We start from the raw sequence: 55,000 nt of genomic DNA, 5'->3' as shown, positions 1-55,000 counted from the left end.
TTAATGGAATGAATGACTTGATGACGGAATCTAATGATGCTGTGGCGGAAGGCGGAATTAAAAAGACAAAATTTTTAATTGTTATTATAACTTACAAAACTCTCTTTTCAAACCCTTTCTTTTTACCTTTTTTTTTGTTAACAGACCAAAATTTATTTATTTTATTTTTTTTAAACTAAAAAGATGTGTTTTTGATCAATTTTTGAATTTTAAAATTTTCAGATTAAGACAAATGGAAGAAGAGAGGCTACGAAACACATCTGACTCAAATTCCATTCCATTGATGCAAGATGCAAAAGGCAAGATGTTCAATGTTGATCTGGATGCATCCTATGATGAACATGTGTCACGACTTGTTGAAGAACGTGATACGCTTCTCCGTACTGGTGTCTATACAACACAAGACAAAATCATAGCCGAGCTTGATCGACAAATACAGGAAGCCATAGGTTTTAAAAAGAGTTAGTTAATAATAAATTATGGTAGTTAGTTTTAATTAAATTTTCAATTATCTGTGCTGTCCTTTTAATTGCCTTCTTATTTATAAGTTATTTTATTCTTCTATAACCTAAAATATAGTTACGTATGTAATGAGACATATTGATACTAAGCTTGGATTTGGACAGATATTTAAGGATGATTACCTTGTTTTATTTTTAACTTTTTTTTCTTTATCGCCGTATTGTATCATTCCTAAAAAATAGGATTGTAAAAGAAAATATAGCAAGATCAGCAATGAATTATATATGAGAATTCGTTTTAAGGACTTACAGCATCCTAATTGTACAAAATTGCTGTTGTGTTTAAACAAAATCATCCAGGTATGCGAATGACCTAGTGTTTAATTAAAAGTATCGTTTAACCTATAAAGCCATTAAAATTGTTATTTTATGACATAGTTAAATGCATACAAGTTCTATAACATGCAATTATCAAAAATATATTAATGTCATTCAACGTCTGTTGTAATTAGGAAACCATATCTGATTTCCACTAATGGTTGCTGAGCTCATAAATCTCAATTTCATAATCAATTTTTTTCCGTCCAGTTTGAGTTTCTGGTCAGCACCAAAATCCCACAGCAGTTCCATTTTATTTAAATATGCGTCATATAGGGTGTTGCTTATTTGAAAAATCTGCTGAAGTGAGTCTAAATTGGACATCTCACAAGGATGTCTATATTTTGAAAAGAGATATGAATTCCTAATTCTGTCAGTTTCATTGTAAAAGAGAAAGAATTGTGCTTTTGATAAAGGATAATCTCTTTATTTTTTGTCTTAGGGGGCTTTATTTATTCATACTTTTTTTGACGTTTCATTTTCATTTTTTTTCCTTCTGGTAAAGCACTGGGATGCTTGTATGTGCGCTGGCTTGAAGGGGGCCCTAAACTTCCTTTGCAAATTGGGGACGTCGATTTTTGTTGTTTCTTCTATCTTCCTTATATTAATATGTTGTAACATTTCTTGTGGCTTTACATCCTTGTCCCGGGAAAAGTGCAGAGGTCTGGCGCCTCTATGTGGGAATGAAGGGGAGGGGGAGGGGGGCGCTGGTGGCTTTTTAGTGATCTCTTGTAATTTTGAAATCTACTTCTGTCCTTTGTGGGAACGAATCCTCATTCATTTTTTAAAAATCTGCATATAGTCTAAATCCCTTTATAATGAGAATATCTCCTTTTTATCTAGCGCTGACTTGTTTGGAATGACTTTATAGTATCCCGAGCGCTGTTAAGTTCTATAATTTACAGGAATTAATGAAATGCAATTCTACACTGAAATTTTGACTTGGTAGCTTTTTTTCCTCAGATTTTTTTTTTTAATAAGGAAAGTTGCTGACTGATATTGATATATTAGTCATATCTATCAATGTTATTATATGTAGATTGAGATGTGAAGTTCAAGTGCTGACCAAAATTATAATATTTTTTATTTATTGTGAATCCAAGATATACATAGCATGCATTAAATACTTTTAAAAAAATGTTATTATTGTTTAATACAAATAAAAGGATTTGATCAAAACAATAGAATGATTTCATCAATATTGTTTTTTAAGAATCATCCACCTTCTTCTCCTTCCACCCCCCCCCCCCCCCCCCCTCTCTCTCTCTCTCTCTCTCTCTCTCTCTCTCTCTCTCTCTCTCTCTCTCTCTCTCTCTCTCTCTCTCTCTCTCTCTCTCTCTCTCTCTCTCTCTCTCTCTCTCTCTCTCTCTCTCTCTTTCTTGTCTTCTATCCCCCCATACCCGTTTTCCAATTGTTTCCTGTCATTGTCTTGGAATGAGATTACTTAGTTTTGTCCTTATCCTTGGCTGGGAGGGAAACAGTCGAATGTATAGTTATAGTTTTGGGAGGTGATATTTTTCTCCTTGTAAATCATCTCTCTGTTATGCATTGTATTATGTTTAGTTTACATATTATATTATATAATTGGTAAACAGTTGAGTGTATTCCTCTTAGTTGGGACCTGTGCTTGTGTCTGGATGAGACTTTTAGGTGATCTCAAACTAAGTACTTTGACGGTGTGCTCTTGGAATCTACATCTGTTCCCTATTTGAACCAATTCCCCTTTGTCTTACCTTTTCTTTTGTGCTTTAATTGTAATTCTAGAACTTTTTACTATCCCATTTTCTTCCTTTTTACTGGTGCTGATATAACCTTAATGTGTTGCAAGCGCCGTAAAACCCTTAAAAACAAAACAATCTCTCTCTCTCTCTCTCTCTCTCTCTCTCTCTCTCTCTCTCTCTCTCTCTCTCTCTCTCTCTCTCTCTCTCTCTCTCTCTCTCTCTCTCTCTCTCTCTCTCTCTCTCTCTATTGTTTTTCTCTCACACATACAGGCACACACACATGCGCGTAGTGAATACGTAACTTACAATATGTGACCCTACGCCTCGAAGTGGTATTAAGTCAGGATTTGGAAAACGAAGAAAACCGGTTTTAATGTGGGAATGGTCACAATTATCAAATTTCAGTTTTTGTTTATTTCAGAAACTACAATCATTTTTCTACATGAAAACATAATAATTCAACATAGGTATTGAGGATAAGTTATATAAATTTAATGTTTAAAATAGCAACTATCAATGACGCATTCAAGAGTTGATTTTCTCTCAGAGAGCAACCATTTCAAAGACTTAGTAATATTAAGTCTTTTCCTCCACCATTACCATGTAAGATATCACAGCAAAGGGCGTGTCTTTATCTATCTCAGAGAAAGCATGACTGTTTCCACAATTTCATGGTTCAACCAATAATGACCTTTAAAAACTGTAAACAAGTCAAGGTTTGTCCCTGACAACTTTACAAATGAATGATTCTGATTGGTCAACGCTCATCACATGCGCCTGTTGGCCATTAAAATGCTCGGGCAATGTGGCATGACGTCAGCATGCGTGTGTTACATATTTGTGTATTTGTGCATTTTGATACACACCACGTGCTATTATTTCTTTGTCTAGCTGCATGATCGAGGTGAGGGTCCTTTGTCCCTCTTTATTTATTCATGAAATTATAGGACATGCTAAGACTAATTGGGTGGGGTTCCTGACCTCCCATAGTGGGCAGGGAGGTAATTACGGTCTTCTACTTCTATCCCCCTATATCTGTTTTCCAACTAGCTTTCTGTCTTTGTCTTGGAATGAGATTACTTGGTTTTGTCCTGGCCCTGACCGGATACCTTGGTGAGAGGGGGAAACAGTCAAATGTATAGTTAATTTTGGGAGATGATATTTTTTCCTTGTAAATCATCTCTCTGTTATGTAATGTATTATGTTTTGTTTACATATCATAATATGATTTGTAAACATTTGAGTGTATTCCTCTTAGTGGGGACCTGTGCTTGTGACTGGAGAAGACTTTTAGGTGATCTCAAACTAGGTACTTCGATAGTTTGCTCTTGGAAAATACGTCTGTTCCTTATTTGATCCAATTCTCATTTAATTTGTCTTACCTTTTCTTGTGTGCTTTAATTGTAATTATAGAACTTATCACTATCCCATTTTCTTCCTTTTTACTAATAATAATAAATGACATTTATATAGCGCTTTACCTCGTTGTCACAGGCTCTAAGCGCTTTACAGTGATATAAAACAAAACATATTACAGTAAGACAAGTTTGATGGAAACGTGATACGAATTCAATTTAACAACAACAAAATATGATAATAGTATTGCAACATTATGACGTAAAAAGATAAAACATTAAGCGAGGTTTGAACGTTGTCAACGAATCCGAGCATCTCACGTGTGATGGGAGAGAGTTCCAAAAATGGGGGTCGAAAATTGAAAAGATTGTTCACCTATTTTACGCAATGGCTTAGGTTTGACAAGGATTGATTGGTCATTGCTTGACCTCAAGTTTCTATCAGGGACATATATGTTTAGAAGGTCTTTAATATAGGAGGGACTGTTGGTGCTCAAGGATTTGTATACAACAGTACAAATCTTATAGGCAACTCTTTTTTCCACAGGAAGCCAATGTAACTCGCGGAGAAGGAGAGTTGCTGACGGGTATTTTTTGTTATTGCGTACAATGAGTCTGGCTGCGTTATTTTGAGCAACCTGAAGTTTGCTCATTTTGTCTTTAGCTAAATTCACCCAAAGGGAGTTACAATAGTCCAATTTTGATAAAACAGGGGAATTAATTAAAAGTTCTGCTATCTGCTTCGGTATTAAATTACGAATTTTGCTTATTTTTTACTGGCGCCGATATGACCTTATTGTGTTGCAATCGCCGTAAAGCCCTTACAAAAAAAAAAAACCCAAAAAACATAAGACTTTAATAAGACAACAGTTGCCTAATCTTACACTTACAGAGATTGTTGTAGGATAAACATTTAATTTTAAGTACAAAAGCAGAATACTAAATAGAGCCTTCAACAATCAATAAACTGCCAATGGAAATACGTGTAACTAAAAAATGAAAAAGGTTAAATGTGTGGATAGACAAACAGAAAAGAGAGACAGACCTATTAATGGATAAATAGATAGGTAGATAGATAGATAGATAGATAGATAGATAGATAGATAGATAGATAGATAGATGAAAAGGAGAGAGGGACAACAAGAGAGAAAGAGAGATGTTCGTTTAGTCGTGCTTTCTTTGTATACTGAAAGAAGGGGGGGGGGGGGGGGGGGGGGGGGGGGGGGGAGTCTTTTTAGACAATCAACAATGTGGGTGAACTCTAAGATAAACTTGAGAGATTCAATAACATGTTTTCATGTAAGTCATTGCACAATAAGCCCCAATCCCTCCTCCTCAAGCTGTCATCTGACTCAAAATGGAAACAATGCAATGAATAATTTAACCAGCCCATTTCTTTAATTGCAATCTCATTGGTCAATATGTTTCCAGTTGATTGACTATGACTTACTTTGAAACAAATAAATGCTTTCTTAAACTATTCCTACAGTTCTTTGCTCCGCCTTCATCCCTTTCTTCATGTCTACCTCACTCTATCCGTCTCCCTTTTGTTTCTTTCACACATACAAACACACACACACACACACACACACACACACACACACACACACAAACAGTTATACAGTCAGGCTTCAATCTTTACTCTATTTCCCTCCCGCCCTCTTAATGCACAAGCAGTCTCTCTCTCCTCCCCCTCTCGCTCCTCTTTCTCTCTCTCTCTCTCTCTCTCTCTCTCTCTCTCTCTCTCTCTCTCTCTCTCTCTCTCTCTCTTTCTCACTCTCTCACGTGTGTGTGTGTGTGTGTGTGTGTGTGTGTGAGTATTTTACTCTCTCATTCTTTCTCTTCCTCTCTCATCCTGTTTCTTGATATTTCTTTCCCTGCCCACCCGGCTTCACATAGTTTCAAAACTGTACTTTTAAATTATAAACCATTCTCTAACTTTTGGCATTTTGAAATCGTATTTCCTCTAATAAATAATCAAAAATGTCACATTAATAATTCTTATTTCATTGATTCTTTATTTATTGTAGTCTGATGTCACGCGCCCGGCAACGGCGGCCATCTTGGTTCTAAACAAAGAAAATCATTACTTTTTGGCTAGCACTATTCAGTATCTGATACTGAATAGTGGTTTTGCACTATTCAGTATCTGATACTGAATAGTGGTTTTGCACTATTCAGTATCAGATACTGAATAGCGGTTTTGCACTATTCAGTATCTGACACTGAATAGTGGTTTTGCACTATAATACGGTGTTTTTTTTTTCCGTAACCTGACAAAGTTATGGGAAGAATGCAGCTGTGGGAGTGAATATGGGACTCAGAGAAGTGTACACCAGTGGGGAGTGAACCTGGGACTGGGTTTCGTAATAAAAAGCAATTACTTTTTTACGAAACCCGACGACACCTGGCAATATCCGACAAAGTTATGGGAGGTAGGCAGCAGCGGTGTGTGTGTGTTGTGCGTGTGTGTGTAGGGGGGGGGGGGGGAGGAGGGGATGAACCTGAGATTCAGGGGAAGTGTACACCAGTGGGGAGTGAACCTGAGACTAAGGGAAGTGTACACCAGTGGGGAGTGAACCTGAGACTATGGTTTTCGACGGATTTCAGCGAGTTTCACATAAAAGCAATTATTTTTTTACGAAACCCGGCAATATCCTACAGATTTTGAAAGTAGGCAACAATGGGGAGTGAACCTGAGATTCATGGAAGTATACACCACTGGGCAGTGAACCTGAGACTCTTGTTTTCTGCGGATTTCAGCGAGTTTCACATAAAAGCAATTACTTTTTTACGAAACCTGACGAAACCTGGCAATATCCGACAAAGTTATTGAAGTAGGCAACAGTGGGGGGTGAACCTGAGATTCATGGAAATAATATAACACCAGTGCGGAGTGAACCTGAGACTCTGGTTTTCGTCGGGATGCAGCGAGTTTCATATAAAAGCAATTGCTATTTTACGAAACCCGGCAATATCCGACAAAGTTGTTGGAAGTAGACAACAGTGGGGAGTGAACCTGAGATTCATGGAAGTGTACACCAGTGGGGAGTGAACCTGAGACTCTGGTTTTCGGTGGATTTCAGCGAGTTTCACATAAAAGCAATTACTTTTTTACGAAACCCGACGAAAACCTGGCAATATCCGAGAAAGTTATGGGAAGTAGGCAACAGTGGGGAGTGAACCTGAGACTCAGGGAAGTGTACACCAGTGGGGAGTGAACCTGAGACTCTGGTTTTCGGCGGGTTTCAGCGAGTTTCACATAAAAGCAATTACTTTTTTACAAAACCCGACTAAACCTGGCAATATCCGACAAAGTTATTGAAGTAGGCAACAGTGGGAGTGATCCTGAGAATCAGGGAAGTGTACACTTGTGGGAATTGAATCTGGGACTCTGGATTTTGTAAAAAAGCAATACCAAGGGGGAGGGGAATTACTTTTTTACGAAACCCGCCAAAAGCCGACAAAGTTATGGGAAGCAGGCAGCAGTGGGGAGTGAATCTAGGATTTGGACACCGATGAGGATTGAACCCGGGACTGCGAGAGGCTGATATCAGTGGACCGTGAGCTCAGAATGTACTTTTATTTCGAAACCTACCGAAATTGTCAAAAGTTATGGGAAGTGGGCACCATTGGGCAATGAACCGGGACTCAGGGAAGTGCACACCGGTTGGGAGTGAACCTGGGACTGTGAAAAGAGGAAATCAGTGGAAATGAACCTGGGACTATGGAAGATGGATACCAGTGAGAAATGAAGCCGAACTATGGGAGTTGGGTACCAGACGAGAATGAAGCAATTACTTTTTTACGAAACCCGCCAAAACCCGCCGAAAAACCATAGTCTCGGGTTCACTCCCCCACTGTTACTTTCTTTCCATAACTTTGTCGGATATTGGCGGTTTCGTAAAAAAGTAATTGCTTTTTTTAAAAACGAAACCCAGTCCCAGGTTCACTCCCCAATGGTGTACACTTCCCTGACTCCCAGTTCACTCCCCACTGCTGCCTACTTCCCATAACTTTGTCGGGTTTCGGCGTGTTTTGGCAGGTTTCGTAAAAAAAGAAACATCCATAAAAATACCACGTGTATTCAGTAAATAGATGTCAATTGTAGTCTAATATTCAGTATCTATTTAAATTATTATTATTATTATTATTTTTATTATTATTATTATTATTATTATTATTATTATTATTATATTATTATTATTATTATTATTATTATTATTATTATATTATTATTATTATTATTATTATATCATTATCATTATTATTAATATTATTATTATTATTATTATTATTATTATTATTATTATTATTATAATTATAATTATTATTATTATTATTATTATTATTATTATTATTATTATTATTATTATTATTATTATTATTATTATTATTATTATTATTATTATTATTATTGTCATGTAAATTTCAATATAATACGGCAAGTAATTCTCGGAAGTACATCGCTCAATTAAAAATGAATTTATAATGAATCGGGTTTGTCTTAGATGACAAAACAAACAAACAAACAACAACAACAAGGAGGACAACAACAACAGAAAAAAGCAAGATTTTAAAAAGTAATAAACAATAGAAGAGCACAATAATGAAAAACAACAACGCGATGATAACACATAAAAGATATTCGTAATAAATCGATAACTGATTAAATTACTCCAACTACTTGATTAAAAAAAAAAATCATAACCATAATTATAATAATGACGGTGATGACGATTACAACAACAACTATAATAATAATAGTAAGTGAGTAAGTAAGTAATAATAATAATAATAATAATAATAATAATAATAATAATAATAATAATAATAATAATAATAATAATAATAATAATAATAATAATAATAATAATAATAAAAGAACAATAATATATTATCAACATTAAAGTATATTTCAAGCAAATAAAATTATTAAAACAAAAGTTTAAAAAATATAAATAAACAGAAGGTATTTTTAAAAAAATATTGGGGAAAAAAAATAAAAAAGTTAACCTTACCGGGATTTGAACTCTCGAACCTTAAGCTCAGAGTCAAACAGCTTATATCCACCATGCCATGGTGTCACTGAAACTTTTAGAGACATTTAATCATGTCTATTCAGACATTAAAAAATGTATTTGACTGCCTCTCTTATTTTGAACTATGTTAATTGCACGATAGCAGAAATTTAAAAATTTCGATCAAAATATTTTTACAACTTTGAATCGGGCTGTCAGTTACTGCACGTGTTCAATCTGGAAGTAGGTCAGCAGTTCAACCGAGATTGTCGCACTTTTCACTCTCTCTATAAAAAAGAGTTCCTTATGGATACTGAATAGTGGCAAAGCACTATTCAGTATCTGATACTGAATAACCACTTCCTTACTTTTTATTCTTCCTGCTAGCTAGAACTTTTCGTCCCCTTTTCGTATGTCTTGTGATCAGAATGTGTAAAAGTCAAAACATGATCAAATTTATGTGTTTTTTTTCCCCTCTGGATAGCCTTTATGCTCGCCGGAGAAATATTTCATACGGGCGTCCGCCGTTGTTCCGATAGTTTAGAGCCAGTGTTGCTAAGTTACCATGCGTCATTAGGAAGGAAATGACGTTACGACTATTGAATCCTATTGTCGGCATTTAAAATTTTTTTTTTTTTATGTTTTTTTTTTTTTTTTGGTGTTTTATTTATTTTAAGGACATCTTACATAATAATGAATAACTACAAAAGTAATGATTGGATTATTTCAAACATTTGTATGTACATTATCAAATGTATATTCTAAGCTCATACCAAATTCAGTGATGCCAAAACTCCGGTTTCACCGGAAAAAAAATCCGGGGGTCTGGAGCAAAAAAATTCGGGTTACGGGCAACTTTCGTCAAATTCCGGTGAGGTTAAAATGTTCCAAGGATACCCCCCCCCCCCTCTTTCCAGTCACTAATAATACAACCACCACCACCACATCATCTTCATTACCAATACTACTACAACCACCACCACATCATGATAATCATCACCACTGCTACTACTACAACCACCATCACCACCTTCACCACCACATCGTCATCACTACAACCATCACTACTACTAATACTACAACCACCACCACCACATCATCATCACTACCACTACAACTACAACCACCACCACCACATCATCATTACCACTACAGCAACAACCATCACCACCACCTCATCACTACCACTACTACTACACCACCACCATCACCACATCATCATCACTACCTCTACTACTACAATCACCACCACATCATCATCATCACTACTGCCAGTACTTCAACTACAACCATCATCACCACCATATCATCATCACTACTACTACAACCATCACTACCACTACTACTACAACCACATCACCTTCCCTACCACCACTACTACAACCACCACATCACCATCCCTACCACCACTACTACAACAACCACCACATCACCGTCCCCACCACTACTGCAACAATCACCACGTCACCATCCCTACCACCACTATTACAACAACTACCACATCACCATCCATGCCACCACAAATTACATCATCATCTCTACTACCATCATCACATCACCATCCCTGCAACTACTATTACAACCATCCCTACCACCACCAATACTACTTCAACCAGTGTTGCAAGCGCTGTAAAAACCCTTCAAACAAATTTAGCTCAAATCTCTCTCTCTCTCTCTCTCTCTCTCTCTCTCTCTCTCTCTCTCTCTCTCTCTCTCTCTCTCTCTCTCTCTCTCTCTCTCTCTCTCTTTTTTTCTCTTTCTCTCTCTCTCCCTCTCTCTTTTCTCTCTCTCTCTCTCTCTCTCTCTCTCTCTCTCTCTCTCTCTCTCTCTCTCTCTCTCTCTCTCTCTCTCCCTCATACACACGCACACACGGACACACACATCAATAAATTGCGCTCACTGGATTAATTTTCAAGTTCACCTTCCTGTACTTGCCAATAATAGCTAATCACAAATACTTAACCTCAAACTTTAGCCTCGTTAGTTTTTCAAGTTCATGTTGCTCTACTTATCACTAGATGCTCTTTTATCTCTCTCTCTCTCTCTCTCTCTCTCTCTCTCTCTCTCTCTCTCTCTCTCTCTCTCTCTCTCTCTCTCTCTCTCTCTCTCTTTCTCTCTCAAACACACACACACACACACACACACACACACACACACACACACTACAACCACCACCACCACATTTTCATCACGACCACTACTACTACAACCACCACCACCACCACCAGATCATCACTACCACTACTACTTCAACAACCACCACCACATTATTATCATTACCACTAATACTACAACCACCACCACCACATCATCATCATCACTACCACTACTACTACAACCACCACCACCACATCATCATTACTACTACAACCACCACCACAACATCATCACTACTACTACTACAACCACCCACACCACATCATCACTACTACTACAACCACACCCACTACTACAACAACCACCACCATCACCACCACATCATCATCACTACCACTACTACTACTACTCCTACTACTACTACTACTACTACTCCTACTACTCCTACTACTACTACTACTACTACTACTACTACTACTACAGCCATTATCACATCGTCATCATCATCATCATCATCACTACTACTACTACTACTACTACTACTACTACTACTACTACTACTACTACAACTACTACTACTACTACTTCTACTACTACTACTACTACTACTACTACTACTACTACTACTACTACTACTACTACTACTACTACTATTACTGCTACTACTACTACTACTACTACTACAACCACCAACACAACATCATCCTTACTACCACCATTACTACAATCACTACCATTAAGATTGGAGCTTTATTTCATTTGAAATAAGGAAACTTTGGGGCTGTATTTGGCAATGTGTTTATATATCATAATATAGTTCTAATCAGTTATCTATTTAGATCTATACAATATTTAAACACGATACCAAATACCATCCAAATTTCCTTTTTGTGTGTGTGTGCGGAAATTCCTCTTTCGGCATTGAAATCCCCCCGAGTGGTGCCTGAAATTCCTGTGAGTCAAATAGAAAATTGACGTCTCTGCAAATTTTTCTATTCTCGTCAAATTTCCAATGCCCGTATCTAAGGAGTTATCTTTGCCCATTGATTTGACTGTCCGTGAAAATGGTGCCTCACACCAAAGTCGATTTTCTCAATACTTGGTTTTTACACTCTCCCTACCTCAAACGGTCATATCTCGGCAATGAATAATCAGAATTTTATTAATTTGGTATCAAATTTTAAAGCATAAAATATGCTATGATTGGGTACCAAAAACCCAAAATTGAAAAATCCTACTTAATACCGTTTCGAGGCGGAGGGTCACATATTTATGATAATTATAATATTCATAGACCTTAGACCGTTTGCGTTCCACTGGAGCAAATTGAGTGACCTTTTATTTTCCTAATAACAGAAAATGACGTGAGTGGAGAAGTAGAGAAGACAATAAAGAATAAAAATTTCGCTGCGATGAGGGCTCGAACCCACGACCTTACTGATACGACAACTTCACCTGGCCGTGGCAGGGACGATATGCAGTCGACGCCATCCTGGTTATCAACATAAGTGCCTGCTCCACACAGTTTTATTATTTTCCTTCTGTATATATATGTTTCAGTTAAGTGCTAAGCCTAGCCTTTTTAATAGACACCCTTTTTGTTCTGGGACTCGTTTTACAATATCCATAATTGTCTATAACCAGGTATTTATTTACACTAGTCGAATACGTGTATAAGCTAATATCTTTAATTCAAGTATAGATAGTATACAGATGACGTCACTCAGGCCTTTGTTATTGTTTTTGCCATCCGCGTTTGTGAGTTGTTCTCACTAAACTGTATTAACCAGACTATAAAAGTTCATGGTTACACAGAGTTTGTGTGTTGGTCCGTTATACTTCCGGATGGCAATGTTGTGAACTAGTGCCGCGCTGAGGACCGGACCGAGGACCGGTCCCACGGTCTTTTATCTGTGAACCGTGGTCCAGTCCCAAAGAGGAAGACCGCCGGCGGTCCTCACTTCTTATCACCTTTCAACGGTCTCGCGCCATACTACTTCCCCAGCGATTCGTTGCCTCGGTCCTTTGCCTATCTTCCACCAATCACCACCCATCCCACTTAATTAATCGCACCCACCCCCCTTTGCCATACACTAAACGACACAGACGACCATAGAGGCAGACGACCACCTCCCTCCACTCCGCAAACCGCCCTTTCGTGTGTGAGATGGGGGGAACAGGAGGCGCACGCCTTGGACGATTCCATTATACGGGGTAAATTTCAAAATTTACTACACCATAATGATCGCAATGACAATGATCTATGATGAAGGCATGACCCCTCTTCTCTAATGGGTTATTGTTTGAAATGTATGTGACTACTAAAGATGTGTGTGTGTGTGTGTGTGTGTGTGTGTGTGTGTGTGTGTGTGTGTGTGTCGAACCTAGCAAGTTGCAAGTCTGATTTTTTGTTTTCTTTTGTCCATCTCTTGTCGCCACTCCTTTCTATCGCATTGTTGTCATTTAAAATAATACAATAATATTAAAATTTCGTTTGGTGTTTTAACTAATCAAGTAATATGAGTTTCATTAGTTTCTTCCGTCCAAAAAAACCAGTTATAACGTCTGTATTTTTAAAAGGTCCAATAGAATATTTGGGGACCCCGATAGCTCAGTTGATAGAGCACTCTCTTTATACGCAAAGGGCCAGAGATCGATCCCGGGTGCAGTCGATTTTTTTTCTGAATCCCTGTCTACTCAGCAATGAATGGGTAGCTGAGTTTGTTAGATCTGGCGAAAAGTCACCATCGACCCCTCTTATCACCTCATCCACCCCCTCTTATTATAACTTCACGTCTCTCTCTTACTCTTCAATGCTCGCTGCCCTCTAATGTGTGTGTGTGTGTGGGGGGGGGGGGGGGGGGGTAGGAGTTGCGTGTGTGTATCAACGCCACGAACAACTCGATCAACGCCTTGGGCGATGCCATTATCTCCGTTAATGGGGATAAATTTCAAATTTTATTAAATTATCGAAGTAACAATGAAGTACGGTGAGCAAATAAAGAAGGCATCACCCCTCTTCTCTAATTAGGTTACAATTTGAAATGAGTGTGACTACTCCGTGTGTTTTACTCCTGTAGGCCACGGTTTTCATCGTGTAGCGGTCTTTAACGGTTCAAGAATGAACGGACCGGTCTAGAGACCGGTCCTTGCGGTCTTCATTTCCCAAGGACCGTAGGACCGTGGTCCTTAAGCTTGCCAAGGACCGCCCCGCACTATTGTGAACTCCTTGGCCAAGCGCATTCTATCTATATTCTCCAAGGACTCAACAATGAGAAAAGAATTTACATTCATTGTCACCCATTTCATCACTGACCATGTTCAACAAAAGCACTTGAGTTTGTCACAATATGAGACCATGTACAATCATCAGTACACTGCAGCACGGTTTCCTCGAACTAATTCAAATGTCCCGATTTTTTTCCTTCTTATTCTTTGTTATTATTCCATTCCTTCATCGAACTAATTTTTACTTCGAACACGGTTTCCTCGAACTTTTTTCACCCAGCCAAAGGTAAAAAATAAAAAATTAAAATTAAACAATTAAAATTCGTTGTTTTTTTGTTTGTTTTTGTTTTATTTTTTAATGCGTCCCTTAATTTAGAACACCGATAACTTAATGTGATCTTTACAGTTACTTAAATATGTGTATTCCCCCAACCGCCGAAAAATTTATTTTTTTATTCTCTATTGTCTTCTGGCACTTTTCTATTCACTTCATCTCTTGTTGTTACCAACATAAGTGCCTGCTCCACTCACTCTTCTGAATGTGTGAGTAAGCAGTATAACACACATGTAGACACACAGTCACTCACACACTCCATTGCCTTTTCATATAAAAGACACCCCTCTGCTTCTTCATATCACTTCGCCGTAAGTTCCAATTTCGATACCATGAGCCATGATGTGCTAATGGTTGGCTACGGCGGTAAATGAATGTTATGATACGATAATACCCCCCCCCCCCCCTTTCTTCCCACCAACACAGACACTCACAAACAGATACACACCCTTGCAACCTATCAATAAAGTAAATAAAGAGTTCCCTCTATTCATCGGCAGGCGGAAATGTCTCTTAGGGTTTACGCAAAAGGAAGACTGGAATAACCCAGGTATCAGCCGCAGCGCAGCGCAGCGCCGCAAAATGAACTAAGGAGAGGTGGCTTGTTGGCCACATAACACGGTGGATGTTTAAACTAGGTATCTTTCGGCTACGAAGCAAAGACCATACCGCTTATGGCTTTGTATGAGTAGGTATGGCACACGGCGTTTGACCTGTATGTTCCTGATAAAGTCAGGTTGTAAGCGGTGCCAAGGTTAATCCCTGGGGAATGTTTTTCTCACATTCTTTCAGCAAACTTGGGTGTATAAAGAGTACCTACCTTGGGCGGTGACAAAGTTGTCTCTATCGAAATAAAAACAATGTTAGAGCACTTTTCATAGATCATGTTTCGTCCCTTCACGCTAGGTTTTGGCCGTTGGCTTAGTTTACCATGTAAAGCGCTTTGATCATATTTAATGCTCCTGAGAAGGATCATCACGTTGCCGTCGTACAGGAACTTGTGCGCTGCCATGACCCTGAGGGTGATACAAGCCTAGATCCAATCCTGCTGGAACAGCTGAAGATGAGTCGCCAGACCAAGAATGATCCAAACCGGCGTGCCCCTGTTTGGATGAGAAGCCCACATGTAAACCGCATTGACATCCGACTAAGAGAATCAATGAGAATTATAACAGAATGTCTCAAGTCAACTCCAACTCAGTGGCTCCCAACACTGGAGAGAAATGTGGGACAGGGAAACACCAAGAGGAGGAAATATCATTAAAGATCCAACCAAAAGAGTGCCTGCATTCAATAACGCCAGGAAATACTGGACTTCCTCAAATCGCCTATTGGCTGGACATGGCAGAACTGCATCAAATATGTGCAGATGGAAACTTCGAAACAGTGATACCTGCCAGAAATGTCAGGCAGCCCCAGAGACCAGCGATCACATCGTCCTCCACTGCCCAGTCACTAAACTTGATGGTGGCTACGAAACTGTCCTTAGGGCGGAGGGAGACTTTAGAAGCTGGGTTGACGAAATAAATTTGGAGGTGTAGCCATACGCTACTACTACATATTTAATGGATATTGCACGAAATAATAGCTCGTTAAAAAAAAAATGCCACAAGGAAACATGATTTTTCTTCTGCGTCCTCGTTTCATTATGAAATTATATATACAGTAGTCAAGGACTACTATTCAGTATATATAATTTGGTATAGGAAAAACCTGAAACGTCAGTGCTCGTTCTTACCAAGAACTTCATAGTAAGCTCGAAGTATAGACTTTGAAAGGTAAATAAAATCGTTATCTTTACATGTTCTTCTGGCTTCATAACTATCAACAGCTTTTAGAAGCTTTATGTCTATGGATCCAATTTTTAGCTCTCCGCTTTGCGGAAAAAAGATTTGATTCATAAACTGGTTCAAGAAGTCAAGCTGTCAACAAAATGGCAACCCAAACAGAAAAGTGGTTGTGTCGAGAGCTCGGAAAGCTCGGTATTGATTCAAATGAGGACAGTGCTCGGTAAGAATTTCAATTGATTTTACAGAGATAGGCTGGATTTAAGTGTTAAATTAATTAACCAGGTTTTAATGCAAAACAAACTCAATCATGAACAATAAGGCCGAGTGGGATTTTAGTCTGGGACTGGGATCATCATAAAAAAATCATTATGGTGGTAGTGGTGCAATCTCATCTTATTCTTATGACTTATGACTTATGACTTTCAAGTGGATCGAGGTGAGGGGCTCTGGCTAATTGGTCACATCTTGTCATCCCCCAGGCGAATTCCGAATAGGAGTATGAGTATCCTTCTAGACTTAGACTTAGACGTGACCGCCTAGTGAGTTTCAGTTTCGGTTTTTCAGTCTGACTTTATCTTTCACTTTCACGTTTTCTGCCTGGATGCCCACTGCCTGCTACTAATACAATGGGAAATTAAATGAGCAAGGTCACATGTTCACATAATTAAGATTTGTTAACAGGGACGGCTGGTAATAATGGGCAGGGTGGGCAAATACCAGCCTGTTTTTTCAAGTTATATGCTGTATTACCAGGTCTGAAATAATCAAATTTAAATTAGATAATTTCAAAAGTTACTACTTAAACTTTATACTTCGTACTGAAATCAATTTGTGTGTATTTTTGATAGATTGCGAATCACCATGCATCCCTTAATGCATAAACCAGGATACGCTCCTGTTCTTTTTTTATCACCACCACCCCCCCCCCCCCCAACCACTCCACTCCGCCCACATCGTCATCTCATCGTCTCGTCGCCTGACGGTGAACTAACTCCGATTTTTGCTGTCTGGCCTCTCTAGTACTAGGTCGGGCTAATTCAAATGAGCCCACCTTATTAACCAGTGAAAACTAAATAGAGATTTTGGCAAACGAACTTTTTCTTATTTATTGCCTTACTTGTGCTGGTACCATTGATGTAATGACTTTGGGAATGTTCCAGTATTGAATTAAATTTATTAATTTACTAATTTTACATCAATTTAGTATTGATTTGTGTTGTTTTTATATATTTGTTTATCCATTTAAACTTTTCTTTTTTTTCTCGTTTTCTTTAGTGCTTCTCAAAACTCATTTATTTAAATTGTTTTCTTATTTGTTTTTTGTTGTTGTTGTTGTTGTTTTTTGTTTTTTTGTTTTGTTTTGTTTTTTAACAAATTAATTTGTTAGTTCTTTTTTTTTTTAATTCTTAAAGTAATTACCCCTGTATTTTTATTGCCAGACAAAATAATTTTGCAAAACAATGTAATTTTCTATTGTATTCCGTATAATAAAACAAAACACTTTTATTCAAAAGTCACGACTAAATAAATATATAAAATACAACCACCATTTTGGTTTGCTCAACATTTGAATTAGTATACGAGAAATACTCTTCTGAGAAAAGAGAGTTGAATTCTAACTGACTTATAGAGGAAATACGGAAGGGTGGGCAGATTCCGTACTTGCCCGTCCTGAAGCTAATACATACATAAGATAGTTCGCGATGAAGAGGCGGGAAGCTCGGGGTTGGTTGGGTAAGGAGTAAAGATAACACGGTCGTTATTGTTATAGTCTAACGAATGCATGAGGAGAAATTCGTAACATTATTTTGTCTTAATTGTATTGTATGAAGTATTGGCGAAAGCCTAAGATTAAATAAACGTTGTTTTTGTTTGTCTTATTTTGACTATGGAACTGATACTGATACGAGTACTTGTCATAGCAGAGCTGCCTACTTGAAATAGGAAAATAAAAATCGTAGTTTTCAGGGCTAATAAAATCGTAGATATTTTAACTACCCTTTTAAAAAATGACCGGAATTTCGACTGTTTTGATAGATATCAATTTTTTTTAAACGAGAAAAAATGATTGGAAACGTAATAATGATGGTGATGGTGGTAGTGATAGTGGTAGCGGTGGTGGTAGTAGTAATGATGGTGGTGGTAGTAATGATGATGGTAATATTATTATTGTTATTATTATTATTATTATTATTATTATTATTATTATTATTATTATTATTATTATTATTATTATTATTATTATTATTATTATTTATTATCATCATCATCATTATTATTATTGTTATTATTATTATTATTATTATTATTATTATTATTATTATTATTGTTATTATTATTATTATTATTATTATTATTATTATTATTATTATTATTATTATTATTATTATTATTATTATTATTATTATTATTGTACGTATTGGTGGTATTACTATTGTTGTATTTTTGTGTGGTTATTAATGGTATCAGTTTATTGTTTGGTTCCATTTACCATTTTTTTCCCACTTTCATGTGGTCATCAAATTGTATGATTTATTGTCGAAAGCCTAAGATTGAATAAACTTTGTAATATCGTATGGTAACCATCATTGTCGACGACATCGTCGTTGTCATCATAATCATCATTATCATCATCATCATCATCATCATCATCATCATCATCATCATCATCATCATCATCATCATCATTATCTTCATCATTAACAACAACAACAATATTAACAACAAGTACTACAATAGCAATAAAAACAATATCAACATCATCATAACATTTCCGTCATCGTCTCCACAACTATCATTCTAACCAACAGCACCACCAAAACCACTACCATAATTACATCCTCCTCCACCACCACCACCACCGCTACCACTATTCCAACCACTACCACCACCGGCACAATCACTCTAATCATCAAGACAGCAGTGAAATGCAATTTGAGCTCTGAATGAAACTCGAGTCATATCGCTGTTGTTGCTTCTCGATTAAAACTTTAAGGTTACTACATACTACTGAAAACCAATAATGTAACAGAAATATTAATCTCGCCGTTGAGGGATTAAAGCAAATCTTTAATTTTTTCGAGTGAACGAAATGGACTTGTATTGTCAAGGTGTTGTCGCATTATGTCTCGTCGCTTTATTTTTTAGTGGTATTCTCTTTCGTGATTCAGTTTTGATTACGTTTGGAATAATTAAAATCTACTTGTATTGTCATTTCATTGTGAATGTGATTATTTGTGGTTGAAATATTATTTTTTAAAGGTGAAAAAAAATAATAATTAAAAAAAAATTAATTAAAAAATAAATAAATAAATAAAATAAAATAAAAAATAATATATAATATATATATATATATATATATATATATATATATATATATATATATATATATATATATATATATATATATATATATATATATATATATATATATATATATATATATATATATTTATGACCGAATCATCTTTGCCCCACCACTGTAAATAGGCTAGAACCGCCACTGTTTGTTAAAAATAATGAACGTTGATTATTTAATTCTATTCACTTACACACTTAACTGACTGTTAATTTATTTTAATTTTAATTTTATGAATTCATGGTAGGTGGTGGTAGCACGAAATGTAATTAAGCACACACGGAGTTGTCAGAGTAACAAATAAAGTTGCCCATTTTACTTTTTTTTAAATTTTTTTATTTTGGTGTCAAATCCCAAAGATTTGGTATTTAATTTGAGTCAGTTTTTAGCAACACACCAACAAGATTATATAGATATAGATAACGCTATAACAGTGTTTTTGTAACATTTCTTTGGATGTAGAGCATAGGATTTACAAAAAAATAAAAAAAATAAAGCAGAGAATTATAGACCAGTATCTATTACATCAATCACCAGTAAAATACTGGAACATTTCATAGTCATATTGTCTAACATTTTGAATCATATAGTTATAGAGGCCAATAAAATTTTAACAGAGTCACAACATGGTTTTAGGAAAAACATGTCATGTGAAACACAACTGATCACAACAATCAATGACCTAGCATAAAGCATAGATAAAAAATTACAAACTGATGCCATTTTGTTCGACTTTAGCAAAGCTTTCGTCAAAGTCCACCATCATACATCGGCACTGAAATTATGGAGATACAAAATACGAAACAAAACATTCCAATGGATTATGTCCTTCTTGACCAATCTGAGACAAGTAGTTGTCATGGATGGTGAGTCATCAGAGTCAGCCCAAGTGGTGTCTGGTGTTCCTCAGGGCACAGTTCTCGGCCCCCTTCTCTTCTTAATCTACAGTAATGATATGGCAGAAAGACTAACTCCAGGAACCCAACTGAGATTGTTTGAAGATGACAGTCTTCTATATTGGACAATAAAAACTAAACATGACACAGACATTCTTCAAGCTGATCTAATAGCTTACAATGCTGGGAAATAGAAAATAGCATGGAATTCCATCCTCAGACGTGCCAGGTTCTAAATTTCACAAACAACAGAAATATTACATTTAACATACACAATACATAACACTGCACTAGAAGAAGTGAGAAAGGCGAAATATCCAGGAGTAACAATAACTAACAAACTAAATGGGAAAGATCTCGTTACAAACATATGCAAAAAAGCAAGCTCTGTCTGGGACCCACACTACAAGTCAGAAATCCAAGAAATCGAACAAATACAAAACAAGCAGTGAAATTTATAAATCAAAACAACAAAGATAAAAAAGATGAAACTGATTTAAATATCGAACCACTACAACGGAGAAGAAAGCGTGACAAAGTAACAATATTGCAAAGCCTAAATGATCATGTTAAATTACCCCTCGGTGATATTCAACAAAATAAGAGGAAGTCATCCAAGTTTGTGGTTTCACACTCAAGAGTGGATGCATACTTGTACTCGTTTATACCATCGACATTAAGACCGTAGAATAGTCTCACATCCCTAATGAAAGAATTAAAATACTGTGGTCTGTGGAATCTTCAATATCTGAAGTTAAAGACTTAAAAGGAAGAAGAAGAAGAAGGCTACTTGTATTTGCAGTAGTACTGCAAATAGTGATTTGTCCTCTATTTGCAGTGGTATTGATAATAGTGATTTCTTCTCCCCCCCCCCCCCCCCCCCCCCCCCCCCCCCTCCCTCTTTTTTTTTCTCTCCCTAACACTTGAATTCAATAAATAAACATTAGTGGTGTGCTCTCTTGTCCAACTTGGTAGTAATCAATTTATGGCTGAAGGATATTATTCCTCATGTTCACTCTGTGACAATTGGCACTTTATTCATGGTGACCACAGTCACTACTACTAGTAGTACTACGAACAGTGACAGTAATGAAACAGAAAGTTGAGAGTATTCTGAAAAGGCAGAAACTATTGTAACCACTAACACATCCTCAGAGACAGAGACAAGTCCCTTCCATTAGGCCAACTTTGATTTTCATTCTCCTTCCATTTCCAAGAGAAATCCGTAAATATTCAGTATTGCACCCAACTAAAAGTGTTTTGCAAATATTCTTTTGAGGTGTAGAGCTCAGAAATGGTGCCAATTATTTTCAAAAATAATGACATGCATGCTTTAAAATTTGAGGGTCACCCCCTAAACACTCATTTCATTAATTTTTAAAACATTTTCATCAATATGTTGACAATTCAGATTTACCATTTTGAATTATGTCACTACATACTTTACATTTGGCACCACTAAAGGGGTAAAGAATTCTATATTTATCAAATATATATAACTGAATTGCGAGATTTATGGTATTGTTAACAATGAAAAGATTACTTGAGAGCTTGACTCTGGAATAAAGCTACAAAAATATTCTGATTACAATTATTGACCATTGCAAGAGGATTCAGAGGTGGCTACGTGTAAAGTCACATCGCTTTTATTTTTCTAAACTTTGTCGTACATTGGGATGGAATTCTTTTAAGTTAAGTGGTAATATGGGGATACATGTTGTTGTATTTACAAAATTAAAAAATAAAATAATAAAGTAAAGTTATATTTACTGTACTTCCTCTTCTTTAGTTCATCTCTGATTATTGAAATCAAACCAGCTTTTTCTACATCTTCATTTCTGAAAAGCAATCTCGTCATTCCATTCTCAATTAGCAAACAAGTCTTTGGAGTTAGAGCAAATTGTGTTTATTGTTATCACTTTTAATAATTTTCCAAGTTATTGTTGATTGAATGATGCTTCTGTTTTAAATATTTGTTTCAAATTTATTAATATTTTTTTTTTATGACAAAACGACTGAATATGGTATATGTGCAAGTAATGAGGAGAAATAATGCCCTTTTACTTGGTTTTTCAGATATATCTTGTCCATGGAAACCTCCAGTGACTTGGAGGAGTACATGCTCGAGTTACTTGATGGATCAAACCCTAAAGTCAGGTTCTTTTTGCAAGAGCTTAAAGATCGTCATTCTGCCAAAGGAAAGAAAGCAAATTATCAGGTAGGAATTGATTTTGTGATAAAAGCTGGCATCTCTTGAGGTTTAATAGTAATAATAATAATGATAAAATGTTAAGTAATAATAATTGATGATAGTGATGATAAAATTGAGGGAAATGATGATAATGATAATAATGATAATAATAATAATAATAATAATAATAATAATATTAATAAAAATAATAATAATAATAATAATAATAATAATAATAATAATAATAATAATAATAATAATAATAATAATAATAATAATGATAATAATAATAACAATAATAATAATAACAATAATAATAATAATAATAATAATAATAATAATAATAATAATAATAATAATAATAATAATAATAATAATAATAATATTAATAAAAATAATAATAATAATAATAATAATAATAATAATAATAATAATAATAATAATAATAATAATTTTAATGAAAATAATAATGGTGGTAATAACAATAGTGAATAATTAAGTAAATATATAATTAAAATGCCAATATGCTTTTACTTGTTAAGTTTCTTTTCCTGGGTTTAGGTGAATTATGCTGTCCCAATAACTTTTCACACTAGAAAAAAGTGTTAAAAAGTTGCTTTTCAGGTAAAGGAGGCACAAACCACACTAAATTAAGTCTCAATGAAAGGGTGCTGTTCCAAGAAATGTCATGTGTATTTGGTTTAATATTTATTTTTTCATTTTAATCTCATTTAGGTTTATCGTAAAGAGGTGACACCAGAATCAATAGAGGTGAAATCAAAACAAAAAAATAAAGCCTTTTCAAATCAATCAAAGTCTAACTCAAACAAGCCCGTTGTTAATGGAAATAAGCCTGAAAAGGTGAGTGGTGATTGTTGAACTTTGTTTTATATGCTAACTATCCAATTACTTTGACACAAAGACTGATCTCTTTATTTTCAAATCCATAATTCTTCTCATTGCTCATTTAGATTAAAAAAAAAAAAATTAATATGAAAAAGTTGAGTATTTTTATAGTGCAATATCCACTCAACATTCTCAAAGTGCTTTATAAGGGGTCCCTAGCCAACAGCAATTTGTAGAACAAGCAGGCCTGTAAATCTTCTGACAATTGTTGGATTTCTGACGTTAAAACTTTGCTTGATAAATTCTCTCAAGTTTTAAAAAAACCCTGTCAATTTTTTAGTTACGTGTCAGCTTGATCTGTTATATCTAGTGGAAAGTACTCTACCGCACATTATCCAATAGAACATTATAATACCTACTGTTTAATGTTAAAGAAACTGTATAGATTCTGACATTTTGTTAATTTTCAATTTTTTATTATTTTGTATATTTTTCAGGCTTCTGATGTGAAAGGAGATAAAAATACCCACTCAGACACTTTGCCTAAAGTGGGTGAAATTGGGGTTGGTGCTAAGAAAAAGACAAAGTATGTTCCACTGTACAGCAAGGAAGGGCAGGGTAAAACTATCGTGCAACTTACAGGTAAACCTCTATGTAAATGGAATTTACTTGTAATGAAGAATATTTCAAATATTTGTAAAAGTTGAATAATATTATATATCCTGCTTACTTCATATACGAAATATTGCTTTGTTCTACATCAATTAACATGACTATACTGCAAAAATTGAATTGAGAAAAAAATATTTTAAATTGAGCTTTTATATAGTGCATTATCCACTAAACATGCTCAAAGCGCTTTACAAAGGGACCTGGCCAACAGCAACACTTAACATATAGGACGGGACATGACACCTGTTAGACGATATTACAATTTTTTCAGACAGAGACAATCCTGTTAATGGCCAGATACTTATTTTACACCTGAGTACGGTGAGAGAACATGAGTAAAGAGCCTTTTCCAAGAACTCAACTATGAGAGGCTCGAACCCAGGACCTTACGATCTGAAAGTGAGTGTCATACAACAAGACCACATAGCCGCACAAAATATGATATCAACCCTGAATTTTCTTGATCCTGGTGTATGTGACATTTAGTCTAACAATGGTTGTTTTAAGATGATGCATGGTCGAGGAGCGGGACTGTATTAAGGAATACTCCAGTTGCCATGCCCATAGCCAGCTGTTTTCTTGTACATACAGATGCCTAACAGTAAATCTGAACTGTATGAAACGGATCATATGGCTTGTTTGGAGTAAATGAAGATTAGCGAAGAGTATTGAGCATTGTTAACCTGTTTGAATGCACCTTGTAAATAGGCATGCTTTATTCTATTTTTCTTGGGATGCATATCTAGGCATATCCTTGTTGCAGTTATAAAATAACCTAAATCCAGCAGGCAGAAAACTTTTGATATCTCTCCTGATGTATTTCTAAATAAAGAATTGCTCACTAAGCTCCAACCATTTGTGACTGCGTGGCCAGAGAAGTTTAGACATTTCACATTTCAATTAATATATCATAGGAATCAGAGTTGTTTGAAATGCCTCAGGTTTCATGTGCTAAATAAGAAATCTGAAAAGTGGGGGGGGAAAAAAGAATAGAGAATCATTGTAGTTGAATTCTATTCTAGAATTATTGTTTATGTATGATGTTGTTCATTTAAACCAGGCCGCCATAAATGTGAATGCCAAGCTGCCAAACATAAACTAATCAACAATTGTACACATTGTGGTCGAGTTGTTTGTGAACAAGAAGGGGCAGGACCATGCGTTTTCTGTGGAGCTCTGGTGAGATTGGAATGTATTTTTTAATTTGTGTATATTTTGTTTTGTAGGAATGAATATAGTTTTCATGCAAAGCATTTTGACAGTGGCCGGAATTGTTTTCTACCCCCAAATTATCTCTTTTCTGCATTTCAAGTTTTAGAAATTTCAAATGTATCTTTGCCCAGCAGGAGAAGGGAGAGTTAGCCTTCTGTAGGTTTAGTGTAAAGTGCTTCATGATAGACTTGTATATTCATAGCTGCCAACCGTTCTGTTAAAAACGGATTTGTTCCGTATTTGACTTCCTGAGTCCGTAAGTGCTTATTTTTAGTTCAAAATCCGTATTTTGTAATTTTTGACTAATTTGTGGTAAAAAAGGCATGTGAGCCTTATGAATTATTATTATTGATCCATTATTATTACTATTACTACTACTATTGTTGTTATTATTATTATCATTATTATTGGTGTCCAGTGAGAGCATAATCTCCATTTGTGTAGCTCTTTAATTTGAATTATGCCTCTATCATAAATGATTTTCAACAATTAAAAAAGTTCCATTCGTTTATATGACGCCTGTATTTTACTTAAACCTTTCATAATGTATTGGAGATTTGCATAGGATATGGATGTTAGCCTCGATATACTTTGAATATTCTAAGACAGTATTGATACTTTCACTATTTGTTACAAATATTATTTTAATTAAGAATAAAATTAAATCCACCTTTTTGATTGGTAGGTATTCAATCAGAAAATCAATTGCTTATATTGATTAAAGATGACAATGATTATTTCCCTTTATTAATTTATGAAATATATAAATTTAATCCCTTTAAAAACATCTTCATCTGATTTTAATTTTTTTTTTTTTCAAGCAAGCTTTTGTAACGGTTTAGGTTCAAGAAAAATAAGTATACTCCATTTTTAGGTGTGTTTATCTTGTCAAAGTAAAGAAGTAGGAATTCTCTAATATTTAGAGGTGCATTTTACTATAACTACTATTATAGTATACTACTTAAAGACCATTATGTTGCATGAAAGAAAACATATATGCAATCGTCTACTTTTTATCTGAACTCACCTAATTTTTACCCCAAAACGCCCTCTCAAGTGATGTACCAGGTTGGTAGTTATGCATTTTCAACCATCTTAAGTTATTTCATTTATTTTACAATTGTGCTTCTTGTGTATTGGTCCTTATCAAAGTTGAGGCAGTTGAATTCTTTCTTTATATTGTCCGTTCTGAATTTTGATCTCATTGTGGAAAGCTCCCATAGCGGACAGGGAGGTACACACTGTGTCTTCTATCCCCTTATATCTGTTTTCCAACATGCTTTCAGTCTTTGTCTTGGAATGAGATTACTTGTTTTTTTCCTGGCCCTCGCCGGAGTCCTAGCTGGGAGGGAAGCAGTCAAATGCATAATTATTGTTTTGGGAGATGATATTTTTTTCCTTGTAAATCATCTCTCTGTTATGTATTATTACTATATTTGTTATTTTTTAATGTATAATGTAAGCATTTGAGTGTGTTCCTCTTTGTTGGATTTTGTTCTTGTGTCCGGATGAGACTTATAGGTGATCTCAAACTAAGTACATTGGTGATATGCTCTTGGAATCTACATCTGATCCCTATTTGTTCCCAGTTCCCCTATGTCTTACTTTCTCTTGGATGCTTCAATTGTAATTCTAGAACTTTTAACTATCCAATTTTCTTCCTTTTTACTGGCGCTGATATAACCTAAATGTGTTGCAAGCGCCGTAAAACCCTTAAAAACAAAACAACAATCATTGTGGAAAGTGTCATTTTAACGATTCAAATGTGCTGGTACTAAACTCGATAATTTAGCAACATTTGGACTGGCCTCTGTTATCTCAAACTTGTTAGTGTTAGTTATAGTAATTAAAAAGGCTGACTTTTATATGTTGCGATTCGATGAAGGGGGGGGGGGGGGGGGGGGGGCTTCGGCACACGTCGTCCCCTCATCCCGGGCCAAATGAGCGTTCCTTATTTTATTTTTGAAAAGTTGGCAGCTATGTATATTGTCTAACAAATATTATTATTAGGCATTATCTTCTTTTCCATAGACCACAAGTAGATTTGTAATTTAAGGGGCAGCGTAGCTTAGCAGTATGGTCTTTGCTTCATACCCGAAAGGTATTGAATTTGAATACCCGCTGCGTTGTGTGGCCTTGAGCAAGTCATCTCACCCTTGCTCAGTTCGCGGTGCTTCTCTGCAGCTGATGCTCGGATTTTTCCAGTCTTCCCTTGGAATTGAACCTAATGACAAATTACCCTGATGGGATGAATAAAGGGAATTAATTTTATTTATTTATTTCTCATGAAATCTAATTTAATTGTGTCAATATGTGAGCAACTAAAGATTTATCCATTAGGCATTAGGCATGAACCATTTAGCCTCTTTGACCACCTTGTTTTATAGACAAAAGAATATTTCTCCTTGCATTTCTCAATGATGTAAGTTAACTGAAATAAGACTGTCATCAGCGTTTTTATTTTCTTCAAGGTTTGTTCACCAGAGGAAATGGAGATACTCGATCGAGGCACAAAGAAGTCTGAAAAGTTGCGAGAACAGCTGATGAGAGAAGGATTCAAGAATTCCAAGCCAAAGGGACTTAGTGAGGCAGGCCAATCTCTCCTGCCCATTGGTTTCAATAATCAATCAAAGGAGGAGGAGTCAAGAGCCTTGAAACATAGAGACAAGCTGTTGGAATATGATAGAACTAGGTGCATACCTCAATTTATTTTAGTACACTCTGTCTTTGTTTTGTTTTTCATTCTTTTTTTTATCTTAAAGGTTTGTTTGCAAGGTGTATGATTACAATAATTTGACATTTTTACAAAAAAGGATTACAGTCCAGTCCAGATAATTCGAAATCTGATTAACCGAATTTCTTTTAAATCGAAGAAAATACGATGTAATGAATTATTTTCTTCTTTTTCTATATAAAATATTCATGGTTAATTCGAATTCGAACAGTCGTTATTCTCTTTATTCGAAGTGCAAGTGCTTGCCCATCACTAAAAAAAAACCTCTGGAAGGTCATAACGAACTGCCTGTTCTCCGTATCCACCCTCCCACGCGTTTTAATGACTGAGCTGACTAATAATGATAATAACTAGACCCCTGAGGCATGTAATGGCGTGTTGTTCCCTCTCCGTCCCACCCGCCCTCTCTCTTCTTTCTCCAAATTGACCAGCTGTCTCGCGTCATCCCTCTCTCCTTCTCGCACTCTCATCACTAAGACTAACTTGTGGTCTGCTGGCCGCTGGCTAACAAAGGGGGTTGGTTATAAATAGATCTAACTCACAGTGATAACCACAAGCTGACCAATAGAGGAGTCAGGTTTAGTTATTTCCCTTGTTTGGAGACAAATCGAATTCTGATAAATAGAAGTCATTTGCTTTTCCCACCCAATTCGAATTATCAGGACTGCACTGTATTTGAAAATGCAAGGATTAGATGAAAATGCAAGGATTAGAAGCCTGTCTGTTAAATAATTTTCAAAAGAGAAAGAAGTGTTATTCAAGATATGACAGATGTGTTCTTTTCCTTGACTTTGTCAATTGTTTGATGACTTAATTTCTTTATTTATTTTAGTCTTAAAGTTGTCTTTTATTTCAGTGTGAGACGAACTCAAGTTATTGATGACGAATGTGATTACTATGCAACTGACTCTAATCGATGGCTGAAGAAAGAAGACAGAGAGAAACTACGCAAACGTGAAGAAGAGCTCAGAGAATCTCGTCATGGCTCTAGAAGGAATAGAAAGATCACATTTGACATTGCTGGCAGGGATGTAAGAATATTAGATGCTGAAGATGACACGGGTAAAACCATGTACAACCGAGAGGATGCTATAATACAAGAAGTTCATTATGGGAAATCTGCATCAAATAATGCTGGCAATGCCAACATAGTGAATCCTTTATTTGACTTTGAACCACCAATAGTAAGATTTTATTTAAAATTCCAAATTTATTGTTTATTCCTGTTGTTATTTACCCTTTGTAACATAATGCTGAGCTGCCAATTTCTGTTTTCACCTGGGATTTTCACTGGGGTTTTTTTAGCATTAAAAAAACCAGAAGTAATATTTAAAATCTCATTTTTCCTCTGGTATTTTTCCTCTTGCTGATTTGGTGATGGTTACACATCACATGTCATACAATTACCTGAAAGGTTTAAAAAAAAAAATTTTAGGCATATTTCTATTAAATTTCATTACTTTGAATGCTCATTTCCATTCCAATTTTATTGTGTTTTTTAATTATTTTTTTTAATACTAGGATTTATTATTAATAGTCCCATTTCTTGAAACTCTTACTTGAAAAGATAATTTGAACTTTTTAGAACAAATATTTTGTCAAGAAGGTCTGTGTAAGGAATTTGTTTTTTGTATTTTTTAATGTTTCGTTTTTATGGCGGGGGAACTTTAGTTTAATATTACTTTTCTCGGTGTAAAATTTGGTTTAGGTATTTATCATCTCTCCAAATATTTTTAACATGATTGTTTAAAGAAAACTTGTAAGCTTATGACCATGGAGAAATCCTGATATTTTTAGTCAAAATCTTTATTTTAAAAAAGTCTATTCCGTTTTTAAAAGGCATGATGGGTTAGCAGCTCTACATATCTGAAAATGAAAACATTGGAATCAAACTAGAAATGTAACATGTTAGACTCATCTTTCTCATTCAAAATGTGATGACTCATCAAGCTTCCCAAATCCATGAAACAGAAATATATTTTTAAAAAATCATTTCTTGAATTTAGTATTAGACCACAGTTATTCATTGTGAATTCATACCAAAAATAAAGAGAAACTTTACAGATGCATTGCAAATAGCTGCTCATTCATCAAAGGAAAAACCGATTTTCATATATGATTTAGCAATGTAGATACTAAAGCATCCTCTACATGTTTGGAATAAGGTAATCACTTTGTTCAGAGGATTGAACAAATGCTCACTCAAGTTTAAACAGCGTCATCAACTTACCAATAGATTATCAATATCGACTTTACTGAGATGAAATATATAACAGACAGTGATGATAACACATTTTTGATATCCCTCCTTCCAATAATAATTTTCAGTTTTATTATTGTATGGTATAATCTTCATTGTTTCATTCATTTCAGTTTATGGACACAGAACCTGTTCAGTGGGGACCAGACTCTGTCAGACCTCCTCCTGTCGAGCATCATAACCCACAGATATCTTCCCGGCGTATTCAAGATAAAGAGCTTCAGGAAATGAGTGATGAAGGAATGTGCTTAAGTATGCACCAGCCCTGGGCTTCTTTACTTATTTGCGGTATAAAAATGTAAGCTTTGTGTTTTTTTAGTAAAAATATTTAACATGTCCTTGTAACATTATGATTTAGAATTATACATTGTATTTATATTGGCTGTGTTTTAAGCATCATAGTTACTGACCAAATCATACTGTAGATGTTTTTCCTTTTGTCCATTTTTTATTTATTCATTTACATTTGTTTTAACGTACTCAATGGAATATTGTGAGCTAATTATCCATTTTGTCATTTTAAAAATAGTGTTATTTTAGTTCAATGATTATTTTCATTGCAACAATTCAACTCATTGTTAGGAGGTGTGTTCCTTTTTCTTTGTTATTTTAAACTTTTATTCATTTCAGATTATAAATCCTAATAAACAATTTAAAAACAAAGAGTAAACATCTGTTCTGGATAAAATCTGTCAGATGAGTTGAATGTAATGTGTTATTCTAAGTTCATCTGTATTGTTTTGATATAAAATATCATTTATTAAATTTATATGATCAGGCAAGTCATAAGTTGTAATGCTCTACATGTGTGGAGTTAATTCTTTACTGAAAGATAATAATTTATAAATAAATAGATTTAAAGTTGTTACAATAAATAAAAAATAATAATGATTGTTGACTGGATTTCTTTGAAAAGGCACGAGGGTCGCACCTGGTACACGCCACACAGAGGACGCCTCTGGATAGCTGCCACAGCAAAAGTCCCTGACAAGGAGGAAATCAGTGATCTTCAACAATTTTATAAACATTTTTATTCAGGTAAAATTGTTGAATAACATTTGATATACTGTATTGTGTTATTTTAAAATATGTAAGAATTGAATTTTTTTTCTTTTCATTTTTTTTTCCTCCTTATAGTTGTATACCGTAGAACAAACTTTAGATCCAGACCTGCCAACTAGTGCAATTTTACATATCTAGTCCGACTTATGGACCCAAACAAATGGATAATTAAGGACTTAAACATTCATTTTGATGGCCAACTATTTGAAGAGTTACTATTAATGAGGAATTTTGAACATAGATAATGCCTTTTATACCAACACAACAACTTTATCTCAACAAGACCACATAATTACACCTTTTTTTTTACTTCTCCAAATTGAGATTTTTTTTTCACCCAAAATTGTGAGTGAGAATATTTTTCTTTTTGAAGCCCACAAGTGAAAGTATTTCTGTATTGAATTATCCTACATTTTCCATTCCAACTTGACTTAATGAGATGATATAATGTTGAAAGGGTTTGAATTTTGGTGTGTTTTATTGAAATTAGGATTTTTTTTTCAATCAAAGTTCAAATTGTATTTGTGGTGCCTATAGAAAGTCTGTAACGATAAGGGAGAGAAATGACCTTCTGTGAATGTACAATGTACAAGAGTACCATCCATTATAAAGATCTTGATTGGTTATATCATTTTAAATTTGTATTTAGGTTTGCAGTGATGGGTCCATTGGTTGATTATATCTTATTTGCAATGATATGCAATGATGGTTTGCTATGTCTTTGACATCGCCACTGTTACCATCTTCACTACTGCAACAATAAACCGACACTACTAAAACCACTCGCATCAATATCACTGTACTATCATCATCACTACAATCACATGCCATCCCTACCATCAAAGTGTAATCATCACAACCATTACTAAGACAAAATCATGATTCCCACCAACACCAACTCATGGGTTTATTCAACAATATATTGGTTTTATGAAATTTCCACAGAAAAGTAATTCAATGAAGAAATGCCCTTGATTTGAATGCAGGTAAACCTTTGATAATTTATCATATTTAATATTCAGGTTCAAAGTTGAATTTTCCCAAAGACTACCCAACTGGCTGTTTGTTGGGTTGTGTGAATGTAGATGATTGTCTGGATCAAGGGCAATACAGAGATAAGGTAAATATCACGTTATGTCCTCATTATAAACAACTTGTTATAAGATTAATCTGTTGTCATGAAAATACTGACATTTAGTCTCACATTTTGTACTGTAATAAAGTATCATCGATACCGATATCGATACAATGTTTGGGTATCTGATATTACTATTACGATTAGCGCCCATTGTTATCCTTTTGTGTTATTGTTAAGAAAGAGTTCCTGTTTACTTTTCAGTTGGTGACTTCCGTTTTAATAAAGAGCTTATGGCTATCTGTGCTCAAACTATATGTTGATTGTCAATCTATTATAAATGGCAACGAGATAAAGTCATCGAGAGCCGAAGTGCTACGTATTAATTCTTAAAAGAGCCAGATAAGTAATTAGTCAAATATTTTTATTGATTACGTAAATTAAACCAAAATAATGGCTACCATTGGGACCATCTCAGAATTTGTGGAAGGGACATCCATTGTGGACTACTTGGAACGTCTCAAGTTCTATTTCATGGCAAATGACATAGAATCAGATAAAAAGCAAGCTGCTGTGCTACTAACAGTAGTAGGCCCCAAACAATTTAGAATATTGAAAGATCTGTGCCAACCAAACTCGCCTGCAGATAAATCATTTGAAGAACTTTGCATGCTGCTAAAGAACTTCCACTCCCCACCTCCACCTAAATTCCTGCAGCGAGCTAAGTTTGAAGGAAGAAATCGTCAACCGAACGAATCAATCCAACAGTATTGTGCTGCCCTGCGGAGCATTGCGGAGCACTGCCAGTTTCGAGAAACTCTAAATGAACGTCTTTGCGAAAAGTTTGTGACCGGTATCAACGATGCTCAGATTCAACGAAAACTTCTTGTTGAGCATGATCTTACTATCGACAAAGCCATGGACATTGCCCTCTCTATTCATCAAACAAGAGATAGTGCACATCAACTTCAGAAGGGCGAAACTGTCCATTTTTCCACGTCCAGAAATTCTTTTCAGCAACCTTCAAGATCGTTCAGTACCATGAGCAAATCACATGCTTCATCAGCGACTTCTAAATCGTGTCATCGGTGCGGCGGCCCTCATACCCAATTCCAGTGTAAATTCAAATCATCAACCTGCCATAAATGTCAAAAAGTGGGTCACATTGCAAAAATGTGCAGATCGCAAACACAATCGACAAAAAAACCAGCGCCTACAACAAAATACCGCCATCAAAATCACCTGTTGAATGAAGATAATTTGACCACCCAGCATGAAGAAAGCCCCCCAGAGCATAATTTTGAACTTTTTATTGTGAATTCCCAAAACAAAAGGCCCCCTATTTCGGTTCCCCTCCTCATTAACAATAAAAACATTGTGTTCCACATTGATACTGGTGCGTCATGTAGTGTAATGACCAAGAATAACTTTGAAAATCTAGTTAACTCTAAACTTGATAAGTCATCGAAAACTGCGAACCTGCCACTCCTTATAGTTGAGGGTAACGGTCCTCCCTTAATGGGAAGGGACTGGCTTCATCATTTTAAGCTCAATTGGTCATCTCTATTCTCAATTGAGAACCAACAAACTCTTGACGAGGTGTTAGATCGAAACAACAACGTTTTTCAAGGCACTGGATTATTGAATGATCGTGAAGTCAAAATCTATTTAAAAGACAATGCAACTCCAAAATTCATCAAATGTAGACAACCACCATTTGCCATGCGGCAAAAGATAGAAAACGACCACGAACGCTTACAACACGAGAACATTATAAAAAAGGTTTCAACGTCGGAATGGGCAACGCCCATTGTTCCAGTCTTAAAGAAAGACAATTCTGTCAGAATCTGTGGTGACTACAAGGTCACAATAAATAAAGCCATTCACGAAAACAATCACCCAATACCAAGAATCGAAGACCTCGCTATAAAATTATCACATGGTGACAAATTCACTGAGCTAGATTTTACACATGCCTATACACAACTCAATCTAGATCCAAGTTCTCGACAACTCACTACAATCAATACCCATAAAGGACTCTTCCAATATGAACGACTCTGTTTCGGTATTTCTGCCAGTCCAGGAATCTTCCAATCTGTCATGGAAACCCTGTTTCAAGACATACCAGGCGTGTGTGTCTACTTCGACAATGTCTACATTACTGGTCAAAATGACCAAGAGCATCTCGCTACCTTGGATAAAGTTCTACGACTCATCAACGAGAAAGGATTACGTATTCGACGAGAAAAATGTCAATTTCTGAAGCCAGAAATCAACTTCTTAGGATATCGCCTATCATCGCATGGTTTACGTCCTCAGCCTGTAAAGGTACGAGCAATATACGAAGCACCCCGTCCTAACAACGTTCAGCAACTGCAGGCATTTCTAGGATTCGTGAATTACTATTCAAAATTCATGAAAAATTTGTCTCATACCCTCGCTCCCCTCTACATGCTTCTTCGTAAAAATGCCAAATGGCATTGGAGCAGTCAACAGGAAGATTCTTTTCAAAAAGTGAAATCAATGTTATCATCTGATCAAATCCTATGTCATTTTGATCCTACAAAAAAGCTTATTCTTACGTGTGATGCTTCCTCCCACGGGTTGGAGCAATATTAGCTCATTTAGATAGTGAAAATAATGAAAGGCCAATTGCTTACGCTAGTCGTTCACTCAATCAGGCTGAAGCTAAATATTCGCAATTGGGTAGGGAGGCACTATCGGTGTTATTTGGTGTCAAGAAGTTCCATAAGTTTATTTTTGGTAATCGTGTAGTTATTCGTACGGATCATAAGCCACTTTTGGGATTACTAGGAGAAGCCAAACCTTTGCCTGAACATGCATCAGCTCGCCTTCAAAGATGGGCGATCACACTTGCCGCCTATGATTATAAGCTGGAGTATATACCTGGTCCAAAGAATTGTGCCGATGGCCTTTCTCGACTACCACTTGCTGACAAGACTGAACTTTTTGTACCTGAAGACATTGATATGTTGTTCAACGTGATTGACAATTCCCCTATTAGTTATCATGATATTGCCAATGCTATTGTGAATGATACTGTTTTGAATACTGTCTATCAATATTGTAGGGATGGATGGCCAGAAACTGTAACTAATGAACAGTTAAAGCCTTACAAATTGAGGGAAAATGAATTGAGTCTAGAGCATAATTGTATTTTGTGGGGTACAAGAGTAATCATTCCCCTTGCTTTGCGAAATCAGGTGTTAATCATGTTACACGACACTCATCTTGGTGCGTCTAAAATGAAAGCATTGGCTCGCTCATGGTTCTGGTGGCCACATCTGGATTCGAACATTGAAACCTTTGTCAAAGAGTGTTATGACTGTCAAAAGAATGCTCGTAATCCAGCCAAAGCATCCTTGTATAATTGGGATTGGCCAAATGAACCCTGGTCTAGATTACACATTGACTTTGCAGGTCCTTTTCTTAACAAAATGTTTCTAATCTTAGTGGATGCCCACTCTAAGTGGCTCGAAGTAAAGCTTATGAGCACTATCACAGCTCGTGACACTATTGCAGAGCTACGAGAAATCTTTTCAACACATGGTTTGCCGAATACCTTGGTCTCGGACAATGGTCCTACCTTCACTAGTTATGAATTCCAAATGTTTTGTAATGCTAATGGTATCAAACATATAACTTGCTCTCCATATCACCCGGCTAGTAATGGATTAGCTGAACGTGCTGTGGGTACATTCAAAACAGCAATGGTCAAAATGAGTGCAAAAGGTGCTACCACTGTAAGAGAGAAAGTTAGCAGATTCCTAACTAAATATCGAACCACACCTCATGTCACCACAGGAGTGACACCATCTGAGTTACTAATGGGTAGAAAACTAAAGACACACCTGGACCTCCTGCATCCATCAGTTCAGCAGTCAGTTATGCAAAAACAAAATGCCCAATAGTATTATCATGATGAAACTTCTCGCGATAGGGAGATAGATGTTGATGATACAGTATTTGTTAGAAATTACTCTAGTAAAGAGAAATGGGTACCTGGTACAATCATCAAAGCAACAGGTCCTGTTTCATTTCGAGTCCAAACAGATAATGGTGTCATTGAGAGAAGACACCAAGATCAAATTAGGGTTGTACCATCTGACATAAACCCACACAATGAGTTTCAGTGTACTGACAGTCCACCGAGAGATCAGCGCTTCACATCAGGCAAGCCACCTGCACAATCAGTTGGTTTAACCACTGAAGGCACTGGTGATCCTCTTAATGTTGGACCTACTTGTGCGCCAACTAATGCTAACACTAACAGCCAAACTAGGAACTCAGAGCAATTGGGAAGCTCATTCAATCAAGGTCAAATTGTGCCTCGAAGGTCACAGAGAATAATTATTCCACCGAAGAGGTTGGATTTGTAAATAATTATTAATCTATAATTTGCCATAATTAACGGTTCCTTATTTCTCTTATTATTTTAATGTCATTATGCCTTACTAAGGGTGAAGGGATGTAATAAAGTATCATTGATACCGATATCGATACACTGTTTGGGTATCTGATATTACTATTACGATTAGCGCCCATTGTTATCCTTTTGTGTTATTGTTAAGAAAGAGTTCCCGTTTACTTTTCAGTTGGTGACTTCCGTTTTAATAAGGAGCTTATGGCTATCTGTGCTCAAACTATATGTTGATTGTCAATCTATTATATGTACATAAGCATTATATCTTTAAAATGTCCTAGTCTATGATATTTTAATGAATATGAAAAAGTTCTAGCATTAATTTCTGAAAGCTACAATATTCCCCATCCTATGTAAATTGCAGGAGTTAAAGATGGAGATCCTTAAAAATCATAGAAATTTTACCAACCTGAAATAGCTTAGACCAATCTTTTTGAATAAAATAATCTTGATAAAAAATTATTTTAAATATTAATAATTGTCACTGTTCTTCTCGTGAGCTCACTCATCTGAAGGTTTATTGTCATTAAAAATAGGCAATTCCTTTAAAATACAATAACAGCTCTATGTATTTGATATAAATATGTAATTATTAATTCAGAAAAGTGAGTGGAGCAGGCACTTATGTTGGTAACAACAAGATATGAAGTGAGTAGAAAAGTGCCAGAAGACAATAGAGAATAAAAAAAATTTTTTCGCGGCGGTGGTGGGGTTTGAACCTGCGACCTTATTGGTACGACAACTCCGCCTGGCAGGTGAGAGCGTGGCTCTACCGTGTGAGCTATCCACGAACACAAAAAATATTCGTTTCAAACCCAAAGTCATTTCTAGATCCCTCTCTCACCCACTTCTTGAGACCGCCGATTCGTTCACCACCATCGCGAAGTAATTTTGACCAGCAGTTAAGCTTAATAGCCAATATTCTCAACACAAACATATAACATAGAAACGATTGAGACATTGAGTATGCTCCGGTGTATGGGGTGAATTTTTAATTCAGAAAAGTGAGTGGAGCAGGCACTTATGTTGGTAACAACAAGATATGAAGTGAGTAGAAAAGTGCCAGAAGACAATAGAGAATAAAAATTTTTTTCACGGCGGTGGTGGGGTTTGAACCTGCGACCTTATTGGTATGACAACTCCGCCTGGCAGGTGAGAGCGTGGCTCTACCGTGTGAGCTATCCACGAACACAAAAAATATTCGTTTCAAACCCAAAGTCATTTCTAGATCCCTCTCTCACCCACTTCTTGAGACCGCCGATTCGTTGACCACCATCGCGAAGTAATTTTGACCAGCAGTTAAGCTTAATAGCCAATATTCTCAACACAAACATATAACATAGAAACGATTGAGACATTGAGTATGCTCCGGTGTATGGGGTGAATTTTTAATTCAGAAAAGTGAGTGGAGCAGGCACTTATGTTGGTAACAACAAGATATGAAGTGAGTAGAAAAGTGCCAGAAGACAATAGAGAATAAAAAATTTTTTCGCGGCGGTGGTGGGGTTTGAACCTGCGACCTTATTGGTACGACAACTCCGCCTGGCAGGTGAGAGCGTGGCTCTACCGTGTGAGCTATCCACGAACACAAAAAATATTCGTTTCAAACCCAAAGTCATTTCTAGATCCCTCTCTCACCCACTTCTTGAGACCGCCGATTCGTTCACCACCATCGCGAAGTAATTTTGACCAACAGTTAAGCTTAATAGCCAATATTCTCAACACAAACATATAACATAGAAACGATTGAGACATTGAGTATGCTCCGGTGTATGGGGTGAATTTTTAATTCAGAAAAGTGAGTGGAGCAGGCACTTATGTTGGTAACAACAAGATATGAAGTGAGTAGAAAAGTGCCAGAAGACAATAGAGAATAAAAAATTTTTTTTCCGCGGCGGTGGTGGGGTTTGAACCTGCGACCTTATTGGTACGACAACTCCGCCTGGCAGGTGAGAGCGTGGCTCTACCGTGTGAGCTATCCACGAACACAAAAAATATTCGTTTCAAACCCAAAGTCATTTCTAGATCCCTCTCTCACCCACTTCTTGAGACCGCCGATTCGTTGACCACCATCGCGAAGTAATTTTGACCAGCAGTTAAGCTTAATAGCCAATATTCTCAACACAAACATATAACATAGAAACGATTGAGACATTGAGTATGCTCCGGTGTATGGGGTGAATTTTTAATTCAGAAAAGTGAGTGGAGCAGGCACTTATGTTGGTAACAACAAGATATGAAGTGAGTAGAAAAGTGCCAGAAGACAATAGAGAATAAAAAATTTTTTCGCGGCGGTGGTGGGGTTTGAACCTGCGACCTTATTGGTACGACAACTCCGCCTGGCAGGTGAGAGCGTGGCTCTACCGTGTGAGCTATCCACGAACACAAAAAATATTCGTTTCAAACCCAAAGTCATTTCTAGATCCCTCTCTCACCCACTTCTTGAGACCGCCGATTCGTTCACCACCATCGCGAAGTAATTTTGACCAGCAGTTAAGCTTAATAGCCAATATTCTCAACACAAACATATAACATAGAAACGATTGAGACATTGAGTATGCTCCGTGTATGGGGTGAATTTTTAATTCAGAAAAGTGAGTGGAGCAGGCACTTATGTTGGTAACAACAAGATATGAAGTGAGTAGAAAAGTGCCAGAAGACAATAGAGAATAAAAAATTTTTTCGCGGCGGTGGTGGGGTTTGAACCTGCGACCTTATTGGTACGACAACTCCGCCTGGCAGGTGAGAGCGTGGCTCTACCGTGTGAGCTATCCACGAACACAAAAAATATTCGTTTCAAACCCAAAGTCATTTCTAGATCCCTCTCTCACCCACTTCTTGAGACCGCCGATTCGTTCACCACCATCGCGAAGTAATTTTGACCAACAGTTAAGCTTAATAGCCAATATTCTCAACACAAACATATAACATAGAAACGATTGAGACATTGAGTATGCTCCGGTGTATGGGGTGAATTTTTAATTCAGAAAAGTGAGTGGAGCAGGCACTTATGTTGGTAACAACAAGATATGAAGTGAGTAGAAAAGTGCCAGAAGACAATAGAGAATAAAAAAATTTTTCGCGGCGGTGGTGGGGTTTGAACCTGCGACCTTATTGGTACGACAACTCCGCCTGGCAGGTGAGAGCGTGGCTCTACCGTGTGAGCTATCCACGAACACAAAAAATATTCGTTTCAAACCCAAAGTCATTTCTAGATCCCTCTCTCACCCACTTCTTGAGACCGCCGATTCGTTCACCACCATCGCGAAGTAATTTTGACCAGCAGTTAAGCTTAATAGCCAATATTCTCAACACAAACATATAACATAGAAACGATTGAGACATTGAGTATGCTCCGGTGTATGGGGTGAATTTTTAATTCAGAAAAGTGAGTGGAGCAGGCACTTATGTTGGTAATAACAAGATATGAAGTGAGTAGAAAAGTGCCAGAAGACACGCGGCGAATATTTTTTGTGTTCGTGGATAGCTCACACGGTAGAGCCACGCTCTCACCTGCCAGGCGGAGTTGTCGTACCAATAAGGTCGCAGGTTCAAACCCCACCACCGCCGCGAAAAAATTTTTTATTCTCTATTGTCTTCTGGCACTTTTCTACTCACTTCATATCTTGTTGTTACCAACATAAGTGCCTGCTCCACTCACTTTTCTGAATTAAAAATTCACCCCATACACCGGAGCATACTCAATGTCTCAATCGTTTCTATGTTATATGTTTGTGTTGAGAATATTGGCTATTAAGCTTAACTGCTGGTCAAAATTACTTCGCGATGGTGGTCAACGAATCGGCGGTCTCAAGAAGTGGGTGAGAGAGGGATCTAGAAATGACTTTGGGTTTGAAACGAATATTTTTTGTGTTCGTGGATAGCTCACACGGTAGAGCCACGCTCTCACCTGCCAGGCGGAGTTGTCGTACCAATAAGGTCGCAGGTTCAAACCCCACCACCGCCGCGGAAAAAAAATTTTTTATTCTCTATTGTCTTCTGGCACTTTTCTACTCACTTCATATCTTGTTGTTACCAACATAAGTGCCTGCTCCACTCACTTTTCTGAATTAAAAATTCACCCCATACACCGGAGCATACTCAATGTCTCAATCGTTTCTATGTTATATGTTTGTGTTGAGAATATTGGCTATTAAGCTTAACTGTTGGTCAAAATTACTTCGCGATGGTGGTGAACGAATCGGCGGTCTCAAGAAGTGGGTGAGAGAGGGATCTAGAAATGACTTTGGGTTTGAAACGAATATTTTTTGTGTTCGTGGATAGCTCACACGGTAGAGCCACGCTCTCACCTGCCAGGCGGAGTTGTCGTACCAATAAGGTCGCAGGTTCAAACCCCACCACCGCCGCGAAAAAATTTTTTATTCTCTATTGTCTTCTGGCACTTTTCTACTCACTTCATATCTTGTAAATATGTAATTACCGCTTAATCCATCATTTGTATGTAAAGTATCTCAAATAATTTGAAAATTTTCTCCATTCAATATGAGGTGTCATAAGTTTTCAGATCAGAGTTACACATATTTTATAACTTGCTAACACACTCCATCAAATAAAAAAAAGTGGGCTGAGGAAAAATGAAAAACATTAAGAAACAATGCTAAAGTGGTAGAAGTCTTCAGATGATACATATTTAAATTCTTGAAATTCATATCTTCTTCTTCTAGGTTCCATGCCTGGTCCAGGCTTCGGATACTGCATGAATTATCTCTCTCCATTCCTCCCTGTCTCTTGCTTTTTCAAACAGCTCTTGGATTGTTAGGTTGGTGAAGCCCTTCAGTTGGTCTATGAGTGTTTTTCTTTGTCTCCCCCGGGCGCGTTTACCAGGTATTTTTCCACAACTTGCCAGGTATTCATTCTTATCTTTCCTTACTATGTGTCCGAAAAAGGATAGTTGTCGATCCACTATTAAGGGCATTAGTTTCCTTTGTTGGTATGTTTGTTTTAGCACTTCTTCGTTCGTTTTGTGTGCGGTATACGATATTCTCTGCATCCTTCTCAAGCACCACATTTCAAAAGCTTCAATGTTCTTTTGTGTTTCTGCATTTGTAGTCCAGCTTTCGCATCCGTAGAACAAGATTGGCCACACGTAGCACTTCAAGACTCGGAATCTAATCCCGAACGACATCTGTTTGTTTTTCAAAATGTTTCCCAGGTCCATGAAGGCCTGTTTGGCTTGAAATTCATATACCCTGAAAATATTTTAATTTGTCAATTTCAGTTTCCTGATGGAGAATCACGCTCGCCATATGTGTTTGTATGTTCCAATCCTTCAAAGCTTTTAGTAAAATTCCCAATGAAAGGAAAACATAAAATCTGTAAGTATATTGTAGTGATAAATTACATATTCCACCTTTCTATATGGTAGGCATTAGATGTCAAATTCATTGGATTGATGATGAAGCACTAGCGTATCATAGATGGACATATCCTGCTATTTATAGCTTTCGTTGGCAATGAGGCTGCTACTCCGTTGTCTGGTTCTTTTCCTACTTTATATAAATTGATTATTATGATCCACCTTGTTCTTATTTGAAGCTGTTATATTCATTTTTGTTAATTACTTTTTACAATCCTTTACTTATAAGGTTTGATTTCATACATTATAACTTACTGCTTTGACCTATAAAGCAGTTGCTGTGACGGGACTCAGACTAAATATTAAAACCAGAGTTGCATTGCCATTACTGCTCTCTTTGGAAAAATAGCATTATCTGCAGTTATACCAGATAAATAAATGGGAGAAATTATGGCTTGGAACAAAACTAACAAACTATAACCAATTTGTTAATAATGCTTGTTACATTCTAAGTGTGATAAATACATTTTTACTCCAAGATTAACATTCGATCATCCTAATTTATCAAATTTTACTTCATTTTGTTTTTTAAAATTTGTTTCGTTTCAGATAAATTAGAGTCCCATATTCACCATGCTGCGAAAAAAGGGATCAGATGACCAATGATTTGACATTGAGTAGGCCAGTTAAATTGTGATATGCCAAATAAATTATATTGCAACATAACATTGCATTTGTTGAGTGTACCTTGGAAACCTCTTTCTGTTTTAAAAGTAATTTTAAGTCTGATTTTTCAGTCTCGTTAGAATTACAGTGCAGTGGGGAAATATTGAACATGCAAATCTTAAAATCACAGTAATCTCGGACATGGCTCAAATCCCATTTGATAACTCTATTTTCACAGTATTGGCAGCAGGAAATTTTCTAACACTTTAAGAGGCTAACACAGAAATATCGAAGAAACTGGATATTCACTTTTGCATTTGTTGTTAAAATTCTTGCCTATGTTTGTATTGAATGGAAACAGAAGTTGCAACTTCTCTCTTAATGTGGCATTAAGTCATCATCATATCTTGTCGCGCCAGTGAGTCAGCCAGTCCCGGGCAGTCTGGTTGCATTCCCTCAGGTCAGCATTGGTGCAGTGAGGTCCCAGCGAGCATTCGGACAGGATGTGGTCCATGGTCTGTCTGGGGTGACCGCATGGGCATTCAGTGCCCGGTGAGATTTTCCATTTAAAGAGGTTGGTGGCGGTGTTTCCCACCTTTGCTCTAGCTCTGTTCAACGCCACCCATTCTTTTCTCTTGAGGTCTGTGCCTGCTGGGAGCTTTTCTGTTGGGGGCTGGAGGGCATCGTTTGCTGTCTTGTCCCATTCTACCCATTTGTCCAGGCGGAAGAATGCTGAGTGGTCTGGGTGAAGGCTCTCTACTGTGAGGAAGCTTTTTCTTGATTTGAGCCTGCTTTTGGGGCAATTGTGGTCATGAAGGGGGTGTCTCTGGTCCATTTCCTGTTTGTATTTTGTATTTGGGCATGAGTTTCCCTCCGGATGTGTGGTGGGGCTATTCCTGCTGCCCGGTAGACCAGTGGTAATGGTGTTGCTCTCAGCTGGCCCGTTATGATCCGGCAGGCGTTGTTGAGCTCGGGGTCTAGCTTGGAGGCATGGCATGATCGGGCCCATACAGCTGAGCAGTACTCCGCAGTTGAGTAGCTGAGGGCCAATGCTGTGGTCCTTAGAGTTTTAGGGTCAGTTCCCCAGTTCATGTTTGCCAGCTTTCCAAGGAGGGCATTACGCGTGGACACTTTTGCCTTGGTCTTTCTCACGTGTTCTCTGAAGGACAGAGTTCTATCAAGCGTCACTCCGAGGTACACTGGGTGGTAGTTGTACTCTAATGTCTGGCCATTCCACTTGATGTTAAGTTTTTTGTGGGCTTGGTGGTTGTTGAGGTGAAATGCACACACTTGTGTTTTCCCTGGGTTGGCGTTCAGCAAGTTTTTAGTGTAGTACTTTGTAAGGGTGTCTAGGGCATTTGTCAGTCTGCTCTCGATTGGTTGGAAGGACACATCCTGTGTTGCGAGGCATAGGTCATCAGCATATATGAATCGGCGGATATTTGGGAACTCAGGCTGATCATTTGTATATATGTTGAAAAATGTTGGAGCCAGCACTGATCCTTGGGAAGACCATTCTTCTGGGTGCGCCACCTGCTCTTCCGGCCATCCATTTCAACAAAGAAGCCCTGTTTTCGAGAAGTGACTGGATAATATTTACAATTTTCTTATTCTTTATCATTTTAGCCACTTTGAGGAGTAGGATCTTGTGATTCACTGTGTCATAGGCTGCAGTGAGGTCGACGAAGACTGTGCCAGTGACCTGTTTTGTCTCAAACCCATCTTCTATGAATTGTGTAAGGTTAAGAAGTTGACCACATGTTGACCGTCCTGGTCGGAATCCAGCCTGGTCTGGAGACAGTTGTTCGTCTAGACTGGGTGACATGCGGGACATAACCATTCGCTCAAATAGCTTGTATGCGATGCACAGGAGGGAGATCGGGCGATAGCTTTTCTTGGATTTTGGATCTTTCCCCGGTTTCAGTAGGGCGACTACTCTTGCTTTCCTCCATGCACTTGGCAGCCTGTTTGTCCTTGCGCATACATTGAAGAGGTCCAATAGCCAGGATAGGGTTTTCGGGCCAAAGTGTTGAATCATCTCAGTTGTGATTCCATCCAGTCCAGATGCTTTTCCTGCCTTCAGATGGGACAAGGCCTCTAGTAGCTCCTCCAGGGTAAAAGAGTCAAGATGATCTTCACTATCCTTGAGGGCTTTGTCCATTTCACGTTTCAGGGCTTTTAGTTGGCCTCGTGCTTTCTTGGCTGGTTTCCCATTCAGTAGAAGCTGATGTGCTACTTGGTCAGGTGTTACTGCAGCCACTCTTGTCTGGGTATTTTTGTCATTATTCAGTTTTGAAATTGTAGTCCAGGCCTTTTTGCTGTTTAGGGTCATATTGGTGGAGGTTATTAATTCCTTCCATCTTTCTGATCTTTCATCGGCTATCATTGATGTGAGTTCTTCACCCAGTTCTAGGGTTTCTTCACTGAAAGGATCCACCTTGTATGATTCAATGTATCTTTCATATAGTTTCTTGCTTTCATCTTGGAGACATGGAATATAACTTTTTCGGCATCCTCTGGGGATGTTTTTCTTTGCAACTTTCCATATGAGTGTTCTAAAGTCGTCGTATCTCTGTGGGTCACTTTTTATATTGGTGATCTCATTGTCTAAATCTTTAGTAAAGTTTTCCCAATTTGCTTTTCTAAAATTGAATCGTGGTATCGCATTAAGTGTGTTAGTTATTATGACATGTGTGCAATTGTCTAGAGAGAGATCTGATGGAGGGAGAGGGGAATTGATGGTGTGCGCCAGGCATGCTTGACCAGGACGGCACCGTAGTTTGAAATGAGAAGGAAAGAAAATTATGGTATTAAAATTGTGAAAATACTGCATTATATTTTACTGATTTTATTGCTCTCTGTGAGAGCAGGATATTTTACACTAGTTAGTATCGAAACGGGCTTCCAAACAAAGATTTTATTTTCTCTCTCAATCTCTCTCTCTCTCTCTCTCTCTCTCTCTCTCTCTCTCTCTCTCTTCTCTCTCTCTCTCCTCTCTCTCTCTCACTCTCTCTCTCTCTCTCTCTCTCTCTCTCTCTCTCTCTCTCTCTCTCTATATATATATATATATATATATATATATATATATATATATATATATATATATATATATATATATATATATATATATATATATATATATATATATATATAGTTCAAGTTAAAGATCAAGATCATAAGATGCAAAAGGCACTCTGTGCCCATCACCGGAAATCGTGTACACATAAATGTTACCTATCACACCACACCAATCCTGTCACTCAAGTCATTCCATCGTCCCAGTGTTTTTATATGTGGGAAGCGCGTTGAAATGGTGTTGGATCTGTAATGTCTATTATGTCATGTGGTAGTTTGTTCCAGTCATGTATTGTTCGAGGAAAAAGCTGTAGTTGTATGTGTTTGTTCTTGCAAATGGCTGGTGGAATTTGTTGGTGTGATGAAGCCTGGTCAAGTATCTGTTTTTTGAATTGTTAACGTAGATTGGAATGTTTATGGCTGAGTGTTTGCTTTTGACTGTTTTGTGAAATAGATGTATGCGCACGTTCTTTCTACGAGACTGGAGTGTTGGCCATCTCTTAGTGTGTCAAGAGCTGCTGTCACACACCCCAATTCCGTCTAGCGGCAATTTGTGGCAAATCTTGCAGCTGATCTCTGAATGTTTTCAATGGCTTGTATGTCCTTAATTCTGGGTGGGGTTCCTGGTCTCCCATAGAGTGCAGGGGGGGGGGGGTACATACTGTGTCTTCTATCCCCTTATATCTGTTTTCCAACATGCTTTCTGTCTTTTTCTTGGAATGAGATTACTTGGTTTTGTCCTGACCTTGGCTTGGAGGGAAACAGTCGAATGTATAGTTATAGTTTTGGGAGATGATATTTTTTTCTTTGTTAATCATCTCTCTGTTATGTATTGTTATTTTTTATTTTTAAGATATGATATGTAACCATTTGAGTGTATTCCTCTTAGTGGGATCCTGTGCTGGTGTCTGGGTGAAACTTTTAGGTGACCTCAAACTAAGCACTTTGATAAGTGTGCTCTTGGAATCTACATCTGTTTCCTATTTGAACCAATTCCCCTTTGTCTTACCTTTTCTTGTGTGCTTTAATTATAATTCTAGAACTTTTTACTATCCCATTTTCTTCCTTTTTACTGGCGCTGATATGACCTTAATGTGTTGCAAGCGCCGTAAAACACTTAACAACAAACAATGTCCTTAATTTTGTAGGGACATTGATGAAGATTTCTCTTGATGAAATTTAATGTTTTGAAGGCCTTTGTCACAATATGGTGGATGTGATGTTTCTACTGCAGGGTGTTATTTAAGTGGACTCCAAGGTACGTTATACTCATACTATTTACAAGTGTTTGGCCTAATATTTTGTAGTCGAAGCACAATGTGTTTTTCTTGGTGAAGATTGACATCACAGAGCATTTTTTTCAGGATTGAAATAGTTCCAAAACTCAAATTTACTTAAAAAATAGTTTGGTAGAAGTTTTGTTATGATTAAACTCGGGTCTTTCATTGATTTATTCCAATATAGTACAATATGAACACAGTCACACATTTGGTAACAATGCGATGGCCGACATTGACGTCACCCCCTTCTAGATACCACTAGATTGCAAATAAAATTTCGAACCCTTACAGGCGGAATTTTCTCTCTCTCTCTCTCTCTCTCTTTCTCTCTCTCTCTCTCTCTCCTCTCTCTCTCTCTCTCTCTCTCTCCTCTCTCTCTCTCTCTCTCTCTCCTCTCTCTCTCTCTCTCTCTCTCTCTCTCTCTCTCTCTCTCTCTCTCTCTCTCTCTCTCTCTCTTCTCTTCTCTCTCTTTCTCTCTCTCTCTTTCTCCCTCCCTCTCTCTCTCTCTCTCTCTCTCTCTCTCTCTCTCTCTCTCTCATAGTGGGCAGGGGGGTACATACTGTGTCTTCTATCCCCTTATATCTGTTTTCCAAAATGCTTTCTGTCTTTGTCTTGGAATGAGATTACTTGGTTTTGTCCTGGCCCTGGTCGGAGTCCTTGCTGGGAGGGGAACATTCAAATGCATAGTTATTGTTTTGGGAGATGATATTTTTTCCTTGTAAATCATCTCTCTGCGATGTATTATTTTATTTGTTATTTTTAATGTATAATGTAAACATTTGAGTGTATTCCTCTTTGTTGGGTTTTGTGCTTTTGTCCGGATGAGACTAATAGGTGATCTCAAACTAAGTACATTGGTGATATGCCCTTGGAATCTACATCTGATCCCTATTTGTTCCCAGTTCCACTTTGTCTTACTTTCTCTTGGGTGCTTTAATTGTAATTCTAGAACTTTTTACTATCCCATTTTCATCCTTTTTACTGGCGCTGATATAACCTAAATGTGTTGCAAGCGCCGTAAAGCCCTTAAAAACAAAACATCTCTCTCTCTCTCTCTCTTTCTCTCTCTCTTTCTCTCTCTCTCTCTCTCTCTCTCTCTCTCTCTCTCTCTCTCTCTCTCTCTCTCTCTCTCTCTCTCTCTCTCTCTCTCTCTATATATATATATATATATATATACACCCCGTTTTGTCAGGGTCATATGTGCTGATGAATTGAATGTTCGATCTCTCACTTTGCTCTATCCAACTACGTCACACATACTGGACAAAAACAAAGAATCAAGGCCACCGAAATGATCAAAACAAACTGCATATTGTGTCTTCTTGGTAGTCAATTGACATTGGATCATAATATGTACAGTGAAACATCGTTTATAACACCAGCCTAACTCATCGGCAGTTTAATGAAGAGCAAGGCTTGTATTAGCGACAACTTTTGCGTTACGCCCCCAACTTTAGGGTCGGTAAGAACACCCAATCGGACAAGCTTCCTGGATTTTTTTTTGTTTTATGTTGCCTAATGTCAGTCACGTGGTGATGAAAAAGTAAGGTTGAATGTAGCAACGGTCAGCATCGTCAACAAGGAAGGAAGAAGGGAGGAAATCAACCGTCGAGTTCAGCTTCCCCTAGTCCACACCCTTGGGTGTGGGTGTTGTCCACGACGTGGGGGAGGGGTGAAAAGGGACTGACTCTCTACAGGACATCCTTCCAGATTCCCAACTTAGACCATCTGACCACGGGTAGATGGAGCTCGTCATCGGGGACCGACATCCATCTAAGAGAAGGACACTCTGAGCAAAAACCCAGACAGATGGAGTTTGTAAACGGGGGACCGCAATCCATCTAAGAGAAGGACACTCCGAACAAAAACCCGGACAGATGGAGTTCGTAAATGGGGGACCGCAATCCATCTAAGAGAAGGACACTCCGAACAAAAACCCGGACAGATCGAGTTCGCTAACAGGGGACCGCAATCGATCTAGGAGAAGGACACTCTGAAGCAAAACCGCCACTGCCTTGTGGACAGACCTTGGATGGCCAAAGGCTAAGGAAGCAAATCCTGAAAAACAGCACGCCGAAGACAGAGCAGCGGGGCCGGAAGGCGCAAATATCACAGGAAACTGGAAACTGCCACTGCATGCATAAATCCCAATATGACACGTCACAATAATCAAATCCGATATGGTGCGAAGCCCGTGGAATCCCGCCGGACGGGCCTAGTGCCGGGCCTCAATGGCCCACCCAAGCGATCTGGTGGTACCTTGACTTCATCTTGCGGAACCAGGGGAGGAGGATCAAGGTTACATGCGACTGGAACACCAAACACAATTAAAATTCTCCAATGGAATGCTGAGGGCGTTGCGAAGAAGAAAATAGCCCTTGAAAAGAGACTCAAAGAGCAGGACATCAAAATTGCCTGCATTCAAGAAACTCACCTCACGGAAAACATGAGATTTGCCATCAGAGGGTACCAGGTAATAAGGCATGATAGAAAGGATCACAAAGGAGGCGTGATGACATTAGTAAAAAACGACTACCCCACCGCAGGCATAAAAATTGATACACAAGAGGAATCAGAAATACAGCAAATTAAAGTATGTATCGGAAAGAAAGAACTCCTGATTTTTAACTGCTATTGCCCACCAAACAAAGAGCTTCATTTAGACAAGATGAAAATCCAGGAAGAAAGATGTCTGGTACTAGGGGACTTTAACAGTCACTCTCAAAGCTGGGGATATGGAGATATGGACAAACGTGGTGAAACAGTAGAAAACTGGCAAATTGAAACAAAACTTCAACTATTGTATGACGATGAAGATGAGGACACATATTTCTCAAGAGCGTGGAAAACCACATCTACCCCAGATCTTACGTTTGCCACAGATGATATAGCAAAGACGATAAATAGAACAGTACAGCCCCAACTGGGTGGTAGCGACCATAGGCCAATCATCACAAACTTCTATCATCAAAATGAAAACAAAACACAAACTATCCCAAGATGGAACTACAAAAGAGCAAAATGGGAAAGCTTTGAACAACTTACAGACAGCCACTGCAAAAACATAAACTGTAAAACCAAGAATGTCAACAAAAGTGCAAAAGAACTGACAAATGCTATCCTAAAAGCAGCAAAAGAAAGTATCCCAAGGGGAGCAAGAAAAAATTATATACCACTCTGGACAGACGATCTTAATCAGTTAAGTAATGAAGTATCGGAAACAAGAGAAAAGGCTGAAGCAGACCCCTGTGATGACAATATTGCAGCGTATAAAGAGGCAGAAGCTACCTTTAAAAAAGAAATGGCAACGACATCCAAAATGGCATGGAAAGAAAAAACGCATAGCCTTAACTTCGAAAAAGATGGAAATAAACTTTGGAAACTTACAAAAGCCCTAAATAGAGAACCGAATCACTACACCCCTCCCGCTTTGGAAAAAGAAGGAGAACTTGTCAGTCCACAACAAGCTGCAGACCTATTCATGGAGCAGTTCAAAAAAATTAGTGACAACACAATAGAAAAAGAACTGAAGAAAAGAGTCAAAAAAGAATGCAGAAAACAAAAAAAGGAACTCAAGGAAGCCATAGATGAAGTAATGACAAAGAAGCTAACTATGGAAGAACTAGAAAGCTCTCTCAAAGTGTTAAAAACAAAGAAATCGCCAGGCCCAGACGAAGTAACAAATGAGATGCTTATCCATCTTGGAAAGACAGCGAAAAAGAAGCTATTACAACTCTACAACAGCACTTGGAAAACTGGTAAAATACCAGATATATGGAAAAAGGCTTTTATTGTCCCAATTAAGAAAGAAGGAAAACAAGCAAATAAAGCCGCAAATTACCGACCTATAAGTCTTACAAGCTGCATGTGCAAGCTGGTAGAAAGAATTATCAACTCCAGACTGATGTGGTATCTTGAAAACTATAATGTGCTTATAAATGAACAAGCTGGTTTCAGAAGACACAGGAGTACTGAAAATCAAGTAACCTACATATCCCAAGAAATAGAAGACTCGTTTCAGGATGGAAAGAAAAAAATTGTGGTATGGGTGGACTTTGAAAAAGCATTCGACAAAGTGTGGAAAAAAGGTCTGGTATATAAACTACAAAAATCAAAAGTATCCCATAACATGCTCAACTGGATACAAAACTACCTAAAAACAAGAAAGGCAAGAGTAACAACACAAGGTCACAAAAGTAGAGAAGCAAAACTAAAACATGGAGTCCCACAAGGTGGAGTACTATCACCTACACTATTTCTTCTCTATGTAAATGATATAAGAGAAACACTATGTCGAGGAGTGAAAATGTCGATGTACGCAGATGACCTAGCTCTGATTAGTTCTGACCAAAACTTAATCAAGGCACAACACAGGATGCAAATCACACTGGATAATATCAAAGAATGGACTGACAACTGGGCGATGAAAATAAATGCAGTGAAGACAAAGTTCACAATATTTAGCCTCTCCCCAAAAGATGAAAAAGCAAAGCTACGTATTGAAGACCATGAATTGGAGAAAGACGACGCACCAAAATACCTAGGAGTCCATTTTGACCCAAGACAAACATGGAAAAATGAAATCAGCAACAGTCAGAAAGTTGGGGTAAAGCGAACACAACTCTTGAAAAAACTAGCTGGAACAACTTGGGGAGCTAGCTCCGATATACTGAAACAAACTTACACAGGATATGTGAGACCAGCGCTAGAATACGGGATATCTGCATGGGGAAACTGCTCCAAAACTCAAATGGAAAAACTGGACAAAGTGCAAAACAGCAACATGAGGATAATAACTGGAGCAATGAAATCGACACCGATACATGCAATGGAAACCATAACAGGACTTACATCTCTATCAGAAAGAAGGGAATCAAAAATTTTGAAACAATACACAGACGTGAAAACAATGACAGATCAGCCTCTTCACGCTAGAGCGCAACAAAAGAAAACTAGGCGGCTGAAAAGATCACACTTTATTGAAAGAGCCCAGCAAATTGAAAAAGATCACGAACTTGACGAAATAATGACCCAAAAATGCAAAGCAAATATCAGAGTACCAATTTGGAAAAGGCAAAATCACTTGAAAATCAAGACATCCGTTGGTGACATTTCAACAAAACAAAAAGAAGAAATCAAGAAGTCTGTACAGAAGTGCATAGATCAAAACTACCCTGAAAAAAAATGGACAAGAATCTATACCGATGGTTCATGCAATAAAGAACACACGTGCGGGGACCTGGGAGTGCACATCGAGTACACAAATGGTCAACAAAAGGAGATCAGCAAACCGACTGGTACTCGCACTTCAATCTACAAGTCAGAGGCAGATGCAATCCATGAAGCTGTTAAGCAAATCCTCTCAGAAAATGAAAAACCAAGACACATAGTGATTTTAACAGATGCTAAGAAAATTCTGGAGGATATAATGATGTCCTTTGCGGATGATATAGACGCCTTGGTGGAAGACCTCATGAAGCTAAGCAAGTTTACCAACATTGTACTGCAGTGGATTCCAGGACACTGTGGATACTTGGAAATCAGATCGCTGACCAACTGGCAAAGACAGGCAGTCGCATGCAGCAACCCTCCCCAACGAACTCAACAGGAGAAATTAACAAAATGGCCAAATTTATCCAGTCTCAGAGATGGAGAGAGAAGCACCCAGAATACAACATGAATGACCCAATCAAGGTGCTCGACAGAAAGGAACAGGTCATCATCTTCAGACTGAGAACTGGACACAACCAGTTAAAGGAACATATGTGGAGGATGTCCAGAGCAGGTGCCTCTGGACAATGTGACTGCGGACTTGAAAATGAAAATGGACATCATGTCCTAATGGAATGTCCAAGGTACAACCAGTTGAGAAGGAACTTCTGGCCTGACCCAACCCCATACTCAAAGAAGCTGTACGGCAGTGAGGACGACCTCAGGACCACTGTGGGCTTCATTCACCAGACCGGACTGACCATGTGACGTGACGGGAACGAAGAAGAAGAAGAAGAAGAATGTAGCGCCAACTTTACAAATGCCCCAAACATGGGTTAAGGAGATCCAACTGTATAACCACGATTCTGAATAAACGTGACATTGGACATTAGTGTTTATTTATAATAGCAGTTCGCCTTTGAAATAAACAAAAGATAGCCCGTGACCTATTTTTCTCAATGCTCCGGTCCAATGGCTATTCTGTCGTATAAAGACAAAACACCTTTTCACATTTTTACTAGAAAACTTTACTTCATACGTGTACATATCCATCGATCCATTGAAACGACTCCCCAACTTATAAAAAACCATTCTTGAACTTGAACTCGTTTGAAGTCTCGGGTTTCATATTTTTTTAACAAGCTGTGCTTTTAATCGATCAGTATCAGATAAGATAGATCAGTATCAGATAAGATAGATAATAATAATGGTGATGATGATGATAATAAAATAATAATGATAATAATAATAATAATAATAATAATAATAATAATAATAATAATAATAATAATAATAATAATAATAATAATAATAATCAGTAGCGATTTATGTAGGGAAATATTGATATGCAGTAACATTTCTTCTTGTCCAAATGTGATACGGTGTTTTGTCAGTGCAAGGCAGCACTGTATTGACAGGTAAGGATTGAGGTAGACAATATAATTATAATGACGAATGCGAACCGATGGGTTGTGGTCTTCATAATGTTATCTATTAATCTACTGGGGCTTAAATTGCGGAACAAATTAAGGTGTTCGTCACATTCGGATCAACCAATCCTTTACGAGACATTTCTTCATACAACAAGTGTGTTTAAACGTGTACACATTAGCTTACCGGCTTCTCATTGTTGTGACAATATTATGGTCACTCATTTTGGTGACTGGTTAGATAACATCTACATTATTTATGTCAATACAAATTGGGGAACGATTCATAATCACGCAGAGGACGTGGACAACATCGAAATGACCACATCTGTCCAGACGAATATTGACCAGATTTCGACCACTTCAAAGGTAGCCTTTGCTCATAACTCTCTTGTCATATACATTTTGGCAATATTTTTAATCCTGCAGAGACAGATAGCATCTAGTAGTAGTAGTAGTAGTAGTAGTAGTAGTAGTAGTAGTAGTAGTAGTAGTAGTAGTAGTAGTAGTAGTAGTAGCATATGTGACCCTACGCCTCGAAGCGGTATTAAGTCGGGCTTTGGAAAACGAAGAAAACCGGTTTTAAAGTGGGAATGGTCAAAATTATCAAATTTCAGTTTTTGGTTGTTTCAGAAACTACAATCATTTTTCTACATGAAAACAATAATTCAACATAGGTATGTAGGATAAGCTATATAAATTTGATGTTTAAAAAAGCAACTATCAATGACAAATTCAAAACGAGAGTTGACTTTCTCTCAGAGAGCAACCATTTCCAAGACTTAATAATATTAAGTCTCTTCCTCCACCAATACCATGTAAGATACGACAGCAAAGGGCGTGTCTTTATATATCTCAGAGAAAGCATGACTTTCCACAATTT

General features: G+C 37.2%; 2 protein-coding genes across 2 annotated transcripts in view; both read left to right on the top strand.

Annotated features, from left to right (window-relative positions):
- LOC144964906 (centrosomal protein of 120 kDa-like) overlaps window positions 1-2,021 on the top strand; it is a 24,977-nt gene extending 22,956 nt beyond the window's left edge. Inside the window, exon 23 of the mRNA XM_078899643.1 lies at window positions 223-2,021. Coding sequence (XP_078755769.1) covers window positions 223-466 — 244 coding nt within the window. The 3' untranslated portion in view covers window positions 467-2,021. The remainder of the gene's footprint in view (window positions 1-222) is intronic.
- Window positions 2,022-16,506: 14,485 nt separating this feature from the next.
- LOC144964905 (activating signal cointegrator 1-like) lies at window positions 16,507-45,949 on the top strand. The gene is made up of 12 exons (XM_078899641.1): window positions 16,507-16,605; window positions 22,716-22,857; window positions 23,566-23,691; window positions 24,174-24,318; window positions 25,409-25,527; window positions 28,032-28,252; window positions 29,151-29,478; window positions 30,668-30,852; window positions 31,471-31,592; window positions 32,639-32,736; window positions 42,378-42,474; window positions 43,065-45,949. Exons 1-12 carry the CDS (start codon window positions 16,529-16,531, stop codon window positions 43,112-43,114), a joined length of 1,710 nt encoding a protein of 569 aa, XP_078755767.1. The 5' UTR covers window positions 16,507-16,528; the 3' UTR covers window positions 43,115-45,949.
- The last annotated feature ends 9,051 nt before the right edge of the window (window positions 45,950-55,000 follow it).

The sequence above is a fragment of the Berghia stephanieae genome, chromosome 2, assembly GCF_034508935.2.
Source record: "Berghia stephanieae isolate SIO BIC M18660-M18661 chromosome 2, UCSD_Bste_1.3, whole genome shotgun sequence".
In the NCBI taxonomy this organism is placed as follows: Eukaryota; Metazoa; Mollusca; class Gastropoda; order Nudibranchia; family Aeolidiidae; genus Berghia; species Berghia stephanieae.
Note: the sequence above shows the minus strand (reverse complement) of the source record. Positions and strands in the feature narration are given on the sequence as shown.

Excerpts from the sequence above, each read along its gene's own strand:
- LOC144964905 (XM_078899641.1), top strand. The coding sequence starts at position 16,529 with ATGGCAACCCAAACAGAAAAGTGGTTGTGTCGAGAGCTCGGAAAGCTC. Across the intron at positions 16,606-22,715 it reads TCAAATGAGGACAGTGCTCG|ATATATCTTGTCCATGGAAA; the intron begins GTAAGAATTTCA and ends TTGGTTTTTCAG. Across the intron at positions 25,528-28,031 it reads GCGTTTTCTGTGGAGCTCTG|GTTTGTTCACCAGAGGAAAT; the intron begins GTGAGATTGGAA and ends ATTTTCTTCAAG.